The sequence below is a fragment of the Panthera pardus genome, unplaced genomic scaffold, assembly GCF_024362965.1.
Source record: "Panthera pardus isolate Hobbes unplaced genomic scaffold, ASM2436296v1 HiC_scaffold_10, whole genome shotgun sequence".
In the NCBI taxonomy this organism is placed as follows: domain Eukaryota; kingdom Metazoa; phylum Chordata; class Mammalia; order Carnivora; family Felidae; genus Panthera; species Panthera pardus.
This window is the reverse complement of record NW_026526655.1, coordinates 56,577,348-56,649,436: the sequence shown is the minus strand read 5'-3', so window position 1 is coordinate 56,649,436 and position 72,089 is coordinate 56,577,348.

Genomic DNA, 72,089 nt, shown 5'->3' with positions numbered 1-72,089 from the left:
CATCTTGCATTTGTATATTGCTTTACAATTTGTTAAGTGTTTTCACATTTACTCTTATAATAACACTTCAAATAAAGAAGAAATTAATTTAGCATGTTAAATTCTACTTGGAAGCTTTGAGGTCACTGAATATGTTCTTGGCCTGAAGTGAAAACTAGAGGAGAAATATGCGAGAAGTGTGAATACTTAGAAAAACAAAGCAGAAATGATGAAATGTAAAAAAAAAAAAAAGAAAAAAAAAAGCTTAAGGAACAACACAAAGATAAACTGGAAAGGAAAATAATGCTTTAAAAGATTATGCTACTATTATTTTTATGCAATCCGGGGCAGAGTCGATCCCTGAACCAGATTCCAACTCTAAGTCATGTTTACTTCACATGCGTGAGTACATGTGTGTGCACACACATGCGCAGGTGTGTATCTCGTAGCTTTTCTCTTCTAGAAACGTGACCAGAAAAACTAGAGAACCACAAATATTTACACCAGAGCTTCACTGCAGGGAGTCAATATGGCGGCCATTCATGCAGTTTGACAGTTGAGTCTTATCTTTTCCTCATTGGAGCTACGGCCGTGACCCAGCTGAACGTTAGTAAAAGTAGTGGCGGACAGTGCTCCCAGATAATCTCTGTCTAAGGACCCCAGACTGGCCCTTTTCATGCAGCTCTCCTTCCCTGCTAAAGCTGTGGGTGACAGAAAGACTTCCTTGAAGCATGAGAGGCGGAAAACACCGCTCACTTCAAGTTCTCAGACACTCCAGCTCCCGATTTTCTCCCAAGAGCTCCGCCATCAGGCCTGGTCATAAATTGCATTCTAAGGCATCTCCTGGAGAAGAACATGTGGGCAACCCAAGCTGATAGATGTTCCCTGAAGCACACTGAATGTTAAGTGAGTAGTAGGTAAATTGCTGAATTCCTCGGGGGTTTTGTTGTGGTTGCTCTTACTGATTTGTGTCCTTGGACAATTGTATTTGTTCAACATACTTACAGTAAAAGGGGGTTACCGTGAATTCACAAGATGGTAAAATTTAAAGTGTGCAGATAAAGTGCTTGAGGCCTAAAAAGATGTGCTCCCGGTAGGCACGTAACTTTTAAGTCCTGCCTCGGGTGGGGTCCCCGAGTGTGGGCTTCCTGGCTTCCAGTCCTCACGTGTCTGTGTCTCCTGGACACAGTTGGGCTCCTTGGGGCCTTATTCTCTCAAAATTAAGTTCAAAAGAGTAAAAAGAGGACGAGAAGCCAGACAGTAGCTAGAAAACACATTTGGGCTTCTCAGAGACCTGGGTTCAGCAAGAGGCTCACGAAAACTTGTAAAGAGGACATTTTCAAGCTCATGTCAAGGGGGATTGTGATTTAGGATCAGAGGACTTGGGTTTTACGTTTTTGTTCTGCCTCCTAGTGGCTGAGTATCTTTAGGCAGATCTCTTAATTCCTCTGAACCTCAGCTTCCTCATCTGGAAAATGGGGACACCGTGACTACCTTACAGTTTTTGCGAGGAATCTCACAGTTCTGTGAGGATAACTACATGAAAAGTCTTCATAAACTATAAAGGGATATCAAACAGGTGTTATTATCAGTGATGATATTTTTATAATGTTTAGTGTTTTGTTTTTTAATTCTTTTTTAACGTTTATTTATTTTTGAGACAGAGAGAGACACAGCATGAACGGGGGAGGGGCAGAGAGAGAGGGAGACACAGAATCGGAAGCAAGCTCCAGGCTCTGAGCCATCAGCCCAGAGCCCGACGCGGGGCTTGAACTCGCGGACCGCGAGATCGTGACCTGAGCCGAAGTCGGACGCTCAACCGACTGAGCCACCCAGGCGCCCCAGTGTTTTTTATTAAAAAGATAATACAAGGGCACCCGGGTGGTTCAGTCGGTTAAGTGTCAGACTTCGGCTCAGGTCACGATCTTACCACTTCTGAGTTGGAGTCCCACATCGGGCTCTGTGCCTACAGCTGGGAGCCTGGAGCCTGGTTCAGATTCTGTGCCTCCGTCTCTCTCTGCCCCTCCCCCACTCGCACTCTGTCTCTCTCTCTCTCTCTCTCAAAAATAAACATTAAAAAAATTTTTAAAAATAGTACCTGTTCATGGCAGAGCATTTGACAATTGTGTGAGTTGTTTGTAACGTACTGACAACATGCCTGAAGGATTCTGGGATTATGTGCAGAAATCCTAGTAACTCTGAAGCATCTGCCTTATGTTATTGGGGTTTGCCCACCTGCCTGTTCAGAAGCTGCTTGGGAGCTCTGGATGACCGCAGACTACCCATAATGCTTACATGCTTAGGGCCACTTACACAATTTCCACCAAAGGCTCCTATTCCAGCAAAACCGCAGGGGCCCACAAAAGCCATGGGGTAGCCTATATCCTGAAAAGAGACCTCTGGGATGGAGACCGGGGCAGGAGATTAGTCCCAGTTCTCTGTTAACTTTTTACTTTCATAGGCCTCAGTTTTCTTATCTGCAAAAGGACCTATTTGAAGAGATATTCTTTGAGGTAGATTCCAGGTCTGGCTTTTATGAATCTGTGCTCAATCTATGTTTCAGTGGGCTCTTTGAACAGCAAAAGGGACCAATCAGGAAGGTGAGGCCTGCTTGACGTCAGCTCAGGGCACTTCCCACAGTATTTCTGGGGGGCCTTCAAGAACCTTGAACAACACTGTCACTCCATGTCACCCATAAGATGCTGGAAGGGAACCAAGTCAATAAAGATTGTAAGGAACATTTTGTTGTCCAGTTTACAGTGTCTCCATTTCCCTCTTATCTTTTGGGGGGGTGGGTGGATGAAACCTCAAATATGGCTAGAAAGTGAGAAATGTGAATTCTTTTTCGGGAAGATATGAAGCAGATAGATCAAATGGAAAAGATGAGACTAAATGAGAGGGAGCAAAGACAGAGAAGCAGCTGTTGAGAAAGACCAGAATTCCTTATGCCTCTAAAGGGAACAATAATATATTACAGGGCATTTAAATGCTGCTCCAGACTGTGGATTTCAGCCTAGATGGAGCCCTTGGAGTGTTCTGGAATGAAAAGTTCTTAAGTGGAGTGTTTAAATGCTAACATACAGATTTAATGTGGGGGTTCTTTGACCCGAAATCAGCACCAGCTTCTGCCCTGATTAAAGCAGCTTTTCTAGGGGATTTGGACCTTGCTAACATGTGCCCATTCAAGGCAGCTTACTGAAAATTTGGGTCAGATCTTGTAAGAACACAGTAAAGAATAGAGCCCTTCTGATTCTTCCAAATTGCCATCAAGAATATCTGCTGTGAGAATGTTGTGTTAAATATTAAAATGTGGTCCATCAATAAAATCGCTTGGCTTTAACTAGTGTGAGAACAGTAGATATTAAGCTCCGAAAGACCTGAGGGCCAAAAAAAAAAAAAGCAATAATTAAAAATGAATTCTTAAAAGCCTAAGAAATCTGAAAAGTAGGTTTCTTTAGAATGTAATGAAATATCATTTGAAAAGGTAACTTGCCAAAGTGACATTGCTCTTGTAATATTACTGGAATAGTCTTCCGGACTGAATCAGTAATACACTATTTAAAAAAAAAAAATTACAGGGAGCCTGATGTACTGACATTAAATTACACACAAATATCCTGGTTATTTAATAATAGTAATTTATTGTAGTTTTACCGGAAATTTTCTCCTCTTAGTTCTTAAAAGATTTAACAGCCTCAATTAGCACTTTTACGCCTAATAATCAATATTGATTTTACTGTATTCATTTTAGATCTTAAGATTTTTACCTAGAATTCTAATCCTAATTGTTTTTAAAGTAACATATCTCATTTAAACAAATCAGACGTGTTGGATCGACCTGTGTTGCCATCTGGAAAATGACAAATTTTCATTTATTTGAGGTGGGTTCTCAAAGAAGTGATAGTCCCGGGTCATATGGACTTGGAATGGTTGAAAAATATTAAACAAGCACGTGTGTGCTGTTTCCCAAGACCTTCTCAAAAGTAGGTAGCAGTTGTCGTTTTTAATCGTGTTGCAGATTCTGTTTTTAGCCTCGCGATTTGCCTCTGTATTTCAGTATGCCTGATGTGTCGAGGAGCGGATTCTCCTGCTCACAACTTACATTAATTTTACAGGGCACACTGCCTGCCTGGAATCCACACAGGTGGCCCCCGATGTGTTATGATATGTCCTCAGGAGAACAATGGACAGTTAGGGATGATTCCTGTTCACTCTGTGTGTTCTGACAGCGACCCGGAATTTCTCATTTTTTACATTAATAGCTTTTCCCCCTCATATTCTAGGCTCTCTCTGATAACATGCCATCCATTACATCTGGAACACAAACGCTTCCCCCCAAACCCTTCAATTAAATTCTACAAATTGTTTCGTTTCGGTATCTCCTGTGATCATTTATGTGTCCAACTTTTTCTTTTTTTTTTTTTTTTGAAATTTAAAAGATCAGTTCTTTGCTTGTGTTTAGCATTTAGGGACACTGGTTAAAAAAAAAATAGAGAGGGTTTCTTAGGACTACCTCTTCCAGTTACGCATTTCGCCAACATGTGAGCTACCTTGGGTTGGCCAGGAAATGTCTGCTGCCACGTTAGTGATGTGATAATGGGCTTCACATATCACCTGGACATTAATAGAATGAAATCACTTGCTGCTTCTGAAAGCAGCTTTGTTCTCAGCTGGTGTCCTGAAGGCACTGTATGAGCACAAGGGACTTTCTATTATGGAGGTGAAAGTCAGAAATAAGCTAGAGTCATCTTTATTACTGGTGTGTGTGTGTGTGTGTGTGTGTGTGTGTGTGGTTCATCTCTGTTTAACAAGTCCATTGATATTTGATGGGAATGACCAAAAATTCAGCGAGTTGCATAAAGTATTTCTGGGTCTCCAATCTGCTCCGCTGCGTGACATGCAAAACTTCTAATAACTGGGGACCTCTAACTCAGCCACAATGGCCCATCAAAGGTGCAACTTTATTCTCTCATAACAGCCCCGTAATGTGATCACCAGACATATCTGCAAACTTCTCCCTGAGCTGTGCAGATGTGGCCGTAAAAGAGGCACGTATGCCATTGTGTATTTCCTCCTTTCCTCTGAAAATGAATTTGGTTTCTGATTATGGCAGTGTGGCCGCCTGCCGTATAAAATTTCCTACAGGTGCACACCCTCTTAAAGAAATGCAATCTATGAAAATTGGCAACTGAGAATGGGACTGATTCAGGGCTATTATTAATTTGATAAAGTGCCCTTTGCTTTGTAAAGATATTTGCTCAAGAAGGCTGTAAATAAAAGGCTTCTCTGGTGCATTTATGATATTCTTCAATTAATCAAAAGCAGATGTATAGGGATTGTTCAGATAGACACCTGTCACATAAATTAAAATGTGGACATCATTAAATAATTTGCTTTGTGCTTTTTTTTGTTGTTGGGATAAAGTATAAACCATGGATTGATTTGCTGTATGATACGTTTATTTAAAAATTGGGCCTATATATTTTACCTGGAAAAAAAAAAATCAGGCTTTGAGTTATTGTTCCCCAAAATGAAATGTATGGTTTCTAAAACTTAATTTTGTGTTTTTAACCTATTTCTCCTCTGGGGAATAGGGGCTTGTGAATAGCATAGATTCTTTATATCACATTCAAAGTCTAATCTGGTTTTCTTAGCAATCACATGGATAGGTGTAAACAGATAAATAGTCACCATACACTATTGACTGCCATGGCTCATTTTTCATCTCTTGAAATAAAAACCCAAGAGAATTTTTGTCGGGATAAATTGGACATAAAAAAAAGTTCTCTTTTGAAGTGGATACTTTGAACATGGCAGATTTGTAGGGAATTTTCTTTTGCCTTTGACTTCTTTTAAGACCGAGAAGGCTCTATAAAATTAGAATTTTGATTACTATACACAGTGTTTATCTGGCCCCGAATTAAAGAACTGCTTTTGAGCCAACACTGGAGTTGTTTTGGTTTTTGTAATTTCAGATATATTATCAGGTTTAACACTAAATTTAAACATTGTGAATTAGTTGACTTTCCCCTTAATTAGCCACAGCTACATTCCTATATAGAAGCTAAAAATACGAATACTTACATTCCCCTCTAACGGAATCTAATTACATTATTATCTGAAATAATATCTCCTTAATGATTCTTTGAACAATACTGCCTATGTTTTCTTCCTCCATGCAGACCTTTCATAAATAACACAGTCTGCATCAAGACAAACAGTACATTCAGCATGTTTCACAAAAAAGAAAAAGGCAAGCTGGAAAAAGCAAATGAACCAAACCTCTATGTTCCCAACACGCTTCTACACCACTTTAATGTAGAATTCACAATGGACACGTACATTGTTCGTAGGAGTATTTTAATATTTTTTTCCTACAATGCCATCTATCAAATATCCAAAGAAGGCGAATTACTCACAGGAAAGAATCCGGAAAAGCCCAGAAATACCAAGCTACCCACGGTGACATCATGAGAACAAAATACTAAGTGAATAATAACAATGCCAACTACTAATAAAGGAAACATGGTTGCCAGATTAGTGCTCACGTTAAAATGGACCTTCTTATTTATTTAGGTGGAAAAAAAACCCTATCAATTCTGATCCATCTTCCTTGTTTAAAACAAAATAAAGCAACACTTGCTTAAAATAAATAAAACAATGCTTCCAGCAAATCCCCCACGGCATTTTAAATCCTATGTAGGATACATCGGAATTAAGGAGCATTACGTGGACTTTTGAATTATTATCCATTGAGTTATAAGGAATGGCTTCTCCTCTAGTGCGGGTTTGTTTTTTCTTTTCCAGCGGGCAACAGTTTAACCCATCTTAATAGTTTAGTGAAACCAGGTGCATACATTTCACTTTTCCAAAGGAATTCTGTTCAGAGAATTGCACTGCAGCATGGTCACATACATTACTCTTTAATACAAGTTTCTTTCTTTTCCAAAATCCAATTTCATGCAATACTCATTCATTTCATGAAGCACGACTTGAGTTCACTAAAATGAATAAATAAATAAATAAATAAATACTCCTTGTACGTGCTCCATGCCATCGTCCATGGGCATAAATAACACGACGTGAATTCAAATACACATCCTTTTCCCATTTGTTTCCATTCTCAGTGCCAACTTTGACTCAATAAACAATGACCTTCAGCTTCGTATGAAGGAAGCATCCAGTACATAATGCACAGAGTGGTGCCCCTTCAAAGAATGAAACCCTTCAGAGTGGCCAAGGGCAAGAATAAAACAGAAGCTTGTGAGAGCGGGATACCGAAGGAGGTAGTTTCAGATTCACCTAAGGGTGACAGCAACAACCGTGCTTGAGTCAGAGAACCGTTTTTCAAGCACAGTTTTCTGATCACTTTTAAAAAACATGACCCGGGAACAAACCTAGAAGACACTCATGAAATGAGGAGTTTAGATGGTCACAGAATTGAACGAGATCTGAGATCTGATTCACTCCTTATTGCACGTTCCTCAGCTTCTCCAGCAGGAAAATGGAGGCATTAATCCTCTCCACATTTCTCAAAAGCATGTTTCGAGGACTCAAGAATTCAAGGTGGCAAAGGATCAAATTGCTATTTATCTAGGACTCTTGCGAACCGGTGGGGCATCATGTGCTACGCTGAAAGAGCTTATTTATTGAATCCCCAATTGCATTGGCCTTAGAGAGTTAATACAACATCCACGGTGACAAATTTACTCACCAGGAATAAATTGCATTAGTTCCATTATTTGTAAAGCACTTTCCCATCTGGGAAGAAAGTTACAGCATAAATCCTGTTCTGTTCAGTAGCATGGCTAGAAGGTATCAGCCTTTTATGAGCTAGGAAAGTCAGGTTTTTTCTTCTATTAATTTGCTAAGTATTCTCTGCCCCATGAGTTTTAACACACCAGAAGTACAGCAGCTGGCAGATGATGAGGATAGGAGGAAAGAGGGGGACCTTTTGCCCCACCGGGCGGTGTCACCTTTTTAATTCTGTGGAGGCTTGTTTCACAGGATTTGCTGTTGACTTTGGCTCCAAACGGGGCCCTTGAGTTAACAACCAGGAGAATCACTTTAGTTGAGACTTAACGTCCCGCTAAGTCTCAAAATTTGAGCATCTCAAGATTTTAGTAGATAGAGCATGGTCTCAGGAGTTCCCAGATCTTGAAGTCATATCCCTAAGTATTTCCACAGAGGCAGTATTAGATTATGTCAGACCAATGATCAGAGTTCAAGCCCTACTACCATCTTTGGTCACTGTCTGACTTTGGTCAAATTAATTTCACCTCCGTGAGCCTCAGTGACATCCTTCATAAAATAAGAATAGTCGCAAGGTAGGGGGCTACGGTAAGGTGAAATATGATAATGCATGTAAGGCTCTTAGCATGGTACCTGGTCCATTGTAAACCATCACTAAGTGTTTGCTCTTACTGTTATTATTGCATGGGACTCTTCAGGTGTGTTACACAAAGTTTTTGTTTGGCTCGAGATGGATCCTCAGTGGTCCATCCTGGAGACACTGGTTCAATTATACAACATGTAACCAGTGGACTATAGACACTTTCTCTGGCTCCTGATGACACGTCCTCTCCATTAATTTTGGAGCTCTGATCCTAGATACTGACCTGGATTCATTCATCCTTTCGTTCAAAGGACACCAAGAAAGGACCTCTGTGGGCAACTTGTACCAGTCCTTTCAAGAATAGAAGGGAGAGCTCTTATTTTTTGGAGAGACAAAAATACATGCAATCCCTTAAAAAGTAACATGAAGCTTGTCTATACATACAGATGAGCTAATTTTGAATTTTATACAGTTTTATTCTTTGATAATAGCTAGCATTTACTGAAGGCTCACCAAAGACCAAGGACTATGTTGAGGACTTTATGTAAATCATCCTCACAAGGATCCTAAAGGTAGACACTGTTATTATTCTAAGCTTTGAACCCAAGGATTGTAACTCCAGAGTCTATGCCTTTAACGACTACCCTAAACCACCATCCACAGGTCATATTGATTGCTAACCCATTTTTTAAATTACCAGATGCTACTCTACTGTCCTCTTTGAAGAATGAGTCCTTATGTGTTACTACCATGTTGTGTTGAATGAAACACAGTTTGATCAGATGTACTGGTAGTCATAATCCTTTACACTTTTATTTGTAATTTCCAGTTCACAATGGGGTGTTACGTGCTTTGCTATTTAGACCTCCCCGCCTTTGTTATTTAGTTTTACCAAAAATACTGCAGGGTTTTTGTTTACATAACCCTAGCCAGGGGGTCACTGTTCTCCCCACTTTGCTGCTAAAGAAGCGAAACCTTGGATACAGCAATGACTGGGCCATGACCACTCCACCGATGAGCAAATCACATAGAGTTTGAACGCAGATCTTTGGATTCAAATAAATAATGAAAAACCATGGTTATCTTTTAAAATTAGAGCAATGTATTTCCTGTATCCAAAGGAAAAGTGACTTTGAACTTGGTGGGTGAACTACTGCATCATCCCTCTAGAGCTAGCTCATTTCTAGTTCATTCTGTCAACATCAGGGATCGCCTCCCAAATGCTAGGCATAATCAGACACAGAGCCTGACCACAAGGAACCCATTTGCAAGGGGAAATTAGAATCTTCCATCAAAGGTAAAGGAATAGTAATAGCCATAAAAGAGGGATTGGAGTCAGGGGGTTGAGGAGGTTTCTCAGCTGGGCTTGCAGCCCTGTTGGGGGGAGGGAACGGCTGCTTTGTCAGGGGAGGGAGCTCATGTCAAAGAAGTGAGAAACTGGTTTACTCAGGAGAGAGCTGGTTAGATAGCAAGGGGGCTAAAAAAACCTCGATCTGCACTAAAATGACAAACGTTTTCGTGTATTAATTCTATCTTTTCTACCAGTTGTTTTGTTCCCCTAGCTACAATGTGAAATATTGTATGAACTCAAATGAAAGGGTTCGTACACCAAATGAAAATTTGAAGTTTGCAATTTCCAGTTATTTCCTGTTGTGCATTTCATTCAATTTAATGTTATTCAATGCCGTTCAACCACTGCATGGAAAACATCTCCAGCATGCAGTTTCCCTTTAAGAAAAGATTCTGGTCCTGTTTTTCAGATGGTCATTCAGTGATACAAACCTGTAGGACTGAGATAAATTGCTCCTGGAAACATTTTCCTCTTGGAAAATCACAGATGAGACTAAATGAGACATTTTATATATATAGTAGCAAACAGTCATAGGTACATTTCATTTTGAAGGTCCCATCTGTCTTGCAACCCAAACAGGTTTTGACACTGCAGAGTGATTGCAACGCTTCGGGACGTAGGAAGAGCCAGGGATGCACGACAGGACATTGAAGAAGTCACTATATTTTTACTGCTTGGGGATTTTTAAAAAGCAAAAATATAATGAGAACTGTAATTATACCTCTTGACATATGTGACCACTGTATTTTGCGAAGTATAGCTTGAATACCCCAGCCCAGCATTGAAATGCAACGGCAGCTTTTATAACAAAAGAAAACCAGAAAAGCTTTTTCGCTAGGATTAGAGTTTTAATTGACATCATTATAGCTCAAAGTTTGAACATGATGGGAATAATGACTCTGGTGTTTTTCAGCACCTTATTATTCATTTTACATCTTTATGTCAGCTATGTGCTCAAGTCCACAGAGTCTGTAATATTTAAATTAATAATGTAAATTTAACTATTGCCATTAAAGCAAAGAGCTAATTAGGTCCCTGCTTGCTGACTGGCAGTATGATGCAATGAGTAAAATGGTTTGAGTTGATAGCTAACACTGCCAGGAAAATGTGAATTGAGTTCACTTGAGATTAAACAACCTCTAAGGCTACAAAGGAGGGGAAAATTAAAAGTGTCTCATCTCATTTTTCTTAAAAAAAAAAAAAATCCACGAAGAGACACAAATAGCTCATCAAGCAGCTCAGAGCAAGGTTTCTGAGATGTTATGCGATTATTTTGTGCCTTCATTCCGTGGCTTTTCTTCCAAGCGCCTGGTGGAGAGGCGATTTTTCTTGGGCACCAGTTAGAGTATTGGCCTTTTTCCATAGTTTTCACCTTCTATGCCAGAGAGGCCAACCAGCTGAACTTTACTTGTTTTATAAACACCTCTTCTAAGTAAGCCCTAGCTAAAAAAAAAAAAAAAAAAAAAAAAAAAAAAAAAAAAAAGCTTGAATGATACCTCTCTCATTTTTTTTTTTTTTTTTGCCATTATTCTCATGTCAAAAAAACAGCCAAAAACAAACAGCAAGAATAAAGAGGAGAAGCAAAATAATGCTTATTTCCAGTTTAGGTAAGGAAAGTCTGTCCTGGAACTTGTGGAAGTAGAAAGATGGTACAAAAGGCATAAGCACATAGAGGTTTCCCCACCGTCTGAAAGTCGAGCATTCCTATGAAATCTTTCCTAAGCCAAAACAATATAGAGCAAAGAAGCAATTACCATTAATGAATATGGAAACACTGTTGAGCGTTCCTAGACCCCCAAAATAACCTCTCATAGGCTTTTCTGATACCTTAGGACACATCTTGCTAATGGATGCACAAAATAAATTGAGATAAAGCACAGATGCTCTCAGACACAGTTCAAAGCTGCGGTGCCTGGATGCTGAGATGCTGAGTGTGGTCCCCGGGAAGGGAGCTTGGCCGGGTTACTCTTGGCGCTCAAGGTGTGTGTTGCCGCTATAATGGCTCGCTGTAAAACGCGATTTTTGCTTTTGGCTTTTTTTCAAAGAAATGAAAATCCTCTTCAGATTTCTTTCAGTTAGCGAAAGCAGGTACTAATTAGGTGTTTCATAAAAGCAAAGTGGCATAGTGTGAACTTTTGAAAAGCAGGGAATACCTGTACTCCATGTAATAAAGACTTTATGATTGTCAGAAGCAAAGCAAGGGCTTTCTCGCACTGGGTTATCCTCTAGAAATTAGTATGTGCCTACTCCCTGCTGCAGACTGGTTCAGTGAGAGTGCTTCCAGAACCCTGGGACCGCCCAGCCTCTGCCCACTCTCTCTCTCTCCCGCTCAGATATAGCTTTATAGTAAAGGCTATTTGCACATCTACGGGGAAGCCAGGGTGATCTGCCTGAAGATCCAAGGGGGCAATAATTGGATGTGAGGTGGAATAAGGGGACTTGGCTCAACATGCTTTAAAAAAATAAGTTTTGAATGTAATAAAAGGGGAACATGTTCACTGAGGGATAGTTTCATATGCTGTGTGAAAAGACTGTTTTTAAGAACACTCTTACTCTAAGAAAACCAATCATTTAATTGGATTGCTCCAACCTAACCCCATTAAATATTTGCCTCATTTAATTTTATCAAATGACAGTTCATACATCTGTGCTGATGAATTCATTCGCTAAGAATACTTTCTCATAGCAAATTAACTCATGCTCTTCTATATTCTTAACCTCCGCCCTCCCTTTCTGCCTGTTTTTAAAGTGTCTTAGCATGATTCCCCAGGGATAAGCTGTTCTGGTTGTCCATCTTTGTGGAAGGCTCTCCCATGGCCAATAGTGAAGAAACCCGTTGACCAACACCATTATTTGCCTTTATCTCTAGCTTAGCAAGGAACTGGCACTAAAGTGACAGACAAAAGACGAGTTTTAATTACTGAAAAGCTATGCTGGCTAAAGGTACTGGCCAAGTTATTATTCTGGAACTTGTCCACATGGCAAGAATGTTTTCTGTTGCAGACCAAGAATTACTTTTTATTTAAAAAAAAATTGGATTGTTTAGCACTTCTAGAAGCAATGTTGCATAGTGGTTTACAAAACTAGCAGCTGCTATGTATTGAGAGGCTACTATGGCTCCATACGCACCATGGCATTGAATTTTCAGGACAATTTCGTGCCTGGCTTTCACGTCAGGCAGATCGGTTACACTGCTTTGGAACTGAGTTTCCTTATCTGCAAAATGGGATAATAATAACTCCTTGACTTTTTTGTGAGGATAAAACGAAATCATGGATGTAAATTGACTAAAAGTCATAGCCTGTAGCCTCCCTAAACAGTATGTTGAAGGGGGAGGAGGAGAGAGAGCATCTTACACAGAGCCCAGTCTTACAACCGTGAGATCACAACCTGAGCCGAAATCGAGAGTCCGAAGCTTAACTGACTGACCACCCACGTGCCCCAAACCGTGTTTATTCTAACCATTTATTAGGAAGCATGAGGCTGTCATTCATGTGCTACTGGGATTTGGCAGCTATAGTCAAAGAGCCACTACCCATTATGCTCATTTTTGAAGAGCAAATTGGCTGGCAACTTTGGAAATAACCCCTTTCAAAAGAAGGCTGTATTAAAAAGAGCCCATTAAGTTTCTTCTTTCAAACCTTCCTCCCACGTGAATGCCATTTCAGAATCCTTTTGAAAATTCCCAGTGGACCCTCAGAATTAATCTAACATTCCATTGATCGGATATGCCAATATGAATTAAACCACAACCCTATTGGTAGATATTTTGGTTGTTGTAAATTTTAAGATACTTTCAATCATATTGTGGTTAATATATTTATAATCATATTTTTTTCTTACATTCTGGCTGACTTCCTCAGAAAAGATTCCCAGAAATAAAAGATAAATGACTGGGTTAAAAAGTTGAGCATTTTTATGGAACTTGATATATATTTCCAAATTTCGTTCCAACTGATCATGCATTGTGCAAATAGAGTTTTATTAAACTCCAGCATAAGCTTGAATTCTTTTCTCTTACAGAAAATCTCCACCTCAAAACTATTTGGTAAAAGAGCACTGCATTGAATGATGTAAGTGCCTATCAGATGACACAATAACGAAATATGTTACCCAAACTTCCAAGACTCCTTGGAAGTTGGAAGACAAGGAAGAATCGCCATGTTGGACGCAGGACCTGTAGGCTGTTGTGAAGAACCATATGATAATTCACAGGAACCACAGGAAGACAAGAATAGCTAACATTGATTAAGGTCTTCTTATAAGCCAGGTCCATGCTTAGCTCTTTACATGGATTGTCTTATCGAATCCTCCCCAAATCTTCATTTTACAGTTGAGAAAACGTTACTAGCACGTAAAAGAACAATTTCAAAGGGGAAAGGAGAGTTCGTAATAATCAGTATAATTTTCTTGTTTTCATTCAGGCTAATAGCCACCGTACTTTCTCCAAAAGTCATGTGAGGCGTTGGAGGCGGGAATGGGGTGGGGGGAGAATCACCGATGGGGTTCAACATGGAAAAAAAAGAGGAAGAAGAAAGGCACTTAAACTGTTCCCTCTCCAGAAGCTTTCAGAAGTGTTCATGCCACCATGATCTTGAACCTTTGGGCCAGCAGGTCCCCTTGAAACTTTGCAGTGTGGAAATAGCCAACATTCTGCAAACATCATCAGGCACCATGAGAGGAGTTAACAGTGCCAATGGGCTGGCCTTTCATGAAGCATTTCTCCATCTGTGAACTACAAACACGTATGCATTCCTCTCCAGATCAGACTCCTGAGCTTTCTAGTTCACCTTTTCTTTCCTGAACAAACATATTTATCACAGTCAATGTGAGAGAAATGCCCTTTTTTTGTGCAATTCTCCTTTGTCCCTCTTCCCATGCCTTGGTCCATCTAAAGAGCGCAAGACTAGGTGACATTTTGTAGGATTTACCTCTGAGACTGGTGTCAGAAAAGCTGCTGGGAGTATTGAATGCATCCAGGTATGAACCACTGTCTTGGGGGTCTTTCCATTGATTTTACTTCTGAGTTCGCAAGAAGACCCAGTGTGCTAACTTTGACTCAATGCTGAGGTGTAGGTATCCTGGGACAGTTTGTGTGGAGGTAAGAAAAAGGAAATCAAGTGGGGGGGTGGGGTGGGGAGGAGAGACTGCAGGCTAGCTTCAAAAGTACAACTATGAGGCAGAGTAAGCTGAAATATCTTACCTGCTATATTTCAAAATAGAAACAGTCTTATCCCATTAAAATACTAGTTTGTGAAGTCCCACTGCTCTCAGGATAAAGCCCAAGCTCCTTAGAGGGGCACACCCCGCCCATCAATATTCTCCTTCTTCCTCCAGTGGACACTGTTTGCCCCTCACGAGATACACCCCGGTCTTACCCATTTTCAGTGCTAGGATTGTGCAGCTCTCTTTGCCTTGAGGACTCTGTACCTGTTGATTCCTCTTCCTTTAGAGGAGTTCCTTCCTTCTTTGCCTGCTTGGCTACCTTAAATGCCATCTCTTCCAGGAAGCACTCCCTGACCACCCAAGATCTGGTCATGCTCCTTGCCTATGGGCTCCTCGGAATGCCTGTGTACTCTGTTCTTATCCAAGTGCTTTTCCCACTGATTGGAATTCCTTTTTACTTAACGTTCTTCACTAGGCTGCAAGCTGCTGCATGCTAGATACTATGCCTTATTCGGTGTTTTTATGCCCATTCAGTGTTTGACCCAGAGAAGGCACTTCATAAATGGTTGTTATTGTGGAAGTCTTGGCTTGACAGCTTCTTTAGATGACATGAGCTTCTAGTAAAACTCACTAACTGTATAGAGAATGTATTATCCCATTCCTATGTTTGTCCCACTCAATGTAGGCTGACTGACTGAATACCTATTGCCACTACATAGCTCTCTCTCTCTTTCTTACACACACACACACACACACACACACACACACACACATGATTATTAAGTTACATTGTTGAACTAGAATCTTGACTACAACACTGCCCCACACCTAAAAGGCATTCTTTACACATCCACACAGTATTTATCTGTAAAACATGGCTACTTACTCTCCTAACTGTTCTATGCAATTTGGTAAGGAATTGGTATAAGCCCAAATGATTATAATGTTCCATCTTCCTTCCATCCTAAATAGCTGGGTTTGGGTTCCCAAGCTAGATATGGGAACCCACAGAAAGGCACTCCAGAACCATCCAGTTGGTTGGGGGAAAGCAGGGAGAAGGTGTGCATTTTTGTTGCCCCCCCTTGTTTCAAAATTCAGCTAAGACCTAAATAGAGATACACAAAATGTTTTCTAGAAGCAGCCTATGATTCTTGAGTTACTGTGACTCTCCCCAGGGCCTTGCAAATCATCAATGCAAAGCACAACATACTCTCGAAGAATTAAAATGGCTCCACTTGAAAGAGTGGCTTTGTTTAGAGCCACCTGGTGACACTCCTTTAGTCCTCCTGTCTGGCTGGAGAGTGGGGGCCACTATGTACCACCTAGCTCCTGGCCTCTTAACCCATAGCTTGTTACATTAAGGGAGGAAAGTTTTATGTGTATAATTTGTGAAGTTCTCTTAAGCAGACAGTGCTATATAAATGTGATATGCTGTTATTAATAATAAAGGTTGGCTCACCTAAGAATACTGTAGAATTAAAGTAATGAGATTCTATTTTTAGGCAGACTTGCCAATAACATGCAAGTATGATAAGGCTGTGATTTAAAGCTCGCTTTAACCTTCCACCGCTCCAAAGAGTACATTTTCTGGGCTGACTCCACAGCAGTGAGCCGCCCGGAGCTCTATTAAGGCTAATGGTGGATCCACACTTGAATCTCAGCATGTCCAGCTGAAAATAGGCTTTGGTCTTTGAGACACGGGAGCACGTCTCACCAGATGACTTGCTTTCACAAAATGCAGATTGGCCTCTTCAGCCACCTCCCGTACCCTGATCACTTTCTTGGAAATGATCAAAAAGCTTCTAGAATGTGGTTTGACATTTTCACACATCTACAATTATGTAAAGATACAGGATGAGTATGGGAGGCTTAGTTATGTTTATTTTCAGATGTGAAAAGACACTTAACAAAGGCCCGGGTTCAAAGTGATTCACAACGAGAAAAGAAGTCTCACTCCTCAGGAAAAAAAAATAATTAGCTCTTCCTCCACTAATGTTCAGGTCAATGCTTTGTCAATAACAGTAACTCTTCTTCACCAATTTAGTGCAGCCTATAAAGATCGTTATGACTCATAATTACAGATGCAGATTTATGTCAAAATGCATATATAAATCTCTGGTTCTGGCTATGGGTCACCTCTTATCAGAAAAAAGATTTGTGTAAGGAGACACTCTCCTTGATCCCTGTGGGCATTTTTCTACTTCGACTTGGGGGCAGAATTATAAGAGTTTGCTACCAATGACACAAATATGACCCAAGGCACGTTACAGATTCACAGCTGGAGGGAGTGAGGAGCTGGCTGGCTTTGATGGTGGGTAATGGGGGAAGGGTGATGTAGCTGTGGAAATATACTTTCTGGGATTATTGCTCTCTGGCTAAATGAAGACCACCTTTTCAACACCTGCAGGCTAGCCACTATAAATCAGGGAAGATGATTATCTGAGCAGAGGGAGATGGGTTTTAAAATGACTGAAACTTCCTGAGGCTGAAGTCTACTGTGTTCAGGGACACAGGCAAGTCTTAGATGTGAGGGGTTATCAAATTCTGTGGAAGCCTGAATGGTCAAATGAGATGTCAGGTTGGCCTTGCCCAGGATTCTCACATGCTAGGATTTGTTTGGCGACACATTTCCTGGTAGGAAATCTGAGTTTGGAAATACCACCTGGTCTCCAGAGAATGATCTCCCTGTGGTAGAGGGGCAGGATTTCCCCAGCATCCATGAAGGTTGTAAAAGGTGCATTCACCTTCTATATATGAGCAGGTAACTCTGGAAAAATTGTTGGATCGGCTATTTAGTCACTGTCCAAATGCTGGATCTGGGAGATTACTATGAGTGTGCCCAGAAATTCCACATTTTTCCTACCTGCAGATCTCAGCTACATACACCTGCACAATAGATGTTTAATGTGGCAATTCTCCAATGGTATTCATAAAATGCACAGAAAGTTAAACATATACCTATCCTCCCAGGCCTGGCAGGAGCCCTAATACCCATTAGCAGGTGAATGGATAAACAAATTCTTATATTCCTGCATCAGCAATAAAAGGAATGAACTACTGATACCCACACAACACAGAAGAATCTAAAAAAAGTTCCAGTGAGTGAGAGCAGTCAGACACAAAAGGGTCTGTAACATATGATTCCATTTATATGAATTTCAAGGACAGGCACGACGAGTCTATGGAAATGGAAATCTGCATGTGAACTACTTCAGTGGGGTAAGCGTTATTGACTAGCAAGGTACGCAAGGAAACTCTCTGGGTGATGAAAATGTCTTCTATCCTAATCTGGGCAGTGGTTAGCACGGTACATAATATGGAAAAAAATCATTGGGCCGTATACTTAAGATTTGTGCATTTTACTGTTTGTAAATTGTAGCTTAATGCATAACAAATTTAAAAAGCTATCCAAAAAAAAAAAATACACAGAGCAAAACTACACGTTCATACTTTGTAGGAACAATCATGAACAGAGATAAAATTAAGACTCTATTCTAAGGAGTAAATGAAAAAAGAATAAAGGAAAACACATGAACCTTTCACCCGTTCTCACTTCTGCCACAGGACATGAAAATGCTGGGGCTAGGGAAACTCAAATCATTATATGATATGCTTGGGAGTTCACGGAGAGAGACCTTCCAGGACAAGTTTTCAGAATGTTCCCGTTAAATGAGGAAGTGCTTCATTTGCAAGTTTCTCCTTCGGAAATGGTGGCATTTAAACGTAAACAGTCAGGAAATAGATATTTTAGGGTTGATTCATCACTTGGCCAAGCAAGAGATCAATTAGTTAATGATACTGTTGGCCTCAAGCATACTTCAGTAAAACATATTTCATTCTCTTGAATATTTAGATTAATTGAGGTATGAGGCTATGGTGATTTTACGACCAAAAAAAATTGATATTAAATACACATTTCCCATTTTTCATACAATCCACCTCAGCTCTTCTGCATTTGTCTTTTTAGAAAGACTTTCAAGTTGTTAAAGGAAGTCTTTGGGGTACTTGCCTTCCTGTGTCGCTAATGAAACAAAGAAGGCTTATTTTTCAAGAACGATCATGACAGAATTTCCACATGGCGCCTGCTACTCATTATTCAGTTGACATTTCCATTTCTGGAATTCTAATGTTTGTCTGAAATTGTTAGTGACATTTATAAAATACTTGCAGAATTTCAAAACAGACCCTAGAGATCGCCAAGTCCTTACCCCTCATTTAGGATGAGGGAACTGAGATCAAGAAAGGTTAAGTGACTGGCCCAGGGTTTGGCTTCTTTGGCTGACTTCTTGTGTAGAATTTGGATGCCTTTCTTGAACTGCATGATAACAGCAGATTCTATGATCAAAGAGATATCACCACTGCATTGTTTGTGAGCGCGTGCACATTTTATAGAATGAGGAATCCATTTAAAGATCATTCTCAGCATCTAGGGTATTACACAGTCTTGGAAATTATGTTTCCAATCTCTAAATAGTTTCCCTACAGTGATGCTGGTATCACTAACATTAAGCCTGTCTAGCTTTCTTTCTAGTAATATTACATGTAGAACTCCATGGATCAATGGAATGTATAAAAGATGACTTAGGAGCCACACCGCCCGGGTTCACTTCTGCTTGCACTGCTTATGAGCTGTGTGGCTGAGTTATCTGCACTCAGAAGTTCATGTTCCTCATCTGGAGAATGGGGATAATAATAGTACCTTATCTCATTTGTTTTTAGGTTTAAATTAAATGATGGAAGTCAAGTCAGCCTGGTCCTTAATAAATATCCAATGAAGGTTAGCTATTAGATCATTTTGAAATTCCCCAAAAGAAAATTATACTCCATTTTATTTTGCCTGATTTTCCTGCTGGCACATTTTTGCACCTGCCAGTTCAGTACCCCAGTTACCCGCTTCCCCCTCTGTCAGCCTCTTCTCAGCTCCACTTCCCTCCACAGCACCTGCTTTGTCCTCCGTCATCTGCCTGATTTTCCATGGCATGCACAGCTCATAGTACACATTTCACCACTTGACTTTTGGCCGAGTACAACTTCATCTGATGTAAGCTTTCAGAAGGCAAGGGCTATTTAATGCATTTCTTTTGCATCTTTAACAGGACCCAGTGTGGTGTGAGGCATTTAACGGGTGCTTGAAAATCATTGTATCAAAGAATTGAAATAGACAAACTTCAAAATATTAAGCTTTGATTCCTGTGATGGTCGGCAAACTGTTTCAGTGGAGATATTCTATAAAATTGTATAAAAATATTTTATAGAGCAGAAGTACTACAGCCAAAAACAAACAAAAATGAAACAAAACAAACAAACATTAAAAACCAAAACTTTGCCTGGAGTGGAATTATGATTTTCATTATAATCCAAATTATGAAAATCTGGTGCTTTCTTTTGGTTCTGTTATAGTGCATGCACTCTAGTAGCAAAACTGAATTCCTGCTTTTGATTTATGCATCAAATAATGACCCAAGGCTAAAAAGGACATATAAAACCATATCTCCAACTCTTGTTCACAGCCATACTCTTTAAATACCAGGAAGTAACAGAGGCAGCCAGAATATACAACAGCAGTGATAAAACTTATGGCTAACCTTGTGCGTATTTACAAATATATATATTTATGTATCTCAGAAATAGAGATTACTTTGTTGAAAGTTTCCAAGAAAGCACCTCAAATACTTGGGTTTTATGGTGATATTGTACCAAGTCCTTTTATTCCCTTTTTGATACTATGATTCCCTAGTGTCCATTTCACAAAAGATCTTTCTGAAGTACACTTAAGAATGTAAAATTGTTTGGACAGTTGCCATTTATACGGAAACTTCAGCCTTTTCAAGGCCTTAGTCCAACTTTGTGATTTATTTAAACAATAAATATTTTTTCCTGTTTACATAAAGTCATTGCTAACGTAGGCATCAGAATTTTACTTTTTGCGTAATTCCTAGGTAGTAGCCAAGATGTCCCAAGTGCCAGAAGAAACAAAACCAGGGAATGCATAGTTCTTCCACTTTCTGTTGCTAAGTGATGGTGTTTGGCAGGAATAAGAATTATTGGGATACCATGCTGCAAAGAGTTTTGCTTACCAAGTTTGCTTACTCTGGGTGCCAGTGTTCGCCTGCAATTATCAGAATAATGCACGCGCATGCACACGATCACACCCTGTAAGTAACATACAGGGCATTTATGATATTGTCTTCTAATTTTTTTTTCATTCGCCCATCTATTCAACAGGTATTGAATGCCTACTGTGTACCATTGTGGGACACAGCACAAAAGAAAACACAGCCTCCCCCCTCCCCCCCCGCCCTTATGGAGCCTAATTCTAAGAACTTCTTTTTCTTTGAATCTCCCAGACCTTGGTCCTTTGAGCAAAGGAGAGCCTTCACCTCCGTTCCACCATTTGGTTTTGACAACCGTAGCAAATAACTCTCTGCGTTCCTGTGGCCAGTAAGTGTTTGCATTTTCGCGTTACTTGTCTTATGCTCTATTGACTACACAAATCTCAGACTTAAAATATAGTCTGAACACACATGAATTACTTTTTAAAATCTGGTATCATTTCTTTCTTTAGAGCCTTTGCAGTGGAGGTGTTTTCTTAACAAAGTGTGTAATGGGAATATTTTTTTTTGAATGAAGAAAATTGGAATGATTTTAAAGCACCTATGTGCCTAAGTCTGTGATACTTGGACATTTAGTTAATGGATCAATGGGCCCATTAATGTTTTCCAGGGGCTAGTGGTAAATTTGCAGAGGCATGTGTCCGTGGTTAACTGTCTTTTACCTTTTTTGTGTTGAAAAATACAATCCATTTATTGTGTTATGTGGGCCACTGATGTTCCTCTTTGCTATGATAATATATGTTACGATAGTATTTGGAGTCTGATGGTCATGACATGGACCTCCATGTTCAAATATGAATGATGAGAATATTATAAAGATCACTACATTTTTTACTCTCAGTAGGGACGGCTACACGAGTGAATGGTTTAGCTTGCACACAAAAATTGGTAGCAACCTGTACTGTGCTCAGTGGAACAGAGCTGAGGACATCCTAAGGTGTTAATTTTTCCTTTAGGTGATGGTGATTTGTTGAAGTAATGGCAAAGATGGGTATAGTGACTAAGATTAAGTAGGATTCCTCTGCAGCATAGAAGTTATTTTCAGAATAGTTAATGATATGTCCGTTCCTGTGACCACAATGAGATTAACAGGAAGTGAAGGAATCATTGCTGATTGACATTGTTCAAAAACTAGAGGAACACACAAACCCTTTTTTGTTTTAAAAGGCAGTTGTTTTTTTTTTTTAAGCACTGCTCATGACTGCCCACAATTTCCCACTCTAAAGAGGCAGTCAGTTGTTTTTATCACGTATATGCATGTCAGAATAGAGAGCTATGTAGGAATGTAACTTGAAGCAAAGAGGAGTTGGGAAGTTATGAATTGCAATTATGAGTGGAAGCTATGGATTATAGCCAAAAATCGGTTGGGTCTATATTTATGAATCTGAAATCGATTTAGGAATATGCCTCTGTTTTCTGAACATTTCTAAAGAATTTCTTTTATTGCTTGGAAGTCACAAGAAGATGAGTCCCTTTCTTGGTGATGGGACTGAACCAAATAAATATAATAAAAATGATCCTAAAATTAAAAAATAAAAGGAGTAACATTTGTAGATTATTTTCCATTTGTCAAATATATGCAAAATATAAAAATGGTTTTATTTAACTTCTATTTTAACCTGATAAGACTAAGCACATTTTAATATCCCTTTGACACCTGAGGAAATTGAGGCATGGAAAGATTAAAACTCCCCCCAAGCTCAAACAGATAGGACTTGGACAGGGGCTCTATTGCCTGTGACTTTAACCATCTCTTTACAATGCCTATCAGGTTTTGGCAAGAGAAAATAAGATTATGTATTATTCTTTTTTTCTCTCAGGTTGTTTATTCAAAGGTCAAGTTCACATCTCTCCAGATGGACAGTTGTGGGTCTACGTGGAGGATGGCTCATGATTCTTTTCAAAGACCTCTTTCACTGAAGGGGCTTGTATCCAACTTCAAAAGTTGCCCAGTTAGAGTAGCTTGAAATTATCTGCTGCTTACTTGCAACCTTTTTAGTAAATGCCCTCTGGCTTGGGGTGGCTCTGGTATTTCATATTTAGTAAAAGCGTCTGCTACCTGCCCTTAGAAAATATCTCGGTTTTATGTCTCCCAGACTGTTTGTGGCTGAGGGCAAATCGTGGAATGGAGACTGGTGGAATTTCACTGTGCTACAGAAATTAGGAGCAACCACAACATTAAAAGCAACAGCAGGTACCATAAATCTGAACTTTGTCTGGGAGGAAAAAAAAGAATAAAAGTAAAACATGTGGATGTATAGGCTGCTACATTGCCAAGTTGAAGACAGTTTTCCTAAAAAAAAAACAAAACAAGCCTTTCTACAAAGAAATCATATTTTATTTTGGATTGCATTTAAAATGTGAAGGTACAAAGAAGATTTCTAAACAATCATTCAGTCAATTTCTACAAAGCCATTTCATCTCTTCAGGGCACTTCTTTTTTTACCACTATTAAAAAAAATACTTTCTTGGGGCTCCTGGGTGGCTCAGTCGGTTAAGTGTCCGACTTCGGCTCAGGTCATGATCTCGTGGTTTGTGAGTTCAAGCCCCACATCGGGCTCTGTGCTCACAGCTCAGAGCCTGGAGCCTGCTTCAGATTCTGTGTCTCCTCCTCTCTCTGCCCGCCCCATGCTCATGCTCTGTCTCTCTCTGTCTCTCAATAATAAATCAACATTAAAAAATACATACATACATACTTTCTTGTTTTCAGTCATTCATATTTCTTGCAGAGCATCTAGAAATAGATGAATAACCCCAAATATCATAATACAGAGATATATACTGTTAAAATTTTAGTATAGAGCCTTCCAATATTTATTTTACACACAGACATCATTTTTAATGTTATCTGTTCTTGTCACTTATCAATATATCACAAAATTATTAAATTATTAAATATTCGTTGTTGGCATCATTGAATGGTGATTATGTCGTAGCTTACCCAAACCATTATGCTGGAAATTGAAATTGTTTCCAGTTTTACGCCGTTATAAATAATGCTACAATGAACATATTTGTAGTTAAACTCTTCGGTATGCATTCACGATTATTGTCCTTAGGAGAAATTCCTATCATTAGACACGTTGACAGCAAGCGTCTGTGAAATATACTGCCCAATACTCCTCCAGAAAGGCACCAGTTTCCATTCACACAGTATGGTACTTCTGATATATATATATATTTTTTTATTTTTGGTGAACTCCTCTTTCTATCCCAGAAAAGCGGGGGCCTTCTTTATCTGTATATCTAGCGGACAGTGGATGGTCTGAGACCGTCACCTTTCCATTCATGTCCTTCTCTACCCCAGGCTTTATATTTTGCTCTATTGCACTTTGGTAAGGTCGTTGTAAAGGAGAGAGAGTGGTAGGGGAGCAGGGAGAGGAAGGAAGTAAATACACTATCCTCAACCTGGTTCTTTAGGATATAGTGCTTTCCTTGTGACAGACTTATAATAGGAGGGGGTGCTCTTTATTTTTATTCATTTTCTGCAGTAACTAGCGCTTAGAGCACTGTATTATAGTATGTGAAAGGACCCTAACAAATAAAAAAAAAAAAATCCTGTTGAGGTGTTTCATAGTACTGCCCTGCTAAGTGTGTGTGTCCTTTGCATGGTGGCCTGGGGTCCCCCCTTGGCAAGAATCCGCTCCTTGTCTGTGGTCAAAAATGGCTTACTCTTGTGAGCTAGAATGGCTCTGGTCCTTAAAACCACAGAGTAAATCTTTAGAAATTGGGCTGGCTTCTTGGAAGAATGGTATCTGCCCTAAACTCTTAAGGGACTACTTCATCTTTAAGCAGAGATTTGAAAAATGAAATCCCAGCTTTTTATTTTTAGAAGCATTTGGAATGATCAATCATTTTTCTTTCCCACATATATCATGTATGAATAAAATAGGGAAACATAAACTAGTAGGGATCTGTCTCAAATATACCAAAGCAAAGCAAAACCACTTCTTCAAATAAGATAAGTCTAATTTGGGTAAAAATAGTGTTGTTTTATGGCACCAGCCCTTCACTATCTAATTATGTCTCTGTAAGAAACCAAAGGGCAAATTGCTTTAATTCTATGTAATTTACTTGTAGAGTCAGACAGAGTGGAAATACTGTTTTCCTTTCTTTTCTTCTTGTGAACAAGCAAAATAAATAATTTAGTGTGGAAAAATCCTGAGGATTAGATCAGTTGATGTGGTTTATTGACCACAAAGAAAAAACTGGAGCTTTAATAATAAAAATCTTGCAAACACGTATCGTTACTGCAAAAATATGTTTCATAACCCCAAGAAGAATGTAAATGTTGGCTCTCTGCCTCCAGATTATTTGACAGAAATGGGCTTAGTCCAAGGCTTGTGGAAACCAGTTGTCATGCATTAATCCTAGAGACAAATGAAAGTCATTTTGCCTATGGATTACCTGAAAATGTGCAAAAAGTAGATTGGCTTGATGGAAATTCCAAACTCAATTATTTAAAGGAAGGTTTTCTTCTATTATATCCATTCTTTATAAAAGAAACTGATGTCACTAAAGTTTACTGTGTTCTAAATGTAACCTTTTGCCAAAACTGCTCAATTCAAAATAATCAATTTATTGCATGTCATATACCTCTTCTTACTCTAGACAAACATAGGGGTGCCTGGTTGGCTCAGTTGGTTAAGTGTCCAACTTCAGCTTATATCATGATTTCATGGTTTGTGAGTTCAAGTTTCGTGTAGGGCTCTGTGCCGGTGACTCGGAGTCTGGAGCCTGCTTCAGATTCTCTGTCTCTATCTTTCTCCGCCCCTCATCAGCTTGTGTGTGCTCTCTCTCTCTCTCTCTCCCTCAAAAATAAATAAAGCATTTAAAAAAACTTAATCTAGACAGACACAGTTGTTTCAGATTTCATAAGAAAGTTTATTAATACGTTTTGTTTTGTTTTTGTATTTTGACTTGCTCACCATAATTAGCTCATGTGTGTTCCTAATTCAGTAGTCTTCACTGACAGCGTATTTTTAGTGATGAAGAACTATCAAAACATCAGTCCCAGCACCCATGCTCCTGGGAGAAAAGAAGGCTTTGGAGCTATAAAAATACACTGTGATGATGAGTTTGTTAATATCACTGGAGTATTATTACAGAGTATAACCAAGCCAATGAACAACCTCACTCATTTGGAGTTAGAATAGTCTTTTTTATTTTTTAATTTTTAATGTTTATTTATTTCTGAGAGACACAGAGAGACAGAACATGAGCGGGGGAGGGGCAGAGAGAGAGGGAGACACAGAATCCAAAGCAGGCTCCAGACTCTGAGCTGTCAGCACAGAGCCTGACACGGGGCTCGAACCCATGAACCGAGAGATCATGACCTGAGCTGAAGTCAGTCCCTTAACCAACTGAGCCACCCAGGCGCCCCTGGTGTTAGAAAAGTCTTAACAGGCCTGTTTATTTCATAGAATAGTAGCCAGTCAGAGCCAAAGTAACATACGATACCTAAAGGAAGCATCTTCCTAAACAAGGAAATGTACATTTCTTACCCCTCTATCTCAAGGATGTAGGCATAATGTTAGAAAGAAAGCAGATTAACTTTTTTGAGGCGATCTAAGCTTCTCTGGATTCTTGAAATAATAATAAATACTTCTATACTCTATCTAGAGATGAAACCACTCAGTCAAGCTCCTCCCCCCGCCACACACACACCCAAAAGAGAATCATGCAAAGCCATGGTGTTTAGACTCTGATACCATTGAACCTCTAGGAGTTTGGCTAAGGTGCCTCAGAAGTTCTGGAGTAGAAGTACTCCTGCCTCACCTGGAGCAAGCCTGCTTCTATCTGAGCTCTACCTTGGACCTCTTTCTCAGTGCCCACCTAGAAGAAGGCTTCCTTAGCAGTATTAACAGTGACAACAATAACAGTCATAGAAAAGTACCAGTATGACTATAAATTTGTTACTTAATGATGATTAAATTATGACCAGAATCTTAACTCCGCCATAGACACCAGCATTGAAAGATGGTATAATACTTTTAAAAAAAAAAATTTTTTTTTACATTTATTTATTTTTGAGAAACAGAGTGAGACAAAGCATGAGCAGGGGGAGGGGCAGAGAGAGAAGGAGACACAGAACCTGAAGCAGGCTCCAGGCTCTGAGCAAGCAGTCAGCACAGAGTCTGATGCGGGGCTCGAACCCACGAACTGTGAGATCATGACCTGAGCCGAAGTCGGATGCTCAACTGACTGAGCCACCCAGGCGCCCCAAAAGATGGTATAATACTTTCACAGACTACATTTTGGGAGAGAGATTAGGATAGTCTTGTGGCTAGCACATAATAGGTGCTCAGTAAATGTTTATGGAATGAATAAATCAGTTAATAAAAGAGAGAAGAGAATTACACCAGTGGTATAAAGACCCTCAATTCAAATCCTGATTCCTTGAGGGATTCTGGCTTCTTCTCCGGGCCTTGGTTTCTCTAACTGATCAGCCTTGACATTAGTTTTGAGATCCCATCCAACTCTGCCTGGAATTATGATCAGAAAAATGTGTGTTGTGTTGGAAAGGAAGTTTTAAGGGGAAAGAGCAAGTTTCAAATGCTAAAGGTCAGACAGGTCAATACAGATCAAGCTACCAACAGTATCTACAGGATCCAGTGCAGCTTACCTAGACAGCTGAATCCCACTTTACTGGTCACAAGCAATTGCACACACATCGTAAGAATACCTTGAGCCCCATTTTAAAAATGGGAAAATGGAACTTAGGCAAGGCAGTTGATTTTCTTTATGTCACCCAAGTGGCAAAGCTGACATCAGAAACTGAGTCTTTGGATTCCATCGTTCCACAAACTCAAAAATATAAAAGGCTTTTATAACCTAGCCACCCACGTGGGAGGCCATCCATGTGGCAGAAGGGTGCCACAGAATTGGGGTGGCCTGGTTCTCCTCTTCCAAGAAGGAAGCCCATAACCTAAATCTCATAATTTCTCATCCAGGGTTTCATGCATGAAACTTTATGGCCTCTTGAAAGGTGAATGAGTAGGTTTGATTCATTGGAAGTCAGAACAGCTTTTTTAAACATTTGAGAATCAAGATAGGTAGTTAGTCTGCCTTATAAAATTTTCTTATGGATGTCACCATCAGAAAAATTTATTTCAGCTTAGTATACTGCAAAGCTTATTCATATCCATCACATCTTCAGTTTCAGCCATTGCTAGCTGTAGTTTTTAGCAGAAATTTTAGCTGCATCTTAATTGATGTGATCTTGGAAAGTAGTGATTTGTTTTGCTATCGCCAAATTTCCTCCATTTAAAATAGGTCACCAAGACACCACGTTTTTATGAGGTTATTTATACTGCCTCCCTTTTCTGGGGCTGCAGTTTTGCAGGTTATTTTTCTTCTGTGTATTAATGAGAGGAGTTCAGGGTACTGAATTTTGTTCATCGAAAAAATTGACATATTTGAATCCTGAGTAAATAAAAAATACAAAATGCAAAATAACGAAATACTGTATCTAGTCAAGAAAAGGTAAATTCTAATTTTATCATATTAATCAAGAAAATCTTTAAGTGAAAAAAGTTCTTCATTTCCTAGTTTGTAAGTTTGTATGATTTATACATGTAACCTTTAAAAATCACCCAATTACTTTAATAGTCCTGTACATGTGAGTGTATCTCTGTGTGTAAATATGCATACATATTCCACACATATTCTAGCATAAAATTGAATTCTTGATGGCTTTTTTAGAAAAAGGTCTTATCCAATAACTACAATTTGTAGAAACAAACAAGATAATTTTCTGTAAGTTAAATATAGTAAACAAAAAACAACTATATGTCCATTAACAAACTGATAATTGTAAGCTCTAACTTGTTCTAATTATTTCTAATAATCTCTGTAGAGACCAATATCTCAAAAAGTATGTATGTGTTGATGATAGAAAGCAGGTTGAAAGTACTGATTTATTACAACCCTTCATTAAGGTTAAAAGCATTCCAGTGAGATGAAGACATCTGCCTTGTATTTTCACATTGCAGAAGAGAAGTTAAGGACAGGAAGAACAAAAAAGAAAAAGAACAATGTGTCAAGTTGAATTCAAGCCAGGTTTGAAGAAAACAATGCTAGCTTCATCTCTGTAAAAGTTTTCAAGAAAGAAACTTCCCCATGCCCATGACTATCGCTTCTTATTATGCTATCAAACACATTTAATAGTGTATATTAACAACAAAAATTATGATATATGTCCCTAAATTAGTTTTCAAGTTTTTATGTACAGTTAATCAACACATGTATCTTTTGATGGCTTTTATTTCTTTAAAAAAATTAACAAAGAAGGCTATTATCAGAAAGAACCACGATAGGTTAATTATGCAATGTACTGGAGAAAATATTTTTTAAATGGGCCATTTCTTTCCTCTTCTTTCAGAGGTGGGACTGGCTAAGGTTGGCAATTATAGGGCTTAGTGAATAGTCACTTGATATCTTGGAAATCAAAGGAAAGGGCCACTGGAGAGAGGCTGAACTTAGCTGTTGCAGGATTTTTATCTCTCTGAATGAGTGGTACTGACAGGAACCATATGTGTTACATAACATAGCTGAGGAAGAGAACATGGGTGGTTTTCCAAGGAGCTGTGACCTGCCTGTGTATGCATGTCTATCTGTGAGCACAGGTACAAATCTGATGTATTTATGATATTTAATAAACACTTAGAGCCTCATGTGAGCTTGAGGATTATGTGTGTTTCTCTCATTTAAAAGATTATATGTGAATATTCAGATTGATTTTGCCTTAGAATTAAAATCAATCTTTGGATTTTGCGGTGCTTGTTGCTACACAAAAACATTTGTGAAAGTGTGAGGAAATGACACTTCCTTGGAAATGACAGAAGAAAGCTTAATTCGTTCCTCATTAAGCTTGTATTTAGCCCACTTAAAAATAAAAAATGCAGCTTAAGCAGAGCTGATGATCATTCAACACAATCTCAAGTAATAAAATGAGTTTACTTCATATTATAGTATCAGGGTTCTTGAATGGCAGATATTTTCCCAGGAAGAGCAAATGGAAGCAATATTTTAATTCATGTTTTTGTGGCATGTCCTTTTTTATTTATTATTTTATTTTTCTCATTTATTATTTATATGGGGCATATCCTTGTACTTTTAACTTACCTATATCACTATATATTAAGTGTGTTTCTTATAGAAGGCACAAGTGGAGGGCATGATTTTTTTAATCCATTCTGGTAATCTCTATTTTTTGATTGAGTGTGTAGACCATTTACATTTAATGTAATTATTGGGCTATTTAGATTTAAGCCTATCCTTTTATTTTTTTCTTTTGGATTACTTGAACTATTTTTTACTATTCCATCTTAACTTATTGTGTTTTTATTATACCTCTTTTTATAAGTTTTTAGTGGTTGCTCTAAGGATTATAATGTATACACTTTTCATAATCTATGTAGACTCAGTACCATGTCAAATAGAATGTAGAAACCTTATCACCATATCGATCCTTTTATACTCCTCTCTTTGGATATTATAGTTGTCACGTATTACATCTATACACTTTGAAACCCTATAAGAAAATGCTATAATGTTCCTTTTCAATTATCAGTTTTTAAGAACTCAAGAGGAGAATAGTTGATTATTCGTATGTTGATGTTCCAAGTTTCCTTTTAATATCTTTCCCCTTCTTTCTGAACAATTTCTTTAGCAATAAATTATCTTAGTTTTGATTCATCTAAGAATGTTTATTTTACCTTCATTCCTAAAGGATATTTTCTTTAGATAAAGAATTCTGTGTTGATAGTTCTTTGCTCTCAGCACTTGAAAATTCTTGTGCCACTTCCCACTGGTCTCCTTGGTTTCTGATGAGAAATCTGCAGTCATTAGAATCTTTCTTCTCCTATAGATAATAGGCTGTTTTTTCTTTGGCTGCTTTCAAGATTTTTCCTTGCTTTTAGTTTTCAACAGTTTGATTATGATGTGTCAGGCATGGATTTCTTTGAGTTTGTCCCATTGGGGTTCAGTAAGATTCTTGAATCTTTAGGCTTATGGCTTACCAAATTTGGGAAATTTTAAGTCATTATCGTTTCAATTTTTTTTAAGCATCATTCCCTTTCTCTTCTTTTGGAACTGACTTGACATGAATATTGGCCCTTTATTATTTTCCCACTGACACCTGAGTTTCTATTAATTTTTTTAATTTTAGTTTCTCTGTGTTTTTTAGTTTGCATAATTTCTTCACTCAGGATAATTTCTACATTCAGACTTTACTTTGTCATCTCCATTCTGCTATTGAGCCCATCCAGTGAGTGAGCTTTTTTATTTCAGTTATTGTATTTTTAGTACTAAAATTTCCATTAGGTTCTTCTTCATATTTTCTGTTTTTCTGTTGAGACTTTTTCCCCTTTGCTTTAAGAGAATTTGTCATTGCTTATCAGAGCATTTTTATAATAGCTGCTTTAAATTCTATCAGATAATTTGAACTTACATGTCATCTTGGCATTGATGTTTATTGATTGCCTTTTCCCATATGAGTTGAATTATCCTGGTTCTTCATATGCCAAGTATTGTTGATTGGAGTATGGAAATTGTGACTATTATATTACAAGACTCTGGATTTCATTTAAAGCTTGCGAAGAATATTGATATTTTGTTTCAGTAGTCAATTGACCTGATTATTTTCAGGCCACAAGTTTCAACTTGCTTTCTATGGACTGTGGTCCCACTGTAAGTTCAGGTTTTAAGCCCTTTGCTATTCAGATCTGTGCCGTGAGTGTACCACCCAGTCTGAGACCTAGATGAAAATCTATTCACTTTTCAAAATCTTGTATATACTGATTAGGATGAGGATCATTCATGTGCAAATCTTGGAGTCTCAGAGTTAGTAAATAACTTTATAGGGTTGTTTTTGTGAGCCCTTCCCTTTCTACAATCTCCTTCTGGTTTCCAGGGACTCCCTTTTGAGGCTGTCAGAAAGCTGGGGTTCTGTCATGCATTTCTACAGCTGCATCTGCCTCCAGGGTCATGTGACAGGGAAACAATAGTGGTAAACTCACACCAGTTCAATGGTACTTTGAAGTTGGGTCCTCTTCTGCAACTTTCTATTTACTGCTTACTTTTCAAAGTCCTCAAGCAACTGGTCCACACATTCTGTCCAAGTTTCACCTGTATTCAAATGGAGAGCACAGAAGAGTGTGCTTTCTCCATTTTCCCCAGAACCTAAATCTTGAGAGTGACATTTTAAAATGACACATTTTGTTACAATAAACTTGTCAATTAAAGTTTCAGGGACAGTGTCCTCAATAATTGAGGACATTCAATTTAAAAAGAAGTTTTCAGATATTTAAGTCTTAAATCCCTTAATGTTATAAAGAAAGACATGCTTAGGTAATGAGCCAGGAAATAGCTGTGACAAAATCAATACAGTGTCATATAACAAGATAGGTGTGACAGTATAGATTTATTCATATTCCTAAGAGACACATGCAACCCTAAAATTTGCTCATTTTCATTCTTGTGTCTTATCTACATGGTGGTTCCATGATGTATCATAATATGGCATAATACGAGATACTTTTAGCTCACAAATAGTCCTTTTGTTTGTGTGTATATGTGTGTGCCTGTGTGCACACACACAGAGCTTTGTTCTCAAAAAAAATTTGTTTGGAACTAAATTTCTCCAAAACAGTGATTCTCAAACTTTTAATATGCTCTACCTCCAGAGTTTTTGATTTCTGGAATGGGATGCAAGAATTTGTATTTCTAACAAACACAAAGCCAAATGATGCCAATGCTGCTGGTTTCAGGGCCACAATTTGAGAACCGCTACCATCAAAGAATGAACAGAACACACTAGAATTTTATGTGGTCCATCCAAAAGCATACACTGATTATTAAATGTATAAATTTGTGACTTTCTATCAACTTTGTGAGATTAACCAAGAACAAATTCATTTTGTCCTTAAGTCAAATCACAATTCCTTTAAATTTTAGGTTTCAATGAAAACTTAAATATTTTCAATCAGTTCAACTGCCGTTAGAAATATGTATACACAAATGCTTATGCAGTATATTCATAATACTAACATTACAAGCTGAAGTAAGAATAATTAATCCAATCAAATCAATTATTTGGCTTCATTAGTGTCAAATTTTTTGAAATTAATTATCTTAATTGCTACTCACACAATTAGGTTTTATTCAGTAGCATGGGGCCAAATCTGCCCTGTGGCCTGTTTTCATATGGCCAGTAAACTAAAGATGGTTTTTACATTTTTAAAATGCTGGGTTTTTTTGTTTTTTTGTTTTTTTTTTTTAAGAGACAGAGAAAAAAGAAGAGTATGACACAGAAACTGTATTTGGACCACAAAGTCTAGATATTTACTATTGGGCCTTTAGCAAAGAAAGTTTCCTGACTTTGATCAAGGGCATTGTCTGGTTAAGTTGAGGTAGTGCCTCAAGAGATGACCTAGTAGAATAATTGAAAACAGTTTTTGTGGTTGGACTGTCCTTGTTCAACTAACCACTGTATGTAGCCTTGGAGAAATTAATGCACTCTTTCCGTGTATCAGTATCCACACCTACAAAATGCAGATGATGAAAGTATGGATTCATAGGGCTATTATTGATTTAATTCGTTAACACAAGCAAAGCCTATAGAATAGCATCTGGCACACAGTCAGCACAAGATAGGTATTAGCTACTATTATTGTACCTGATAGAATACTGTGTCAACATGAAACGTGATGCTTATACTGAGCAGTTATGAATATAAATAAATGTTTCTATTTAATATCAAGTGAAAAAAAAAGTCAAATACAAAATGGCCTGCAACAATTCCTGGAATAAGCAAAACAGAGAAACTGTGCACTGGAAATAAACACACACACACACACACACACACACACACACACACAGGAAGGAAATATTCCAACTTGTTAGCAGTGGTCCCAACTTATTACCCAACTTATTAGCAATGGTACTATGGATAATTTTCTCCCTTCAGCTCTTTTACAATTTCCAAATTTTCTAAAATTCACTATGAGTCTCAGCTTAATGGCTGTACCTCAGAAGTAGCTTATGACTCTGCCAAGATTCTTATCCTCAAGACAGGATAAAAAGATGAGCGAAGGCTGCAGTGGTCACCATAATTCTGCCAGTATTTATTTTGGTCTCTGTAAGTCAGGCTGTTCACATTCTTTGTACATAGTTGTATTTAATTAGGACTTAGAACTCGCCATAAAGTGTGCATTAATTGTCTTTTATTTCATAAATGATGGCCAAACTAACAACCCTTGATAGGAACAGTTTGGGGGTAAGCACTATTTGGTCTGTTCATCTTCCAAGGCTTCCTGCCCCAAGCAAGAGATTTCTACTTGTTATCTCCTTTTATCCTGGAGAATTACTAATCCTGTACTACCATATTAAGTACCAATTAAGCAGAGATTTGTCATTCCTGCTCGAGAACATTGAGCTGGGCTGTGGCTGCATATTTCACAGACTTCTGACAGAAATTATTTTAATTAGACTGCTGCTAGCAGCATTTAAAATAGTCTGTATGGCCAGAGAGAGGAAGAATGGCTCCTCAGACAGATAATTTACTTATTTTTCTTTGTCACTCACCATAAATCTTAGGATTGTGGTTATTAAGCCTTTGGAGGGGGAAGTGGATAGTCAGGCAAAGGGATCAGCCAAACTTTATCTTACTTTAAATACCAGAAAAGAAAAATCTCCCACAGCTTTACTGAAAAAGGCACTTTTAAAAGAAAAATGTGTTCAAACAAAAAATGACACTAATAGGATATTTTTACATTATCTAACATGTTTAAACAATAAAAAGGACTTATATATATATAACCAACAGGGTGGGGATCTTTCCTTTTCATCTTTATTATGCCCCCAGAATTGAAGTTATTATTTGGTACTTGTTAGGTTAGTCTGACACTGAAAAGCAAACTAAATGAGTAACAACTAATCTGAACTCCACATTTAGCTGATCTTCATTAACTAGACACAAGTTTTACAATTGTAAATGGATACACTTGATTCTATGAACCCCATTTGCTAAAATGAGAAGTTGGGTGAGTACAGTTTTTTTTCTCTCTTAAAAATTTTTCAATAAGGATTTCTCCTCCCCACCCCCCCGCAAATTCTGATTAATACTCAGTTAATTAGAATATTAATCAGAGTGTCTTATTTCCAAACATTCTGATTTATTTGATCAGACCAAATATATTTGAGTACATAGTTTAAAAATATGCTATAATATTTAGTCATCAAAATGCATATTTCTCCTTTGCGTTCTTCACCCACACATGTGGTTCAATCTCCCCTCTATGAAGCAGCCAAAACCCCATCATTTTACTTTTAATTGGAGTTTTAATGCTACATGGCTCACTTGACAGGTTTCCCGCATGAAAGCCAACAAACTTCCAAAATGCAGGATGAATCCAAAGACTGTAGGTACTATCAGTGCTTGAAAGCAAGTTAAGTGACCCTCTCTATGCCCACCACTTACCACTGAAAATGAGAAACGTAAAAATCACACGATCGGATTTTAATATAAAGATTCAAAGACTAGGCAGAGCTGCTTGGATGTGACACCCCCAGAGAGCTGCCCCTGGACACCCAACAAACCTCAGTAAATCATGAATGAGCTTACAGTCTCCTTTCAGCCTGGCTGACTACTGCACTATTTTCATTAATCATCTAAAAATATTTTTTAAAAGAGAAAACAGGAAGAGAGGGCTGCATTTCTTAAGGTAGAGCTTTACAAATGGTAGCCTTTGTAACTGCACTGGAGAATTTGTATTTTTTAAAAAACGTGGTTGGAACTGCCATGGAATTGCGAGAACCTAAAGATGACTAGATGTGAAGGTAAAGTGTTAAGGAAGAAGGGCTGGTGGCCACATCCACTGGAGGACCAGAGATGGTTACTCATGCCATAGCTGTGTGATGGTTCCATGAGCTACGTTTGCATCTGTCAGCAGTGAAAAGATGGGCATGTGGCCAGGGAGAGAAGGGGATGGAAGTGAAACCTGGCTCTTCCTTGAAACAATTATTGGCTAGGAATTAATGGTAATTGGTACAGTAATTCATTCACAGTCTTTCTCTGACTTACCAACTCCTCAAAGTCACATTCTTAAAGCCCAGTTTTCTCTCATGTAATTTTGAATGGTTTTCATTTATAATTTGCATGGTTTTATGCTTAAAGTGCTTATCACAGTTTTACTGTTACAAACATAGCAAATACTCATTGGCTAATATAGAAGTTCCAGATGAATGCTTTAAAGTTCGTTTGTTGGTAACATCTGGTGGAGGAAGGGTATGAACTTGCAGCCCCAAGGTGAATTTCTGAGATGCTTTATACCCCACCATTCTCTTTTCGTTGCTGATATATGTTTTACCTGGTGTCTTCTAAGACACAGTAGGTCTACCTATGCTGAGACTGGCCACATTCCTTGATCTAGCCAAGCGTTGAGGAAACAACTTAGCAGCTGCATTGTCTCACACTCTACTCGAGCACTTACTTTCATCATGTGTAGATTCATATGGCCCTTGAAACAAGAATGAACCATATTCTGCAGAAAAAAAAAAATTTCCCTAGTTGCATTATCGCCATAAAGTCAAGAAGAAACCATCAGGTTAAACAGCAGCAGCATCAACTAGAAACGTGGTAGAAATACAAATTCCTAGCCTTTGCCCCAAACCTGGTGAATGAAAAACTCTGGTGAGAATGAGAAAACTGTAGCTTCATAAGCCCTCCAGGTGATCCTGATACTAAAACCTGAGCGCTATGGCTGTGGCCCACTTTGATTACACAGTGGATCATGTGGGGAGATTTAAAAAGTCAAGATGTCTGTGCTCCACCACTGGGGGTTCTGATTTCATTGGTCTATGGTGTTGGCCCCCCAAGGCAGTTTCTAAAAGCTCCTTGGATGATTCAAAGGTGAAGTGAGGGTTGGAAACCACTGTAATAGCCCAGACAAGAATGTCTCCTATTTCATCAATCTCTTGGCTACAATTGTCGATCCGCTAGGTAGGTACCTTTCCACAGGTTGGAAAACTACTCTTTGTCCTTCTGCGTTATTCTTACTGTCAAAGTTACACTCCATACCTATGAGCAAGGTTTGTTTTTCCTCAGCACTTTTACATTTTAAGGCCTTTTGCCTTTATAAAAAAAGTTTACTGTTTCCATCATAATCATATACTTAGCGTCTCTAGTATTCTCAGTGCTTTTGTAGTTATCAACTGTGATGGGATTGATGATGTTTATCAAATGCCTCAAAATGAAGTACAGATACACCAGACAGAACCTTTCCCGCCATCTATTGGTGGCAGGTATCTTGGATGGCTTCTGCTTTGGAGGATCATTTTGTTCTCATCTCGAATTTTTTCCATCAGACAAGCTACTTTACATGATTTATTTCTACATTTCCATGGGGAATTAAATTTCGGCAGGACTATCTTGCATTTGGGCACGTCTATACACATAGACCAATTCTCACCATAAGGCTCCCCACACAAACTTACTTGGCACTTATACAAATATCACCCTTACTGATCCATCTATTTACGAAATACTCTTTGAGAAGATATGCACGTTGAATGAAACATCTAAGTAATAATACTGTATTACCCACGCCATAAGTTGTAGTTTAACAAATATCAGATAAAACTACCCAATCTGGTAGAAATTTCATCAAGGAAAAGTTGCCCACATTCTAGAACTCTTACTATTTAGCTATGGTGGTAGGTGGTGTTGACCCCCAAGAGAGTGGCAACATATAGGGGTGCTACCTGGAAGCACCCACTTTCCATTACCACAAAACTGGGTGGCAGCTTAGCATTCCATCCTCTCAATTCATCAGATATTTATCGAACATCTAGCAAATATTCATTACACGTCTTCTAAGCAGAGGGCCCGGTACCATTTCCAAGTTGCCAAACTGTACAACAGAAAAAAGCTGTGAGTGATGCATGGCTACAGACAGGCATTGGTGGCCCCACCGAGGTCTGGCCTAAAGCATTCCAATTTCCTGGGTAGCCATACCTGCTTGACCATGCCTGGATTATTTGGTAGGGGGCTGCTGAGTACCATGTGAATAAATGCATTGTCTATTATATCCAGGTTTCACTCTGTGTGGAATAAAGAAATGGAGACATTTTTTTATGAAAGGAGTTATTCACTTGCTAACGGTCCAATGAGATTTGGGGAATGTCTGCTCTCTGACGCTCTTTTCTGGTGAAAAGTCAAGAAAATGTATGTGGGAAGATTGCAGTCTGGATTAATATTGTGACTCACTTCAGCACCCTCCCCTCTCCCCCCAAACTCACTGGTTTTCCAGAGAAGTGGTGCCCCTTGGTGTTCTCTGGAGGTTAGGGTTCACTCTGTGGTTCTGACCCATCTCTCCGCTTTCGGAAGTTACAGGTTGATTGCGTTGGGTGCCCAGAGTTTCCACACACCCCCCCCCCCGCCCCCCCGGAGCCCCTGATCCCTGTGTTTTGAAGTTACCACCACTGTACTGTAGGGCATAGGGCCAGTGCTGAGCTGGGGAGGCAGGGGTGGAGGTGGGGAATTGTGGCCAGGAGGAAATAAGAGCAAATTCCTCCAAAATGATCTGACAGGAAATGACAGAGTATCGGCCTCATACCGCCCCACTCGGCCTCCGCTCGCTCGGAGAGGGAGCAAGCCGGCCGGGGAGAAGTCCTCCCGATCACAGAGCCGTGCCAGAGCGCAGTAGGTGAGGCTGATGAAGTAATAAAGCATTTCCCGTGTGTGTTTTTCATTAGGCCTGTTTTGTTTTTCTTCCAAGTGCTGGGGAAACAGAACAGAAGCCCCGCTTCAACCAGCACCACAGCGGCCGCCTCCCCCGGGAACAGCAGCTGCGCAAATAGGAGGGGAGCCCTCTGTGGAATCGGTTCCAACACCTTCCTAATGGAAATAATGATTTGTAAAGCCCTCTTTATACCCTTAGCTACATAATTAGTAGCCCAAAGAGCAAAAGATTAAAAATGCTGTTCCTACTCCCAGCATTTTTGAAAATTTGGCAAAACATTAAATGTTCTGTTCTGAGAGCCAAACAGGTAGAGGTCTTTGTATAGACCCAGCCTTGGCGGGTGGGGAAGGCCCCTGAATCACTCAACACTTATTACGTAGAAATTAACTGGCTTGATGTCAATTAGTGAGAATTTGTTAGCAGACATATCCAATGGGACCTACCCCTCATCCAATTTGGTAGTTTTTGTGGAAAATATCTAAATACCCGTCATCCAAGCTAACTTACATAGTGTTAGGTGCCACACGTGTGTCGGCCTCTTTTACGGTGTCTGTGTGTGTGCACTTTCACGTGCGTGTGCAGGACCAGGGCTAAACATCAATTTTTACCCATCTCCGGAGAAGATAATTAAGAGGAAGCTCAAAAGGAGGCTGGCTGGAACATTCTCTCCAGCCCTAAGAAAAAACCAATCCAAAATGCCTGTTGTTAAATGGGTCATAAAAGCACTGGGAAATCAATATTTGACTTTCTGTTTCAGGAATGGTGGCTGCTACATGCAGTTTTAGATCAATCTGCTATCGTCATTGAGCCCCGGGACCCAAATAATTTCTGTGTTAACTCGGGACACCTTGAACGTGGAAATCTCACTTGTTTATCTTTTTATAAGTAATTGCCCCTTTCACTCCATCCCAGTCCTGGGTAGCCCATGTAAAATACACTGTGTGATAAATAAAATAAGGACTCATTTTATTAAATATCTTGGAGAAGCGCTCGGGTGACCTGAAAATGTAATTAAGCCTCTAAATAAGCAGATTACTGGCTGAAAATCGAGATTGATAGATGAATCCCTTCAGCTAAAAGGGATTGCTTAATGGACTGAGCAACAATCTTGGACTCTTTCCACCTTGGAATCACAGGTCCAGAGTCAGGCAGGCTCCACTCCACCATTTCCCTTCCTAAGATAAATGAAGCTCCGCCAAGCCTCTGTGAGGAGACCCCAGAGGTGAGACCCCAGGCTACGTGTGGACACACAGATGTGCAACACTCCTTGTAAAAATAGCCAAAGACGCCCAGAGCAATGTTTCTAAGGGCTCCGCCCGACTTACTATTTAAAAGACCTGAGGAACCTATTAGTCTCAAAAGGTTAAATTTATTTCTGGCTTTTTAAAAGAAGATATTAATTGCAAAATGAAGAGTTGAAAATGAAGTTAAAGTCTCACTAGGACAGAATAAGCTAAAACAATGAATAACTACCTGTTGTAATTGTTTTCATAACACTCCTTCCAAAAAAGAGGCCAGATTCTACTTTCCTCATTGGGAAGCATGACAAACGTTCTGCCTCTGAGCATTTTAACCTTCTTTTTTTTTTTCTGAAGGTGGTCTTGGTGAAGTTTTGGTAGTATCAATTTTGGCCCCGGTTCCATGAAGTTGATCTATTCTAAGTTTAAATATTTGGAACATTTCAGATTTATCATCTTGGTTTTCTGCTTTGTTTAATTTATAAACTGAAATTAAATGAGCCATTCCCCGCGGTGCTGTGTGACACTTCCAGAAATTGACAATGTCAAAACCTAATGTCTTTTCTTTGATACTGATAGGGGTTCTGTAACCTACATGATCAATGCAATTTATCATAAGATAGAAGCAGCAGCTCTGACTCCAGAGAAGATTGACCAGGGTACAGCTGTCTTAGTTTGCTACTGTTGGACATCCAGGTCTCTGCTGTCATGACTAAATATTGGTCCTTAAGCCAGCATCTCACTGGTACATCCACTCTCAGTATGAGTGGGTCCACAGCATTCACTGTCAACCCAGAGATGATAACCTCGTGGATACCCCTTGATGAAGCCTAATTTTCTAATCTACTTTTGCAGAACACAGCATCACTGTCTCTCAAACTATGAAAGGTAGAATTTTGTCCTCTTATCACTTTTGGAAGAGAGCAAGGGTGGAGTCCTTATTCCCACTTAAATCCATGGAAGACACATGCCAGAGGTCATGACCACTTGTGGAGCTGGTGAATAAACTGTAGTGAATAAAATTCTTGGTGATGACATATGATGTGAAAAAATAGATCTAAGACATACAGATCATTTTATAGTCACGTGCTAATGCTGGAATAGAGCAAAGGCTTACTTTAATTCCTAAGTCAATCCTCCCAGAGCTCATCATCAGATTAATATTTTCTAGAGCCCCTCAATCTTTTTTGATTGGAGTAACTCAGCCTTCATGTAGGTCCCCAAAGACCTACCTTATTCATCTTGGTTCTATGTTCTTATTCTATTATGAACTATGGGGGAATGACCTGGGTCTAGAATTAACTAAAGAATGATAAATTTCCAGAGTCTGTGATCTCAACTTCAATAAGTATTCCAGTATCTAATGTACTTTTCTCCCTGTGATTTGTCTTGCTCTACACCTAGCATGGCTGGTGGTGAAGTTACCCTTAAAAATAAATGATATGAGTGTCATTCAAAGCCATTGTTTCCTTGTTGACTTTCTGCCTAGATGATCTGTCCATTGTTGTAAGTGGGGTACTAAAGTTCCCTACTATTGTTGCATTGTTATCAGTGAGTTTCTTTATGTTTGTTATTAATTGATTTATATGTTTGGGTGTTTTCAAGTTGGGGGCATAAATATTTATAATTATTAGATCTTCTTGTTGGGTAGATCCCTTTATTATGATATAGTGCCCTTCTTCATTTCTTGTTATAGTCTTTCTTTTAAAATCTAGTTTGTCTGACGGAAGTATGGCTACTATGGCTTTCTTTTGATATCCATTATCATGATAGATGGTTCTCCATCTCCTCGATTCCAATCTGGAGGTGTCTCTAGGTCTAAAATGAGTCTCTCGTAGGCAGCATAGATATAGATGAATATAGATGGGTCTTGTTTTTTTAATCCTTTCTGACACCCTATGTCTTGATTGGAGCATTTAATCCATTTACATTCACAGTAATTATTGATAGATATGAATTTAGTGCCATTGTATCACCTACGAAGTCATTATTTCTGGAGGTTTACTTGGTTCCTTTCTAGTCTGTGTTACTTTTGGTCTTTCTTTCCCACTCAAAGAGTACCCTTCAATATTTCTTGCAGGGCTGGTTTAGTGGTCATAAACTCCTTTAGTTTTTGTTTGGGAAACTCAAATCAATCAACATGATACACCACATTAATAAGAGAAAAGATAAGAAGTATTTGATCCTCTCAATAGATGCAGAAAAATCATTTGACAAAATAAAGCAACCATTCTTGAAAAAAAAAAAACAACCAACAAAGTATGGATAGAGGGAACATACCTTAATATCATAAAGGCCATATACAAAAGATCCATAGCTAATATCATCCTCAATGGGGAAAAACTGAGAGATTAAAAAAAAATTTTTTTAACATTTATTTAGTTTTGAGAGAGAGACAGAGCGTGAGTGGGGTCAGGGCAGAGAGAGAGAGGAAGACACAGAATTTGAAGCAGGCTCCAGGCTCTGAGCTGTCAGTACAGAGCCTGATGTGGGGTTGAACTCATGAACCATGAAATCATGACCTGAGCTGAAGTCGGATGCTTAACCAACTGAGCAACCAAGGCGCCCCAAAACTGAGAGATTTTATTTTTGGTCAGGAACAGGACAGGGATTCCACTCTCACCATTGTTATTTAACATAGTACTGGAAGTTCTAGCCTCAACAATCAGACAACAAAAAGAAACAAAAGGCACCCAAACTGGCAAGGAAGAAGTCAAACTTTCACTATTTGCAGATGACATGATACTCTATGTAGAAAACCCAAAAGACTCCATAAAAAAAATGGCTAGAACTAAAAATGATTTCAGCAAGTTCCAGGATAAAAAATCAACATAAAAAATCTGTTGTATGTCAATACATTACTAATGAAGCAGCAGAAAGAGAAATCAAGGGATCGATCCCATTTACAATTGCACCAAAACCCATAAGATACCTAGGAATAAACCTAACCAAAGAGATAAAAATCTGTACTCTTAAAACAATAGAACACTTATGAAAGAAATTGAAAAGGACACAAATAAATGGGAAAACGTTCCATGCTCATGGGTTGGAAGAATAAATATTGTTAAAATGTCTATACTACCCAAAGTAATCTACACATTTAATCCAATCCCTGTCAAAATACCAACAGCATTTTTCGTAGAGGTAGAACAAACAATCCTAAAATTTGTATGGAACCACAAAAGACCCCAAATAGCTAAAACAATTTTGAAAAGGAAAACCAGATCTGGAGGTATCACAATTCTGGACTTCAAGCTATATTACAAAGCAGAAGTGATCAAGACAGCATGGTACCAGCACAAACACAAACCTATAGATCAGTGGAACAGAATAGAAAACCCAGAAATGGACCTACAACTATATGGTCAACTAATCTTTGACAAAGCAGGAAAGAATATTCAATGGAAAAAAAGATAGTCTCTTCAACAAATGGTGTTGGGAAAATTGGGCAGCAACATGCAGAAAAAGGAAACTGGAACACTTTCTTACACCATACACAAAAATAAATTCAAGTGGATGGAAGACCTAAATATGATAGGAAACCATAAAAATTCTAGAGGAGAATATAGGCAGCAACCTCTTTGACCTCAGCTGTAGCAACTTCTTATTAGAAGGCAAGAGAAGCAAAAGCAAAAATGAACTACTGGGACCTCATCAAGATAAAAAGCTTTTGCACAGCGAGGGAAACAATCAACAAAAAGACAGAATGGGAGAAGACATTTGCAAATGGCATATTGGATAAAAGGTTAGTATCCAAAATCTATAAAGAACTTACCAAACTCAACACCCAAAAAACAAATAATCCAGGGAAGAAATGGGCAGAAGACACGAATAGACATTTTTCCTAAGAAGACATCAAGATGGCTAACGGGCACATGAAAAGATACTCAACATCACTCATCATCAGGGAAATACAAATCAAAACCACAAGGAAATACCACCTCACACCTGTCAAAATGGCTAAAATTAACAACTCAGGAAACAATAGATATTGGTGAGGACGCAGAGAAAGGGGAACCCTTTTGCATTGTTGGTGGGAATGCAAACTGGTGCAGCCACTCTGGAAAATAGTACAGAGGTCCTCAAAAAGTTAAAAATAGAACTGCCCCACTACCCAGCGATCACACTACTAGGAATTTATCCAAAGGATACAAAAATTCTGACTCGAAGGGGCACATGCACCCTAATGTTTATAGCAACACTATCAACACTAGCCAAATTATGGATAGAGCCCAATGTCCATAGACTGATGAATGGATAAAGAAGATGTGGGGTGTGTGTGTGTGTGTGTGTGTGTGTGTGTGTGTGATTATATATATATATATATATATATATATATATATATAATGCAATACTTCTAGGCAATGAAAAAGAATGAAATCTTGCCATTTGCAACAGTGTGGATGGAACTAGAGTGTATTATGCCAAATGAAATAAGTGAGTCATAAAAAGGCAGATATCATATGATTTCGCTCATATGTGGAATTTGAGAAACTCAACAGGTGAACGTAGGGCAAAAATAATATAAAAACAGAGAGGGAGGCAAACCATAAAAGACTCTTAAATACAGAGAACAAACTGAGGATTGCTGGAGGGGAAGTGGGTAGGGCGATGTGCATTAAGGAAGGCATTTGTTTGGATAAGAACTGGGTATTATATGTAAGTGAGTGAATTTACATATGAATTACTAAATTGAACTCCTGAAAACCAATATTACACTATATGTTAATGAACTAGGATTTAAATAAAAATTTGAAGCAAAAAAAACTTTTTAAAAATAAAGCTTCAAAACAAATAAATAAATAAAGCTTCAAACACTTCCATATGCAAAAATAAATAAAGAGGTAGATAGATAAACAGGTAGATAAATAAATGGGACCTGAAAAGACCAAGAACCGGACAAGTAAGAGTCTCTGGTTTCCTATGAATTAGTTCCAATGCCAGTCAAAACGGAGCCTTTACAGTCAAGAGACTCTGAGTGTTGCATCGATCTTTTATAACATTATTCAGTTATTACCAAAGTCATATAAGCCTAGAAAACAGGCCACAGACAAATCAAATTTGGAAAAAGAGTAATTCCTTATGCCTTTGTTTTCTCAGTCTTATTTCCTAAAATTTAGTAAATAAGCAACTTTCAATATTGTGAGCCATGTAAACAACTTGGCATTTGGGCACCTACAATTACACGCTATTCTCTCGAAGGGATGTTCGCCTGGGAGTACTGTAAGCGAAACTGAACACCATCGACTTGGAGTTTAGTCCAGATTTCAGGTGTTCTTATGACATAAGGCTTACGTATTGCCTATATTGATTTTGCAACAGCCTGGGAGGTGAGTATCAGGGCGCAGCCCACAGGCTCAGGAACGAGACTGCCTGGGCCTAAATCCCAGCTCTACTACTTGTTAGCTGGTGCATCCTGAGAGAGTGAAGTAGCCCTTCTGTGCCTCAGTTGTCTCTTCTGTAAAAGAAGGTTAGTAAGAGTGTTACTTTCTACTGTCACCTCATAAAGTTGTAAAGATTAAAAGATTAGCGTAGATAAGTTTAGCTTGCTGTTTGGCACGTAGGAAGTGTGCTTATGTAAGCATTAGCTATAATCATTATTATCTTAATCTGCTAGGCTATGTTCTCCACAGCGCAGGCCAGCAGTGGAGGGAGTTCAGGTAAGGTCCCCTCTAGCAGCAATAGCTGTGGGAGCTACTCTGTATAGCATGAGTTAAGATTTCTTTCTTTCTCTTTTTCTTTCTTCCTCTTTCTTTCTTTCTTTCTTCTTTCTTTCTTTCTTTCTTTCTTTCTTTCTTTCTTTCTTTCTTTCTTTCTTTCATGCTTATTTATTTTTGAGAGAGAGAGAGAGAGAGAGAGCAAGCATGCAAGCAAGCAGGGGAGGGGCAGAGAGAGAGAGAGAGGGAGTCACAGAACCTGAAGCAGGCTCCAGGCTGTTGTCAGCACAGAGCCCTATGTGGGATCATGACCTGAGCCAAAGTCGGACACTCAACCAGCTGAACCACCCAGGTGCCCTGCATGAGTTAAGACTTCTGAAGGCTCCTTTTTACCTGAACTCTCTCCACATGGTCCCCTCCTCATGGTAACTGCCCAGTTGAGCTTCCAAAAATTCTCAGTTCTTCCCTCTCTGGCCAAGATCTGTCCACCTTCTTTCCACTCTCAGCTCTTTCGGTTTTCTCTGGACATTCTTATGTTCACACATATGTCAAGCCAGTAAGCCTCTCAACTTCTCTAAGTCTGTGTCTCTCCCCATTACCCTACCCTATCCATTACTCCTGCTACAAAAGGACCCTCCTTGGGAGGCAGGAGGGGAAGAAAGATTGTCAATAATTAAACTCTTAATATTTTTACTTCTGTCGGAATAAATAATTTTCTAAAATAAGTGAAAATGATCTTATGAATCTTTCTCATCTGAAGACAATGCCTGAAGTCTATTCATTGGCATATGTTGCACTGGCAAATTTATTTTTTTAAATATACTATTTTCTGTCAAGCACCCTGGCAGCATGATAGAATTATTACTTTTATTATTTGTTGTTTTTAAATTACTATAACAATCTACATTAAGAAACCTACCAAAGCTTATATTTCTCTTTTTTACTGAACCATCAGAATGGATTGAAATTAATTTCAAATCAGTTCTAAAAAAGGACATTCAGTATTTCCTTATTGTTCACTTTTTGGCTGACAAAGACAAACGCTATTTTGAAATATTGTGTGACATTACTTGATACTGTTTTCCTATAAATAAAAAAAATTACACCTATTTTTCTGTTTAATGAACTAAGATAACTGAAGGCTGTGGCACTCGATACATCTTGTGGCTTTTATGCTATTGCCCAATTTTGCATGATTTATAATTTACAGCCCAAAAGGAGAAGGCAGGGGTGGGCGTGAATGGAAATTGCTAACCTCTTGGGTAGCGCTTTTGAGGGTAGATGCTTGATAATAATTAAGATGAGAGGTTCCAAGTTCTCCTCCATGTGTGCATCAAACTGGCAGCAAAGACAGGTTTGCCCCGTCTCCATCGCTAGTAAAGAGGGAAAGTCCACAAAATCCTCTAAGGCTGCCAAAGTTGGCATTTTCTGCCCTGCCTCCACTGTTTCCTTTCAATTTCCATCCTTCTCTAAGCGGCAGCCCAGATTCCTATCTCCCATTTCTTCCCTGTCCCCCTCTTTTCTCATCATGGTTGTGATGGCTAGCGGCCCACCAAAACTTTGTGCTCCCCCTTCTGCAGTGCCCTTGGCTGCCCAGGGTCTGCATTTCTCAGCCCCACATGCATCCCAGCAGAGCTGTGGTCTAGTTCTCATCAATGGTCTGTGAGCAGTGAGGTGTGACCATTCTTGGCCACAGTGTTTAAGAAACCTTCTTCGTGTTCTCTCTTCCCTCTTCTGCCACTAAAAGCAGAGGACTGGAGCCTTTAGGATTCTCGAGTCAAAATGTGCAAGGAGTCTGCATTTCTGAAGTTCCAGTATGGAGCAAAGCTGCCCATTCACCAAGATGCCTATCTGGTATGTTGCATGATTAAGTGATTAAGAAATAAGCAGTTATTGTGTTAACCCACTGAAATGTTATGGTTTGTCGGGGCAGCAAGCATTACCCTAACCCAGATAGTCAACTTTGGTCCCTATTTCATTCTCAGTTGGCTGAACACTAATGCCCAGGGGTAAGGTAGAAGATTATAATCAATCTTCCTCCTGCCAGAAGGATTTGAATCTTATTTGGGTGAACCACCCACCCCTCTCCCCTGCAGAGGACACTATGGCTGTACCCACCAAGGACATGGGCTTGACTCTGCCACCTGTCAGCATAAGGAGCAGGAAATAGTGTGAGTCAGAGTCAGGGTTCCTGGGTCTGAGCTCTAATAACTTAATGCTTAGCTGGTCCTGAGCAGGTCACTTCCCAAACCATAATTTTCTCATCAGAAAAATGAGAAGGGAGGGTGTATACATTGTTATCTTTACGACTTTGAAACCTTCAAGTCCTCGGTTTGTGATCTACAAGATCTTGGCAAACTCCTTATCCTTTTTAAGGCTTGGTTTTCTCATCTGCAAAATGTGGATAAGCACACCTTTCTCATAGGTTTGCTGACTCACTCACTCATTCATTCCCTTATCCACTCATTCACTTATTCATTCATTCAGTAAGCATTTACTGAGAACCTAGTCTGTGCCAAACAAAATTTTCAGTGCGTTCACAGAGGATGTAGATGTGAACAAAACAAGGTCCTGCCCTTACAAAGCTTGTGTTTGTGTATGATGGGCAATAAATAATCAATAGATATGTATTCAGCTGGTGTGGTGAGGATGAAATACGCTAATATCTATAAATTGCTTATGCAGTGGCTAAGACATGGAATCTATTACCGATACTAACCATAAATACGAAAATGTGTAGAATAGTGATTACGATAGCATCCAACAGGGCTACTGTGAGGATTAGATGAAGCATGTGTTTATAAGTTACTTATAATTATCTACTTACTTGATGATCAGGAAGCAAATATAAAGAAGAATATGTTGAGGCCCCCTCGCCATTTCGGTGAGGTTGGGATATTTTCTGTTGGCAGCAGTTGTTTGCATCTGGAGAGTAGAAAAACCACAGTTACGATCTGTTCCCAATCCTCCCGTGCCAATCTGAGTAATTTTGCTGAAGAGCCTCAGGGGGGATATATCTTCCCTCAGGCAGAAAGCAGTCAGCTTTGGTTGAAATGGAATGAGAGAAACCAGGGACCTTCAAACAGCCTCCATATTCTGTCATTGGTGCAAAGGAGAAGACAGGTCACTGGGACGGGAGTAGAGGATCTGACCGGGCTCGCACTGGTGTCCACCTGCTGGAGAGTAGCCCTTAAAACCCTGGTGTGGGATAACTTTGTGCATTGGCCCTGAGTAAAAAAAAAAAAATGTGTGTGCATTTGCGCGCAAGAGCAGGCAGGTAAAAATATCTGCAAGGTACACTCTCCTTTTGAAATTCTTATCATGTGACTTTCCTACAAATAGGTAAGCAGAGCATATTGTTAGCTAATGGTTTGAGTTGTGTAAGTAGGATGACCATAAAATTTATCATCCAATCTGGGACACTTTTGAAAGTGAAAGAAGATGGTATTAATAATTATATCAAGACAGCAGGAATAAATTGGGGCTGTCCTGGGGGCGAAACAGGACACATGTTCATGCTGGGCACAGATTCTTAGGAATATAGTTTTTATTGATTTTTAATGTTCATGTTTCTTTTGGAGAAGGACAGGACTGTGTTTATAAAAGTGTCTCAGCAGCAGCAATATGCTAGTATTTCTTTGTAACAGTAACAGCAATATACTAAATATTTTGAATCCTCTCTGCATTAGGTGAAAGCACTTGCACTGGGTCTTATGGGGGCTACAAAGTTGTCCAAGGCATGACCCCAGGCCTCAAGGAACTTGTAATTTAGCAGAAGAGAGAAGCCATGTACAGTCAACCTCAAGGCAGAGAGTGATGATACTGTGAGACAGGTGCAGGGGACTGTGGGGCTCAGAGCTGGCGTATGTTACTTTTACATGGGAATCCAAGAATGCTTCGTGGAGGAAGTGGCACTTGAGTTGGCCTTTCAATTTGGGCGAGATGAAGCTGGTGCAGAATGGGTACAACGATGGTCCACGTGGTGGCAGATATGGACAAAAGCTCATAGAACAAAAACCTTGGTTGAGATTGGGGAACAATGAACTATTGAGTGTTGTCAGATAAAGGTGTTTGAAGATGAGAATGAAGGTGAGGTGTGAGTCCAGCCTGGATGGTGGAAGAGTTAAGAATGCTGCTGTATCTTTGCTTGGAAAGGGTTGGGATTTCAGAGAAGAGGTGAGGAAAGCTCTGATACACAGCCCACGGCAGGTCTTATGCCCAAGCAGATGTGGCCAGGTTTTCAGGACAGTACTCATCTCAGTAGGACTAAGGACAAATTTTTAAACCCCAGGCATGACGTTAAAAGCAGATCCATTTTGCTCCAAATGAGTTGGCCTTTACACAGGGATGCAAACATCGTGAGTGGGAAAACTACAAGAGAGCCTTTTGATGCTTTGGGTCCTCCAAAGACCTAGTGGGGAGGAAGGGGATGTTCCAACCTCTGAGGGGAGTTGATGGTCATAGTTTGTGATTTCTCACCACGTGCAGGGATTATTACTGTGCTGTGGTGGCAGAGAAGGGGTTTGGACAGAATATTTTCAATAAGGTCCTCTGGAAGGTGGGTTGGAAGATATATAGAACTTTTATCCATGGGCCTCAAAGAGAGGAACCAAAACAGCAGGGAAGTGGCAGGGTCCTGTTGCCTTGGGCATTTGCAGAGTGGGGACTATGGTGCCCTCTCTTTTATGGGACTGGCTGTGCATGGTCCTAACTCTTATCAGGAGGGGCCAGGTATCTAAGGTTGTTTGTCCTGGAAACAGACTTGGAGGTGGTGATTTGCATGCATGAAGTTTATTGGGGCATGTCCTTAGATCAACAGCTGTGAAGGACCAAGTGTAGCAGATTGGGTAGGGGGAGGACTTGAACGGTGATGTAGTCACAACAAAGGCCTCCTTGGATCCCTTGGGAAGCTCTGGACTGGGATGGCCCTTCACAATCATCCCAGGTTGAGCAAAGGGTGTCAAGCCTTCAGATCCCCGCTCTCTACCTCCATAGACCAGTCATGCACGCAGGAAGTTCCAGAGAGAAAGTGTGACCTTGGATGAGGTAACTCTCTTTAGCTGACTGCAAAGCCAGGAGAGGACTCAGTTGAGAGCTGGAAGCCGCCAAATCCCCAAGGTCCTGATGAATAAGCACCGCAGTCCTGAAGAGGAAATCTGGGCCAGCTACAACAGCATACTCTTATCCAGGGGTTCTCAAACTTTAGTGCACATCAGAATCATCTGGAGGGCTCATTAAAATGCAGACTCTGGGCTCATCCCTAGGGATTCTGATCCATGAATTCTGGTGTGAGGTGCAAGAATTTGTACCTCCAGCTAGTTCCCAGGCAATGTTGACCTGGAACACCACTTTAAGAACCACCGCACTATACTGGGCATTTGGAGACTCCTGCTCAGGCACAAATAGCTCATCATTACTTTTAAAACTTGTAGCTAACAGCCACTCAAATGTACACATTTCAAAGTGGAACCAAGCAGCTTTTATCATCTGAAAGATCTTGGTTTTCTACTTCTATAGTGACAATTCAGTGACCAAAAAAATTTGGTGACTATTGCAGTGAGCCATTTCTCTGGAGGGCCCTACATCTCGGTGCCATAAATTATCTCCATTCTCCATAGGCCAGCAGGTGCTATTTGAAGCGGTCATTAGCAATTAATTCTTCTACCTTAAGCATAGTCACCTAGAAAAGAGACAGAGCTTGGCTGCCTAGTTTACAGTGATTCTTCCCACAGCTGGGTCAGTGCTACCCCCACCCATTCTTCTGGAAACCACTCCTTTTGCCCCTGCTTTCACCATGTAGTCCAATTCAGAGGGATCAAGGTCTCACTACATCCTGGCCACCACAACTGGTTGATGGGTGGACGCGGGACCCAAATGAATCCACCCAAGTCCTTTCCCAGGACTTCTCTTTGGAGTTAGCCCTTTCCTCTCTGAGAATGAAGAAATGAGCCTGGAGGTACTAGTGACATGGCTTCTGTGCAGTGAGGAAGCCTGTAGGCAGTGGGGTAAATGAGACCCCCCCCCCATTTGTGGGGGAGGAGAGAAACAGAGAAACAGACAAGCAGTCCTGTCTAGCTACGTCCCTGCCCTTCTTGGTTAGGGGAGCCAGTAAATCCCTCCTTTCTTTAGCTTGCTCAGTTAGGTTGCTACCACTTGCAATCAGATAAATCCTATCTAATGCTCCCTGTAAATGTTTACCATGGGAAACAGAATACATGGGCCCAGTCCTAACAACTTCCAAGAAAAGAGTAGGGAGAGGAGCCCTGTGAGAAGAGTCTGGTCATGTCTGGGTAACACGTGCAGTAGAAATCCTTTGGAGCTAAGTTTGCTCAGAAAACATTGGAGCCTGGGATGGGAGCTGGGATGGGAGACAAATACAATCACAGTGTTGTATATAGTGAATGCTCATTATGTACCAAGTGTTCTGCTATATGTATAACCTGCTTCATTCCATTCCAGTCTGGCATGATAGGTGACAAAGATAAGGAAAGTGAGGTACAGAGAGGTTAAGCGCATTTCCTGAGGTCACATAGCTAGTAAGTGGCAAAGCCATGATTCAAACAACTGCTTTCTGATTGCAAGCCACACATACTTAACCACTCCCCTATATATGACCTTCCCATAGGTCATATGGGACATTAATCTGAGTGCAAGGAAGCAACATTCACCCATTTCACAGCTTTGCCAAGGATTATCCCACAGACTGAGATCTGGGACCCTTCCAAGCAAGCAATTTTGAGGGGTTGGGTAATTTCCTAAATGTCACAAAATCCAAGAATCCAAGTTCGCTACTTAAGAATATTAGAGTAAAGCATACTGAATTGAGGTGATATTCATATTTATAGTTATATTCTTTTGAGCAGTTCACCCAGAGATCACAGATTTCATTATTTTTATTATAGATGTTACCAAGATGTCCCCCACTACCATGGCCAAGATGCCCTGCAGAACTCTTTCAGTCAAACACCATTAATTCAAGCTCCATTAATCTGGACTCTTCTTATAACTAATGTGATGTCTGTGCAATACTTATTTAACAAAAAGTTTGAAATGTGTTATTTTATAAATTCCTGAAGCTTCCTCTCAAGCAAATAGAATGCAGTCTTAAAAATTGTATCTTTTTCAAACAAGGACTCAGAAATTATGAATCTCTTCTTGAGGCTTTCACTGCTGTGTCCAGTAACCAAGTCTTGAATATTATAAAAGTTTTATATTTAGGAGGCATTAATATGTAGGACAGGCCTGTTGTGAATAATAACTTTTTCATGAATGCTCCTTATTAAATCTATTAATGCTCATTTATGTCTTCATTTATAATATATACAGTATTTAAAAATATTAAAACCAATTTCTTGAAAAGCATTTTTTTAAAGTTTATTTATTTTTGAGAGAGAGAGAGAGAACAAGCAGGGGAGGCACAGAGAGAGAATCCCAAACAGGCTCCACGCTATCAGCACAGAGCCTGACGTGGGGCTCGAACTCACAAACATTGAGATCATGACCCAAGGTCAAATTAAGAGTCTGATGCTTAACTAACTGAGCCACCCAGGCACCCCTAAGAAGCATTTTGTAATTGATGGTTTTTTTCCAAGTCACAAAAGCCTTTTCACCATCAATGAATTTGTCACTCAGTCTCACTGTACTGAGGTTCTGAAACCATTTGTATGGTTTGTAAATAAATCGTGCCTAAATTAGACAAGTGTTTCCCTAACTTGCTTCATTATAAGATTTGCCTCTGAGATTCTGAGTCAACAGGTCTTGATTACAACCTAGAAAGCTGTGTTTTCGACAAGTATCCCAGTGGATTCTAACATAGGCTGTCCATGAGCCATACTTTGAGGAACACACAAATTAAATGATGCCAAAGTTTTTTATTTCCCTTTGACATTAATCTGAATTAGGCCCAAAGAATAGCATGGGTAAAAATGTATACTTATATCAATCCATATGTGAACGTAATCATATACTATGATGAGAGGCTTAGAGAAACATGCCTTTATAAAAAGGTACACTTCCTTTATACAGACAGAATTTATGGTGATTTTTCTCATTGTTACTCATTTCTTTCAAGGTGAGATTTAATTTTCCATGACAATCATTTCATCAAGAGACACACATTCACAAACACATAATTTTCCTTTGAAAAATTCAATATACTGTTCACCTCCAGGGCCTTTTCTTTGCAATAGAATGATTTGTATAATTTCACACCTTAGCAGTATTCTTTGAATTCTTATTGATAATTGTGCCTGATTTGTTATGAAGACAAACACACATCGATAGGAGCATTGAGTGCTACAAATTATAAACATAAACAAAATAAAACAATTGTCTATCTCCGCTAGCTTGTCTGGCAAGCACATTTTATACACTCCTTCTTTGACCTTGAAGATGAAACTAGGTTTTAATCAATTATTCCATTATTTTGAGACATATTTGAATATGGCCTTTGTTCAACTTATTAATTTTGAAATTATTATATTCCAATTAACTAGACATTTTAAAAGACTACTGCATCTTGCACTCTACTTTTCAAAGGATACAACTGCTACCATAGGAGGCGATTAATCCCTTTTTGCTAATTCACCAACTCTCTCATATCTTCCTGACAGCCAATAACCTCTTGGTTTGTAGCGAAGGTTTAATGAACAAATTTGGGAGTACCGTGGTGTGCTAAGATGAAAGGTTTACAAAATACACCACAAGACATTCACTAGTAGGCAATATATATTATCATTAGTAATTAAAACTGCATTATCCTTGTCAAAGTGAATGAAAAAGTGAGTCTTACAGTGTGGTACTCTTGTATTTTATCATGTTTGTTTCCCATCTGCCTATTGAGGTGCTTTGTGAGGTCTCCCACTGCAGTTTCTATGCGGTCTCGTAGCAATATTAGAGAGCAACGTGAAAGAGTGTGATAAATTCACCCCTTGTTTATGCATAAGGGATCAACTATGCAAAATCTCGTAATCTGAAGTGGGTCTCCCCACTGTCATTAGTGAATAAGCAAAGTTCTGCTTTCCTTATCCCTTCATTAAAATGTTCTCATTTCTATTCTTCGCTTTCTCCTTCAATTCCTGATACATGTATACCAATGAATTGTTTTTCCCGAAATAGATGGTGATGAAATGGAGGCAAAGACTGTGGTAATCAGCCTTCCTTTTTTATAATCATGCTGCCTTTTTATCCAACCAATACTTATTCAGTACCTACCATGTGCCAAATGTAGGCAATAGGGACAAAAGATTAAAGTCAATGACAGGTCTTGCCTTGTAAGAATTCACATTCTATTTGGAAGATCAATGCATAAACTAATTAACATGGAATGTGGCAAATACAATGATATATATACATGGTCCACACACAGGATACACACATAACACACATTCATGGCAGTGCTAAAAGAGCACATGGAAAGCATCTTACTCAGAGGAAGTCCATCCATAAGCTTTCACAGTGTAACAACCATTGAGTTGGGACTTGACGCACAAGCAGAAAACAAAGACCAGAGTACATTGCAAGGGGAGAGAATCTAAAAGGGCAAGACTTGTGGGATTGGGGTGAAGTAAGTCTAGGGGCTGAAGGTAAAGTAAATGGGGAAGATAGAGACTGTGTTGAAGAGTGGGACAAGCTCCATGTTATGGAATGAATGGTGTTCCCCCCAAATTTATATGTCGAAGTCCCAAACCCCCAAGTAACCATATCTGAGATAGGGTCTTTCTATAGGTAGTTAAGGTTAAATGAGATTATAAAGATGGGGCCCTAGGACAACAGGGGTTGTGTCCTTATAAAAAGAAGGGACACCAGGGTTCTCTCTCTCCTTGAGCACTCAAAGAGGTCATGTGAACACAGTGAGATTCCTAACACCTACTAGCCAAAAGACAGTGCTTCAGAATAAAACCCACCTTGCTGTCACCATGAGCTTGAACTTCCCAACCACCAGCACCACGAGAAAACTTTTGTGGCTTAAGCCATCCGGTCTATGGTATTTTGTAATGGCAGCCCAAACAGACTAATATATTCCATAAGGCTTTGCCTGCAGTGCTAAGGAGTTTGGACTAGAAGTGATAGATGACTACTTAGCAGAGAAGCATCACGATCAGATCTGGGCTATCAGAAGACTTCTGTGTCAGCAATGGGGAGAGTGAGTGGGAGGAAAGATAGATTGAAGCTATGAGATATGCAAGAGACAAAAGTGGAAGGACAGGTCAAAGTTCATTGTCTGGGGGTTAAGAGGGCCTGTATTTTTATTCCAGCTCTTCTACTACCAAGTACTTGGCCTTAGGGCAGTCACTTCAACTTTCTAGGCCTCTGTTTCCACTCCTGTAATGAAAAGAATTGACTCGAAGGCAGTCACAATGGCCTCCTAATAGAAATGTTTCTTTGTAAACTCTTCTCCTCCTCACTTCATGTATGGTATGGACCTCATGATCCTCATAGGCTAGAGCTCATTGGCTCAAATGACCACCTGACTCAGACTGGCTCAGTCTGACTCCTTCTTTCAACACATTGGGCTGAGAGTTGGTCTGGGTATTGGGAACCAAGTCACGTTAATAGTAAGACAAAGTTTTTGAACTCCTACATCTATCTGCATCCTGCAAACAGCCTCTGTTCTCCTTTGTTCTGAGACCAAATTATCCAAATTATTATTTCCTCGGTTCTTCTCCGGTTCTCACATCTATATACACAAACTAATTTTTTCCCTTTAGGCTACCTGAAGTGAGTTTCTGGTTTTTTTTAACCCAATATGTGTCATATGTATCTCTGATCTAACATCCGATAAGTCCGAGACAAGGGCGTGTCGCACGTGTAGGGACTCTGAGGCCAGCCATGTCCACTCCAGGATGTGGTCCCATTCAGGAATGATTGTTGGGGGCACTATAAGATCGTGAATCCTCCTAGAAGATTTCTCCACTCATTTGCTGATGTGTCTGAAATTTCCACTCTAGCCATCATGCCTGTGGATAGGAATGTCTCCACAGGGTCACTGTCAAAAACAGGCTTGGCTTATCAGATTCACTATTCATTTATTGGTAGCTCTAGATATTTTTGAAGAGGGAAGATTTTGAGGATGGAGAGAGTTAGAAAATAGTTGGATCAAAAAAGTCAACAGGCCATGGGGAGCCTGGGAGGCTCAGTCGGTCAAGCATCCGACACTTGATTTTGGCTCAGGTCACGATCTCACAGCTAGTGAGTGGAGCGCTACGTCAGACTCCACGATGACAGTGTAGAGCCTGCTTGGGATTCTCCCTCTGTCCCTCCTCCACTCGCATGTGAGCACTCTCTCTCCCTCTCTCAAAAATAAATGAATAAATAAGCATTTAAAAAAAAGGCACCAGGCCAGAAATGAGATTCCAGGGCTGCTAGTGATAGTGATGGAGTCCAAGTGAGCCTGGAGGAGGGGAATCCTGCACTGTTAGCTAAATGACTCAATGTACACTTCACCATTTTATTGTAGATCAACCTTGGCCTATACAAAATTTTGTGATGGTCTAGCGTGGGTTGTCTTCATGTTCTTCATGTCCTTTCCCAATTGTATGAGTAAGAGACCCCTCAGGAAGCCTAACGGAGCAGGTTCTGGGCAGTCTTGGGAAGAGCATGTGCTTTAGGCCAGCCACTTGAGTCCCAGTGCTGGTTCTACCACTTACTAACCCCGGGGCTTTAGCCAAGTCACTTAACCCTCGGAACCTCAGTTCCATTTCTCATAATGTGGTTTTGAGCAGAAATTAAGTAAGGTGCCATATAGAAACATGGTTAGTAAAAACATTGAGAGAAAAGAAAAATATCTATAGCTACCAAAATGAGGTATTTTTCAAAGGCAAAAACTTTCATCAGGATGCTGTTAAATGAATGCACTTGAAGAAGACGTTTGCATAGCACTAATTTGTTAGATTTTATGTTTTGTTACAAACTCTAATTTCAAGAATTCATCTGGGAACAGTTAAACATTTTGTGCTATTACACTACCATTTGTGCCTACTGACATTTTATTGGTCATGTAAGCAAGTTGGCTCTGGCGGGAAACCCAGAGCATGTGTTAGAACTCATCACCTGCTGTGGACTCTGAAACAGATGGTTGACCTCTCTGAGCTGTAGCTTCTTCATGTCTGAAAACAAACTCAAGGCTACTGCCCAATCTTATGGGTTCTCCATGGGAAATAATAAAAGTGATAACCTCGGACTTTTCTGCCAACCAAGTGCTAAGTAATTCAGTTATATACACATATTAACTGCAGAATTATATATACATATTAACTATACGGTATTTTTAATCACCATGGCAAACAGACACTCACCTTTTCACCCAAGTTGATTAAAACGTACTGATTTTTGTTCATTTCACCCATTAACTACGTTCCACAAGCAAGAGAGTGGACTGTTTGCAAAAGTGTCATTTGAATGGTGTAGACGTTTATTTTCATTTGAAGTTAGTAGGTAGGCAGTGAATAACCCGAAAACCATGGTCAGCTTGGTTTTTCTGACTTATACTTTTGTGTAATTTTTAAGTGTTGAAGGAAGAATTCACTGATGAATATGGGAGTCATTTATTTGTAATGGCGCGGCCGCATGCTGACGCTGCTGTTGGATGATGCTTATGAACACCTCTGTGCTCTCTCAGTTGGACAGACATGGTCACGTCCATCTAGAGCCTTAAAGGCCCCACCTGGCACTGTGTTGGTCAGAAGCACTAATGGCGACTACCACCCAGGCTCTTCAAGGCTGCTGAGTTGGCCTGGGGTGACTGCACCTGTCCCTTATCAAACCCTCGAGCACACCCAGCAGCCATCCCTCCTTGTTCACGTTCACATTCACAGAGCTGCGTGTCAACGCTTCATGGGTCCTCCTTAGAACAGAGAGACAGCCCTGAGTAACTCATGCCACACTGAGATGGAGAAGCAGAGGTATGAATCAGTGATTCTGTGTCTCTGTTGATCCAAAAAATGTCTTAGAGTTTAGTAGAAAAACCTGGGTCTCACTTCTCCAATGGACCGGAGTACAAATCCTAACTCAGTCACTAACTCCGCTGGTACACTCTGTGATCATGAGCAGATTGCTTAATCTTTCAGAGTCTGTGCTTCTTCACCGGTAGGGTAGATATTTGGAAACAGAGTTGCATTAAATAAAACGCCTGGATCAAATTAAGCGACTCAATAAGTGTTTGTTTTCTCCTTAGTTACAAAATCATTGGATTTATTCAGGATTAGGTACAGTTGCTTAAGTGAGTTATTTCCACAAAACAAGTGGCATTAACCACAGTAAAACATTCTCCTCTATTGACTGGACAGAGATTCACTGACACAGATAATGAAAGCATATTTGGGGGATGATCCTTGCCAAGTCTGCTTTGATGTTTTTGTTATACAAGAGCAAAACCAGATGGAAGTGATGAGATGCCTAAGCTGGGTGCAAAACTATGAGACAGAGGTATGGTTTCCACTAGTTTCTACCCACTGAAATATTCTGCACCCTCCCCACGTTACAGAAGAATTGAATGCTTCTCCTCAAATTCTACAGATCACAGAGCCCTTATCCAGGCCCCAAAAAGTCCTTTAGCAAAATCTGACTTTGAGTTAAAAGTAGAAATGGGTTCAGAGCATCTGCTTTGGAGGCCTCAGATAACACTCCTGCTTATCAAGTCTTGATCAGAGAGAATGCCAGAAACACATGGAAAGGTCTTGCCCTTCTGACCTTCCCATCATAATATTTGGAAGCGAGAGGACTGGAGGTGCTTTAGGAGGGCCTGGAAGAGAGGTTGGTGTGCCTAAGTTCAGTTCCACACACATTTATCAAACCCATCCCTAGTGCCAGACGTGCTGGGAGTCAGGGTGGAATTAGGAACATCACAGAGACCAGAAGGCACTCAACCTCTGGAGCCAGAATTGCTCCACAGCACCAGCATCTTGGTAAATTCACATTCACACATTTGGTTTGCACATTACATTCTAAGTTACAAAACTGATCCAGCAAAATACAGGCATTAGTATTTTTTATTATCTAACATTCATGAGCTCACGGTGTTCTAGATACTGTACAGAACACGATCACGGTAGTTTAAAATTCAGTTTTGCATCAGATCTGAGACCTCGGGTGCCCAATTTAAAAATAGCCCAAGGTATACGGTAAATCATGCCATGGAGGAAGATGCATGGTATAAACCCATAATATCTGAATCAAGGGATTTATTTGAGGATTAAATGGAACGATTCATAAACAACACCTAATTCAGTGCCTGGCCCATTACGGTTCCCTTGGGTCCAACTAGGCATCATCAAGACTTGTGTCAAGTCAGGGAAGAGTTGGTTCAAACAGGCCAGCAGGATCATCAGTATAATTAGGCAATAACTGATAAAACTGTGGAATTGCTGGGTTAAAGGAGCTTGTGAAAATTCATCTAATCTCTCCTTATAGTTAGCCTAAACCTGTCTATCTTAGTTGTGAGCCCGGTTTTCTTACCCTGTCTAAGCATATTCAGGATGAGTCACCTTTTGAGTTTACTCTTAATGAGTGTCTAAAATCAGAATTATACCTGGTAATTTTAAAAAACAAAAAACAAAAAACAAGCTGCATGTGCTATCCAGGGAAAGATGTTTTTCCTCTAACTTCACAGCCAAACTTCAAACAGAAAGCGTCCTTATTGAAAGACTGGCCAGATGCAGGTATATATCTCTGGGAGTTGTCCTGGTTTCTTTTTAAATTAGGCAATGAATATACTTCTTGACATGCACACACAAGATTTGTGGCAAAAACACCTTTCTTTCATGTAACTGATTTTCCTTTAATCCCAACCTTAATGTATATCATTCTTGATGCACAATCTCAAACGGGCTTTGAACTAGTGAATGCTAACTTTGAATAATGAAGAAAGAAATGACAGTTTACTTTATAGCTGGGTTCAGGATACATGAGGTTGAGGGGCAATAGAGGTGTAACTGCTCACCTTTCACCCCACCATAGCAGGTAGAGTACTAAAGGGAAGTGATTAGTAAGAGGTGGCAATAAGTTAAAACCCAAGGCCGAGCGTTCCCGAGGCATTTGCATTCCTTGGTTTGGAAGGCAGTGTTGAAAATAAAAAACCATCACAAGACAGAAAAACTGCTATAGTTATATCACAGCACACTGAGTTGCAAACCTTTTAATGAAAGTCATAATTCTTCGGTTGTCTACATCATACTATATTCTCATGCAAAACACTTTAATGCCTGGTGTAAATTACTTTAGACTTTCTTAGCATGTATTGCATTTTTTAATCATGGGTGTTCAGTCCTATTTTCCATTTGGAGTCCCAGAGAGCAATATCCAAATGAAGCCAGATGAGTTCCACACCTGCAGCCTCCCCTTCTGTGGTCCTGCTCTCCCCGGGCCCCCTTCTTTTCCTCCTTCCCTCCCCACTGCCTTCCCTGCAACTACAGTTCCTGGTGCATCCTCAGTTAGAGGGTATAATCTGGTGCTCGTTCGGACAGGTGAACAATTGCAGCTTGTCCCTGGTCAGGATGTCAGGCAGAGGTCCTGAGAAACGCCGCAGCCCACGCTGCACCAGCCTCCTCATGGCTGGATACGTTCGAACGGTCACAGGGAACCTCTCTGTCCTCATCTGCCTTCTGAGAAACACAGCCCTGAAGAAACTTTTAAATATTCGCATAATGTGCGAGGGCCCGGAGTGGATACACAGAGGGTACATGTTGCCTGCCAGTGGCCTCTGCGCTATCGATAGACCCATCTCTCTGAAACACCGAGCAGACTGAACCTTTCTTGGAACATGCTCCCCCGTCTTCCACTTCTCCCCCAGAGGCAGAATTAATCATGTGGCTACACTCCTCTAACGTTGCTTATCCGCCTTTATTATAGCAAGTGACACAGTGGGCCGTAGCCGGGGCACAAGTGTCTTCCTTGGCAATCTGTGAGCACCTCTGGGGTGCAGATTCATTCACCTAAGAGTCAAGGCGCATAGCACTGTGCTGGTATGTCATAGTAGGTGCTCAGCCAAAGTTTGCTGAAGAAATAAATGATACGTCTTATAGAGAAAGATGTCAGATTTATGCACTGCTATTTAAATCATGTGTATTTTCATTTCACAGCCTCCAAATTGTGTAATGAAAGTAGGAAATACTCCGTGGTGGTGACAGAATTCTGCATTCTGTAGTCTGGAAAATACGTAATGATAGTAAAACATTGACTGCGTTTGTCCATTTTTAATTCATGAGGTTGGCAACAGGGCTGCATTTGAGATTTTTTTTGGGGGGAGGGGAGTAAAAATTTAATATATCCTTTGCAGGAGTCTCCCTTTTTTTTCCCTGATTGGAAAAAAAAAAAAAACTCAGTTTTTACTTATTTATCTATAAGCTTTGTAAGGTTCTATTTTTTCAGCTGGTTCTTCCTATCCAGGTTCAGGGTCTAAATAGGGGCTTGGTCCAAGGTTAGCTAAAACACTGGATAAAATGAGTGTTGGCATCTGTCCCTGTGACTATTGATTCTGGGGCTATGCCAGGTCCCTGGGGATTGGAAAGATTCCCTATCTGAGGCTACTTGGCTCTAAAAACCCTTCCTCCAGCCCTTGCCAACTAAAACACAGTAGGAGCAAATGTTGTGTGGCAACTGGGTATAAACACAACAGTTGGAATGCTTCAGAAAGAAGTTTGAATTTCCTGGTTAAGTGTATTCAATGTTAAAACAACAATAACAGTGTTAAAAACACATTTGGGGATTGTTAGAGCGCCTTACCCACTGATTCTCATTATTACTCTTCGAGACTTGTTGGATACACTGATGTCTCTGAGAAGTATTTCCTTAGGGATCGTCTTAGAAGCTATGTCTACAGAGATTGGGTAAGGTGAAGACACGGTTCAAAATAGGACCCCAAAGAAGGCAAATGCAATGTTGGTTAAACTAACGCCTTACCTGTGAGAGTGGGACAGAAAAGGAGCAAAGAAGCGCGGGACCTACTTGTAGCTGCCGTTCTTACAAGCTCTGAGATTTCAAGTGAATCCTGTCCCTGGGCCTCCACTTTCCTCATCTGTAAAGTGAGCAGGTCGCTCATAGAAACTTCGGAAAGGCCTTCCAGCACTGAAGCTCAGTGAGCACTGTTGCTCTCTGACATTGACCACATGTCCTTAGCCCAGCATGCTTTGTGTCTGAATAGAGAACAGAGGCTCTTAGTTTTCAAATCGTGGCTTTGGTGTTGGCACAAGAGCAGAGAACCTCATGAATTTTTCACCCAAGGGCTACCTCACGGGGAAGGGCCACAGTTATAGGTTGAATCGTCTCTCCTCAAGAAAGATATGTTAAGTTCTAACCCGCATTCAGAAGAATGTCACCTTATTTGGAAACAGGGTCTTTGCAGATTTTAGCAAGTTAAGATGAGATGGTCATCAGGGGGCACACTACCCCAATATGACTGGTGCCCTTATATAATGGGGCAATTGGACAGAAATTTAGAAGGAAGATATGTTTGGAGACCCAGGGAAAACACTCTGAAGACAGAGGCTGAGATTATGCTGCCACAAGCCACGGGATGTCCGGGGCTACTGGAAACTGGAAAAAGCAAGGAAAGATGCTTTCTCTGCAGGCTTCCAAGGGGCATGGCCCTGCCAACACTTGGACCCCAGACTTCCAGCCTCTGGAACTGTGAGATGCTTCGTTACAGCAGTCCTGGGGAACCAGCGCAGACCAGCTCTGCCCCTCAACTCTCCTGAGTTCATGTCCACCTGCCTTATTCATAGGACAGAATGGATCTCTTGCCTGCTGTGTGTGATGTGACATTTTCCAGATGAAACAGTGGACGACAGACAAGCAGAGAAGGGGAGAGAGAGGGAAAGAAGGAAAATGAAAGGGTAACTTAAAAAAAAAATTACATCCAAGTTATTTAACATATAGTGTAATAATGACTTCAGGAATAGAATTTAGCGATTCATCACTTACATATAACACTCAGCACTCATCCCTACAAGTGCCCTCCTTAATGCCTATCACCCATTTAGCCCATCCCCCCCCACCTCCGTTCCAGCAACCCTCAGTTTGTTTTCTATATTTAGGAGTTTCTTATGGGTTGTCTCCCTCTCTGTTTTTATCTTATTTTTGCTCCCCTTTCCCTGTTCATCTGTTTTGTTTCTTAATGGAATATTACTTGGCAATCAAAAAGAATGAAATCTTGCCATTTGCAACAACATGGATGGAACTAGAGAGTGTTATGCTAAGTGAAATAGAGAAAGACAAATATCATATGATTTCTCTCACATGTGGAATCAAAGAAAGGATAACTTGTTAAGAACACCGAGAAGTCTGGGATCAGTTCTGGTATTTCACTTGTACACTTGGGAACAGCCTAACAGCTAAAGGATTTTGTGTAAATAACCATTGCCCTGAGCCCCCCAAGCACCCCACCACCAAGCCCGCTGTACCTGCTACCAGCCTACTCTGTCCCTTTCCAGAGGCTCTCCAGGATCTCCCCCCAGAATCCAGCCAATGAAGGATTGACTCCTGGGCCTGCATGGGGTCTTTGGATTCTGGCCCAGGACTACCTCTGCCACAGTCCCTTCTGATGGGTCAGCACTTATTGTTAATAATATCATTTCCAATTGAGAACCTTGTGCATTTGGATTATGGTAGTGGACTTCCACCATGATGGGAGAACATGCAGTAGAAGGAGGTGAAACCAGATGTTGCTGGAGAGAGTTGAAGAGAAACAGGCATATAAGAGATCAGAGCAGCAGGAGGGAAGACAGAGCCATAAAGAGAGGTCTCTCTGCAGCTGTTACTGTACAGTTGAGATACTGCTTTCCTTAAAAATGCCTCTGGCCTTCTGGTCCTTTCCCTAGCAACCCACCACCAATCCAGGAGTAGGAGAGAGGGGTGGAAAGAGGGTACAGAGGAGTAAGGCAGGGAAGGTCCAGTCGTTCACTTGCCCACTGGGCCAGAGCAGGTGTCAGGGGCAGGTGACCACCTGGTGATACAAAGCATGGAGGCTCAGGTGGGCTGGCGAAGCTTGGTTACGGGAAACTCTTGGGCAGTGGAGTGGGTAGAGGCCTCATTCCTAACAGCAGTCACCCTCTCACCTCCGCATCTTCACCCCACTTAATCCTCACAAGACCTCTAATGAGCGGGTGTTATCATTAATTCTCATTTTGCAGGTAAAGAATCCGAAATGCAGCAAAGTGAAATAATTTAGCTAAAGGTCAGTGGCCTCTAAGGAGTGGAGCCAAATATCAAACTCAGGAATACTTGCTTCCAACTCCTGTACTCTCAGCCACTAGCCATCAGTCATCTGTGGAGAGGTTATCTGGCCATGTGTAATTCAGCAGCCACTCCGATCTAAAAGTGTAGCATCCGTGCCATCGCCAATCCAAACCTCCAAGCAAGTAGAATCCTTTGACCAAGTCAGGGTGACTCATGTAGAGACAAAACCTTATACACTCGGATGTGAGGGATATCTTGTTGTAAACATGGGACAGGGTGAGCTTAGGGTCCTCCTACTCTGCCATCTTCCCAAGCTTCTCTCATCGAGATAAAATCTTATAACAGTGAACAATGATTCCCACATTATCAGAGACTTCTGTTCAAGCGACATCATTTAATACTTATTGGATGTCCATTGAGAGTTGAGCATAAGATGCACTCTTGTCACACGCTGGCATTTCTCAAGATTTCTGTATTAAAAAACAAGATAGCAACTATTCACCATGGTCAAGAAGTGATCTTGGGAGATTAGATGTTATTCTTCCTCTAACCCTACCTATAGACTAATTGGATACAAAAGAGCATTTCCCAGATACAATTCAGATTTATGGGTAACATAAATCAGCTATTCTTAAATAAGATTTGCCTTTATCATCTGGCCGACTCTAGAGTGTTCTTAACTCTTTATCTGTGTTTACCCCGTCAACCCCATTTGGTAAACACCACCAAGCATGCTGTCAAACATACCGCCCTTTAGAAATCAATGTAAATGTAATTCTACCAACTTCAACTAAACTAATAAGATCTGAAAGGTCATAATGGTACCAGACATGCAATGAATAATAGCTATGGATGCAGCTCAATGATTGATTCAACCAAAGGCAATGAAGGTCTTAGGGAAAATGAGCTATTTAATTTTCTCATATACCCTAGTATGTTCTGAAGCACCTTAAATTTGGGATTGGATCTCAGGCGCACTGTGTTATCACTACATGCTTTATTGGAGCCTGCAGAAGGAAAAAAAACTGAAAAAGTAGAGAAAGTTGATTTCATTGTTGGATCCAGTATGGTCTCACTCTTGTCATGGAAAGACCTTAAATCATCAACGTGCATATTTAATCTATTTCCCTCAAACACATCTGTATTACTTTCAAAAGGCTGCCATAACAAATGTCTGCAAACTGGGTGGCTGAAAGCAAGAGAAATGTACTGTCTCACAGTCCTGGAGACCACAAGTCAAAAATCAAGGAGTTGGTTGGACTGATTCCTTCTGAGAGTTTTAAGACAGAATCATTTTTTTTTCTTTATTTCTTTCTTTTATTTATTTATTTTGTTTGTTATTGAGAGAGAGAGAGAGAAGAGAGAGAGCACAAACGGGAGAGGGGCAGAGTGGCACAGGGAGAGAGAGAGAATCTTAAGCAGACTCCATGTGCAGCATGGAGACCTACTTGGGGCTTGATCCCAAGACCATGGGATCATGACCTGAGCTGAAATCAAGAGTCAGATTCTTCACCAACTGAGTCACCCAGGTGCCCCAAGACAGAATCTGTTCTATGCTTCTGTCATAGCATCTGGTAGCTCCAGGCATTCCTACTGAGTGTAAATGCATCACTCTAATCTTCCTGTCTCTGTCTGCATGTGGCCATCTTCTTATAAGAACACGAGTCATATTGGATTAGGGGCCCACCCTTCTCCAGTATGATTTCATCCTAACTTGTCACATCTGCAATGGCCCTGTTTCTAAATAAGTTCACATTCTGAGATGCAGGAGGTTAGGATTTCAAAATATCTTTTTGGGGAACACAGTTCAACCATTTGCAATATCCAAGTAGAAAACAGAGTTCATAGCACTATATGCTGTTAGGTTACAAATCAGGCAACGCATTTACCAAAACTATAGTACAGAACATGGAAGCTTTAGTTACAAGTAAATAACTTAACTTTTTATATTTTTACTGTTTAAGTTATAAAATAGTTAATATAATTATGAAATATACAAAAAAGAATACATATAATGTATGTATACTGTAGAAAGAGTAATAGAATGAATATCAATGTACCTGTCAGTTTAAGAAACAGGACATTGTGAATAAAATTAAAGCCTCCATATGTCCCTACTGAATCTCATTCTATTTCTTTCTTGGTGAGCAACACAGACTAGGTCCCTGCCCTCATGAACTTACATTTCAGTTGAAGCAGGCAGACACAAAATAGACACAAAAATGAGAAATAAAATGTCAGGTAAGGAAAGTGCTACCCACAGCACTAAAATATGGGGATGTGACAGAAAGTAAGTGGATGGCTATTTGAGACTGGAAGCTCAGGCAAGGCTTCTTTGAGGTGGTGACCGACTGAAAAGAAGGAGTCAGTTGTGTGAAGATAAGGAAGAAAAGCATCGAGGACAAGGCATGAGAAAGTACCAAGGCCAAAAGACAAGACAAGCTTGGCAAATAAAAGGCCAGATAGCTGGAACTTAGTAAGGACAGAATAAACCCACAGTTAAGAATATGCTGTAAAAACTGGAGTAAAGAATCTAGATTTTGTTGTAAGAACAATGAGAGACTCTATGAGGGTTTTAAGCGAGGTTATAACATGATCTATGTTTCAGAAGCTATCTGTTGTTGCGGTTTGCAAGGGGCAGACTCAAAGCAAGGAAACTATCAGGACTAGGTGGATAGTGGTGGAGATAGACCACATACCGACTTGGGATGTGCTCTTGAGATGGAGTCTGTAGGGCTCAATGCACTGGATATGGGGAAAAGGGGAAAGAGAAAATGTTGCCGAATGCAACTGAATGGATTGAGGTACATTTTAATGAGATGGGAAAGATTTGTGGAGGGAGCAGATCTGGGGAGGTGTAAGTTACAAGTTTTCTTTGATTAAGTTTGACAAATGCCTATAAGACAATCTTGTGAAGATTTTACAAGGCAGTTTACCATATAAGTCCTTGAGTCTTTGTTAAAAACCAGTCTCGTTCCTCATGAAACACAATCAACTCTGCATTAGTCAAGACACGTTCTCTCTTTGGTCAATTTCCTCAGCTGTTTTCTTGTGACCTTCTTTCGCTTTGCTTCCTGCTTATTAAACCCTCAATCATTCATCAAATGTTTTCTAGTACTTGTTATGTGGATGAGCATACTGCTGACATCTGTCATACTGCAGACATAAGTGGCTCTTTTTGAATATTTGTAGAATAATTGAATGAATGAATGAATGAATGAATGAATGAATATACTGCTTAGCTTCTCTTGAGGCTTAAGTTTTCAAGGGTTGGATAAGTCTAGTATAGGAAATAATACATACACTTCAGTGATACAATGCAAAGCAAAAAGTGATTAGTTGAATAGGAAAGTTACTAATAAAGGATTGTGCAAGTTCAGAAGAAGATATGCAATTCAGGAAATGCGGTATATGCACATGATGGAATACCATCCCGTAATGAGAAAGAAGAAACTACAACTATATGCAACAGAATGAATAAATTCCACATAGTTTTGAACAAAATAAGCCATATAAAAGAATACACACTGTATTATTTCATTTATATAAAGTTCAAGAAAGACAGAACTAAGCTATGGTGTTAGAAATGGTTGGTTACAGTGTGTAGGCAGGCTGTGACCCATAGGAAGTGTGAAGGGAATCCTGGGATTCTGGTTACATTCTGGGTTTTTTTTTTGGGGGGGGGTGGTTTGCTTATATGTGTTCACGTCACTTAAATTCACCTACCTGTACACTTAGGATTTGTGTACCTTAGGATTTGTGTATCATATGTCGAGAACTGTAAAGTGTCTGAGGCTTACTCTGCCAGCAAGCCTGCCACAATTTTATGCACGCTGGCAGAAGACATGATACTCCTGGGTCAGAGACAAAGGAATTGATGACTCGAAGCGCAGCAAGCAGCATAAGTTATACGTTTGTTCTTGTTCCTCTTGCTCCCCTTCCTCAAAGTTGCACAGGGGGGGCTCAGATGGAATGCTGTACATGCCGTGGCTTTGTGTCAACTGAGGAACCCCAAGCTTAGAGAACCCAAATCTTTCATAATGGGATACAAGCAAATCTGCCCCACCTCCGTGGAGGGAGACAATATCTTTGTTATACTAGGTAGTAAACAAACCCGTCCTCTGCTTGGGAGGGAGACACTATCTTCCAAGGCTGTTCTCTATATATTCATCCTTGGAAAGGTAGTCATGAACAAAAGCTATCAGTGCCTCTCTGCTCACAAGGCTTGCAGAAACGTGAAAGACCCCCAGAGGATTATCTTACAACATGGTGTACTTCAATAAAAAGTTTAAATTTAAAATTATGTGGTATTTTAGCTAGATCTTATTTGGGCATGATCAGATTGAGAGAAAATGACTTTAATGTTAGGAACAGTGAGTGGGTGAGTTTTAGTAGAGCGTAGTGTTTTTCCCACCTAAAAAGTCTTCCAACATGGGAAGGTAAGGTAAATGAAACTCAAATGGCCAATTTGACTGTCTTTTTTATTGCTCAGATAAAGGTTTGTGGAAGGGAAGAAAATCACATTAAAGAATGAAACAAGACTTTAAGGAATAATCTGTGTATTTCATTTATCCTTTTCCCTATTCCCCCAACTGTGCATGGGTTTGGATTATTTAGAGTTGAGATTTAGAAAATATTTCCATCATAATATGTGCACAGTTCAGTAGATTTTATTTTGAAAATAAAATAAGAAATACAGAAAATAATAAACTCAAATGCCTTTAAAAGTTTTTTATTTCCATAATTGAAAATTTTAAACCAAAATTATATTGGCCCTAATTAACTTTACTTTGAAAGACAAATCTCTAAATTTCTCTTGTCTTATTTACAATAAATCTCGATGACCCAATAGCATTTAAGCAGAAATGTGATGTACTTAATGCTTAACATTTTCTTAACATTTTCTCTCGGAAACATCCATTTTTATGCTACCTAGGTAAAAGTGTGGAAGTGAATATTAAAATCCCATAACCATATTTTGGTGCTGATGCTGCATTTTCACGTTTTATGATCTATCTTGAGCTGTTTGACTGAATGGCAGTCTGCTGTTTAATCAAGAGCCATGTGTTATTCTATATAAGTGTACTGTATTATAAAAGTGAATGTAAAATTAATTTCAGGATATATATGTTTAATTACATAGTCTCGTGTTACATATCTGAATCAAATTGTGCATTGCCTGTTAATAGCTTGAAAAAGTTTGGAATTAATTTAAGCAGTGAAGCTTGAGATCTTTTTAAGGAGGCTTTTCTTAGATCATAACTCAGTTCTGGAAGTTCAGTCCTTTGTGGTTTTTCCAGGTTAGCCCTTCGAGTGGAGAAGTAAAGGATATGATATTTGTTGAATGCTTGTTTTGTACCAGGCAATGGAATATATGGTTTACATGTATCACCTTGTTTTAAATTCCATGAGGTGACTATAATTATTCCCATTTTAGACATGAACAAAAAAATCAAGAGTGGACTACTTGAACTCACACCAGGAGTAAGTGGTGGACCCAGGATTTGAATACAAAGCTGTATGTCTCCATGGTAAAATCATTTTTTAAAATAGTACTTGCAGGGTGCCTGGGTGGCTCAGTCAGTTGAGCGTCGACTTTGGCTCAGGTCATGATCTCACGGTTTGTTTGTGGGTTTAAGCCCTGCCTCAGGCTCTGTGCTGACACCTCAGAGCCTGGAGCCTGCTGTGGATTCTGTGTCTCCCTCTCTGCCCCTGCCCTGCTTGTGCTCTGTCTCTCTCTCTCAAAAATGAATAAACATTAAAAAAATTAAAAACAAATAAAAATAAATAAAATAGTACTTGCACATGGGTAGGAAGAAAAGACTAGAAGAATGAATGTTTACCATTATGTTAGCCATGGTGGGATTAAAGTTAATTTTTAATTCTTTATTTCATCATTGTGTATTGTCTGAATTTCTGATAATGTGTATGTATATATATTTATTTAAATATAGCATAGGGCTTGAAATGACCTTGAGAAGTCATTAAGATTGAAACCATTAACAGCAAGGTCTCCCATGGGCTTTATTCATTTAATGTCTCTTGATATGGGAGGTTTCAATCATGTAGGTTTCTGAAAGCCCAAGGGATGAAGTTGTGTCTGGGGACCGGATGATCATGGGGTGATAGTGTGTCTCTCCACGTCTCGAAGGTCAAGCGTGGTCTGAAAGATAACCAATTCCAGCTCTACTCCAAGCCAGAAAGATTCTCATGGGTGGACATTGGATAGCTTGACTATTCTAGGTCATGTAAACAAGAACTTCTGCCTACTTCCCACTACCATTTTCTTAAATTTAAGAAATTTTCTCTAATAGCCATTGAGAATCATGGAATCATTTCACCCACTCCTCTAATAAATAGTCCTTTACTTTGTATATATCCTTATAACAATTTGGGTCAAGATGCAAGTGATTATCCACCCCTACCCACACCCCTTAAATATATCATTCCCTTTAATATATTTCTGAAGCTAATTATCTATATGAAGGTACTGGGATAGAAAATCAGCTAGTTGAGGCGCCCGGGTGGCTCAGTCAGTTAAGTGCCTGACTCTTGATTTCAGCTCAGGTCATGATTTCATGGCTGTGAGATCGAGCCCCACATTGGGCTCCACGTTGGGCTCTGTGCTGGGTGTGGAGCCTGCTTAAGATTCTCTCCCTTCCTCTTCCTCTACCCTTCCCTCGTCCTCTCCCTTTCCCCACCTCTCCCCACAAAAAAGTCACCTAGTTGTGTGGTATGCCACCCAGTTTCCTCCTTTTGGACCAAGGTCCAAAAAGGTCAATGTCATTCCCCCTCCCACTTCCAGAAGTGTCATTTGCTCACAGCTCATAGTTGAGACCCTCGTCAGAAACTTCCCCTGGCCAAAGGAAGCTGCCTTGCCTAAATTAGCTGCTTCCACAGGGGCAGCCCACATGTAATGCCTAGACTATACGTGGGCACAAAGCCCAGCACCTTTGCTGCAATTTGGGGGCATCTCTGAAAGGCCATCCCAGCTCCAGACCTCCCTGTAAAATCATCTGAGACTCCTGTTGCAACCCATCACAGTTCAACTTCGCTTCTGCCCAGTCCTCCTTCCCTCAACTCCTTACAGGCTTTGCTCCTAGGAGCACTCACCAGCAAGCCCTCTCCATATGACTTGTTGTCTGAATCTTCTTCCCCAGGAAGAGAAGGTAAAACTCACCTACATTTCCTATGGCCTCCAAATCACCATTCTCTCCCAGGTGAGCTCTTGAAACAGTAGCATCCATTGTGAATATCACAATAACTGTACCAGGCAGATCCCAGGGTAGATCTCCCTTCTTCTTGGAGGACCTGAGTAAGGAGTTAGCCACACAGA